Source organism: Antennarius striatus, chromosome 14 (genome assembly GCF_040054535.1).
Source record: "Antennarius striatus isolate MH-2024 chromosome 14, ASM4005453v1, whole genome shotgun sequence".
NCBI classification, from domain to species: domain Eukaryota; kingdom Metazoa; phylum Chordata; class Actinopteri; order Lophiiformes; family Antennariidae; genus Antennarius; species Antennarius striatus.
In genome coordinates this window covers 6,093,768-6,152,158 of record NC_090789.1, presented here as the reverse complement: position 1 = coordinate 6,152,158, position 58,391 = coordinate 6,093,768, and the positions used below count along the sequence as shown (strand labels likewise).

Below are 58,391 nucleotides of genomic sequence, written 5' to 3'. Positions count from 1 at the left end.
TGCACTAGTTGGTGGGTGAGTCCATGTTAAACCAGATCTACTTCTGAAATATTTCCCTGGGTGAGGTGGGAAGACCAGAAAGGTGTAGCTCTGTGAAAGACCAGACCAGTCTCAGCCCTCGGTATAAAGATCGATCATCTGTGAGGTGGTAGCCTTCAATATGGTAAAATGTTTTACAGTCTTGGAAATCAAATCTTTTGTCTTCAAGCCAGAACTGCAGCAGCATCACAGGCTTGTCTGTCTTTTGTAACACTGCAAAGCTGTTGGGTTGTTCACCAACAGCAGATGCATCGTGGCTGGAGAACTGCTTCGCCAGGCTACTTGAATGAGCTTGGATAGGGTGCTAGTTTGCAAAAGGAAATGATTTATAGGACATTAAAAATAGAACTACGAGTCCAGCCAGGATGACAATCACTGCCATAGCAGCTCACAAATTTAAAAAATGCAAGCAGAGGTCATTATAAACCTGTAACAAAGATAGAATCATAATCACTGTATTCTTCCTGCAAATTATTTATATTTGTTTTAATTTCAAATTCAATGTGACACAAACTAAGCATTCAAAATAAAATAAAAAGCGTCAGGTGTACCTCAATCATGACTCACACAACGTTGCGGAAAGAAGATACACTATTCCCTTCACTAAAATGTGGAAGGAATAAGCCAGACCGAGGGCAGGACATAATTCCAGAGTACAGGAGACAGATAGCTGAAACTTCTGCCTCCTGTCCTACTCTTACAGAACTGGCGGGTTATCCATCATTCCTGTTTTCTGTCAGAATATTTAGTACTGATTTGGCCTGATCCCTGAATTCTGATGCCAGCCCCTTTTCAGACTTGTTTGCCTGTTTGGTAGGATTACCTGGTGTTTTGAACTCTGCTCTTGAATTAAATACAGATTTTGATTCTTCTCTCCTGTCTTGCTTTTTGGTTGAGGGGGATTGAAGAGCAAATACTAAAGCACATTTTTAACCCCTGTAATACTACAAGTAAAGCAGTTAATCATTATTATAAATTAAATATGTCCAGTATATTTGACGACTCTTTGGTGTCTCTATATTGCCATAACGTGTGAATGTGAACATGATTGGTTGCTTGTCTCTCTATATTTAAGTGTGAGAATGGCTCATATGTGGTCCAACTGGTTCATCTCAGTGATGCAGACAAGTGGAATGGAGAAAGGTAAGCATACCTAAGTTTCCTTGAGATATTCCATCATTCTACTGTTCTGCAAAAGATGACTCAGCCGAAACCTTTTTTTTAAATTCTTATTTTATTTTCACGATTATTTTTAATTATAAATTCTAGCTATTATTTCCATAATAGTTAAATTTGGTCATCAACAAATATATTAAAACACAAAATCACATTGTTTTAGTTTATTATTTATAGTTTTTCCTTAAATGATTGTTACAGATTATTGTATCATTGATGAAACCAGTTTGTTGATCACCTAATAATCGTTTACCCACATTCACACTCACTTTTTAACAGAAAAGATGTTTTTTTTTACAAGGTTATAAAAAAATCTGTGTTTAGCCAATATATCTACAGATTAATATGCTGTCAGAAAAGCTTAGCTCATAAAACTCCAAAAGAATGTCAATATTTACTTTCATTTTCTGCTTTCATATATGTCCTTTAAATATGAATGAATAGTCAGCTGCTTTGTTTTGTCTCCTAAACGCCAGATGTAGCATGAAACTGTGAGCTTGACTGACAGAATCCACCACTCTAAACAATTACGAAGGAGCTATTTTAAACAAAATTGAATTTTTGAACAATTAAATATGTAACATGGTTAACAATCTCCAGCTACAAACAAGAATCTCATGCTTACCACCCAGACATACACAGTACTGTAATTGAAACTGAGCTTCATCATTTAACTGTCAGAAAAAATGTCTAACTCTTCCTTGACAACTGGGTCTCTTCACATGAGACAAAGTCATGGGGTTATATTAACATTGGTGTTCATTAATCTGCACATTGACAAAATCATCAGAGGATGTTCCCACTGGTTTTTTTTAGGAGAAGCACCACTCATAAAGGCCACGGATGGTGTGGTCATTTTATTATTCTCACATATTCACACAATTAAAGAATGTTTTCATTTTACTACATTTATTTAATTTTTTTAGGAAAAGTACCACTCATTAAGGCCTTGGATTACATAGTATTCATTGTTTCTTGATATGTAATCACAGGCCAGACAGATAGGCTTAATGAATTCATGAATAACTGGCAGGAGATAAGGAATGGCTGTGTAGTGCTTCCTCCACTCAAAGTACTTCATGTACGCCTCATCATTTTTATCCAAGAAGTGTAGATGATCTGCCAATGACTTTGCATCAGGGAAATCGTTTACGTGAATGAAGGCATTAGACGGATAGAACTGCTCATAGTTTGGTCTTGGGGGACCCAGAACTACAGGGACTGTCCCCATACACAGGGGCCCATGACTTTCTGTGATGTAGTCTCTGTTAATTGTGTCTTCAAATGACAGGTAGAATTTACAGTTGGAAATTGCTGAGTAATAGTTTTCATAACTCAACATTTGCCCTCCAATCGTACGTCTGTGGATCGTAACATATTTTGACAGCTCTTTGTAGTATCCATCTCCAACTCTTCCGTTGGATGGGGCTTCATCATGAACAAACCAACACACGAGTTTGTCTTTCTTTGGCAGAGTGAAGTCATCTTTCATCCATGACGGTTTGATGAAGAGGGAGTTAATCACTGGGATGCTTGCGTCTGTCCTGTAGTTCAGTGTCATGTTGAACAGATTATCCAGACCTGGTACCCTCAACGTATTTGTTGGGGGTTTCATATTAAACCAAATCCACCTCTGGAAAATTGGACGTGGTATTTGTGGCATGTTTTTCAATTTCCTGTCAATTTCATTGTGGAAGAATATTACTCCTTTTGATTTGCTGTATAGAGATCTGTCATCAGTCAGAATGCAGCCGTCAATGTTGAAGTAGCGAGAGCAATCTTTTAGGTCAAACTTTAAAGCAAGAGGCCAGAACCACAACAGAACGATGGGCTTCCCTGTTGTATTCAGTTCTTCATGATTGCCTTGATAATCAGCTTTGTATTCTAACATAGGTGGATATGACCACATAACATGATTAAAATCATCAAACAATTGAAACAATGCAAGAATAGAAGAGAGAGCGGCAATCATAACAAGTGTCTTTGCCAGACACCGAATCCTTCCGGGAGATGGGAAAATCATCTGTTGAAGGAGAGAAAAGATATTACTGTATTTGTTTCTTTAAAGTTTGCATTTAAATCAGTTCATTGATATTTCTGGGTCCATATTTAGAGGCTTCAATGACTATGATACTGCACTGTCTTTATGTTTCCAAACACAGGAACAAAGATTTTTGAACACACTATCAATTTTATATATGTGTTTCTTCAAAATGTACAGCTTTGTCAGTCATGCTAAAGCTAAGCTAATAATAAATACTAAAGCATAATTTTAACCCCTGGATTACGTTAACAAGTACAATAATTAAACATCTAGTGTTATTTAAATAATATTCGTCGTCCAAACATTTGCAGTATTCAGAATTTTGTTCATCTGATCATTTATTTTAGCAATTTATTTAAATCTGTTACTATGACAGAGGATTATTTAAGTTGCTCTAAAAATGCGAGATCAACACAATCTAACTTGTTTTTCCTGTTTCGTGAACAAGGCAGATATAGATTTTTAAAATTTTGAATCAAACTCAGTTAAAAGGTCTTTTCATTTGAACTAAACATATTAGTTCATTGAACACATTTACTTCTCTCACATTTATTTTTATTTATAACCTACTTACAGCTACAACACAGATCTCCAAGACAGCTTATCTACTTAAAGGTCTACAAAGAAAATTAATTTGCTTTCGTCCGTCTGAATTCCATCACCCTGTATTTATAAATTTTTTTTACAATCTTGGTTGTATATCTTTTATCATTATCAGTTACTGCATATGTAATAAAAAATTTAAAAAGGGAATGCAGAAGCAGGTTCAATAGTCAAAGGATGAAATTCATTAACAGTCCTCCGTTTACATTTCAAATAAAGAAGGATGGGATACCTGACATTCTTATTCTCCAAATTAATTAAAAAATGTTGGTCTCACCTTTCCGAAGACTAGCCAGTATTCAGCTGACTGGGTATTCCAAGCGTTTGACACAGGAATGAATCCTATGAAGTACTTAATGTACCTCCTGAGCTCAACTCGAAAAACTAGTCATATGTGCTCTACCTGTTGAGCACCTTTTTTATGTAAGCTGACACTTTATACTCAGAATTAGCATACTTCATTGATTTTCATGCAGTCAAGCTGCTATCAGAAAGTGAGAAAAGAAAAGGAAAAATCAAAACAAGACAAATTGTAAGAATAAAGAGGAACTGTTAAAATTGAATAAATAGCAGACTAAATAAGAAAGGAAGGAGTTGTACAGTTTGATGACAACAGGCAGGATAGACTTCCTAAGCACTCAGTAGTGTATTTAGTTAAGGTCATCCTGCTGCTGACTAAACTCCTGTGTTCAATTAATGACTCATACAGCAGGTGATACCCATTGTCCTAGGTGACCCTAAAATGGACAATGTCCTCTAACACCACTGTTAGAGAGTCCATCTTTTCCCCAACAATGTCACCAGCCCTGCAGGTCAGTCTGTTCAGTCTGTTGGTGTCCACCTCCCCCAGACTCCTGCCTCAACCTACCTCAAACCTTCTTAATAAGTGGTGCTAAAGGATGGGAAAGGACCTGAGCCTCCTCAGGAAAAAGTTTTCTGTCAATGTGGACCCCCAAGTGCTTGTAGTTCTTAACAGTGTCCACAGAGACATCCTGAATAGATTCTGGGGTTACCTGCCTCTTAGTCGTCCTCAGGTCTATAACCAGCTCTTTTACGTTTGTCACACTGAGTGGGAGGTACTTTTTCTCATTCCATGGAGGAAACTTGTCTATAAACGCCCTGTACTCCCCCTTATTCACACATCCAACAACCACTGTGCCATTAAAAACTTTTTGGAGATGACAGATCTCTGAGCAGTAGCTCTGATTTTATCCAGAGGGGTTTTTTTTACGCTGGATGCTCCTTCTGTCACAACCCTCTGCTTTTATTCAGGCTTGGAACTGGCATACAGTTGACACTGACTTCTGCCCCTGCAGGGCTGCAGATGCCGGGGATTGAACTGGGGGCAGCATTCATGTAAAGCATGCGCTCTACCACTGAGCTACATCCCCAGCTGCAAGCATCCTCAATCTTATGTCTGAATCTTTAGTCCCAGAAGGTTCTGAGAGTGCTGTTGCAATTCAGAAAAGTTATCAGCTCTCACTTGTACAAACCTGGTAGAGTGTGAGTGTTGCCTTGCCCAGTTGTTTCACTGGACCCTGATTCCGCCGCACATATCTGCTTCACTCTGTAGCCCTGCCATATCTCATCAATTAGAACAGAGGTGCTCAATACATCGATTGCGATGGTAGTTCTGGTAGATGGCAATGGTAGGTTGGCAGTGACATGATGTGAGGTTCATGGCTGGTGAGGCACTGATCTCATCATAATTAGATTTACAAACATATGAACCTACAGTGTAGCTTATTCACCATTTAATTATCGACAGTGAGTGGGTTATGTTAAAGTCTCAGAGCAGAATTATTAGAATTATTTACACGTACAAACGTAACACACAAATAAGCACATTTGATTAAAAAACACATTTTGTTGTTACCTACGTGTTTTTTTATATGTTACGTTTACTTATAAATGAAGTCCATGTGCCGCTCCTTCTGAACAAAAGCAGCGAAAGCAAAATTATATAGTAAGGCAAAGCGAGCGGAAAACAAATGAATGGCTGTAGTTTGCTGTCAGTTCTTCTACGGCCGAGGAAGAAGACTCCTTGGTCGAATCCCTGGGATCACCAGCGCCCCCCACCAATGAGGCACAACATCATTGTGCCTCACGTAGTGCCTTGTCCCAGCGGTTTCAGGACCGCTCAATTCAAGAAAGACGTTACACTCATGCAGTTGTTGACAAAAAAACACTGTACATTATATACATGAGCTAAATTTTGGAAATTTAGTTAATAGAGCAAACATGTTTGAACATTTTAATAGCGACATATAGAGAGATAGCATTACGGTCTCACTGTATAGCATACCAGCACAGCTAGTTGAACCATTGTGCAATCCATAGTGAGGCTCATCTGGCTGGTGCCTCACCGCAGGTCTCTTCTCAGTATTTCAGCATTAAATGTGAAAATTCAGCAATTTTGAGTAAAAATAACCTAAAATTGGTGATGTTGAATATAAAATAACTTTATAATACTCATCATTGGATAAATATAACCATTTAATTTATTTCTTCCATTTTTCTTTTTTTTTTCTCTCATTATGGCAGGTGAGGTTGTGCCTCACCTGCCCCCACTGACCGCACATCACTGTGGGTTGGGTAGATCGCATGACATTAAAAAGATAGATGTCAGCGCATGCGCTAACAGCAGCGCTAGGGACAGAAACATGAGTAAGCAAACTAGTACTGTAATTGGGAAGATTTCATGAAATTAAAATAGCCTATCAGCCAGCCCCTCACCTGACACACAGAGCAGACAATAAGATGACATCTAAGTTTTTCTTGAACTTAGGTCAACGCACATGTCATTAAGATCAATAAGTTCTTCCACGATGGAGAGATGGTGAAAAAGGCATTCGTTGAAGCAGCTGACTTAATTACTTGATAAATAGGTAATCAAAAGAAAGATGTAATATATCTCCTCAAAGCTGCATGTCTGAGCCAGTCGCTACATTCATGTGCTACCCTTCTCATGAAGATGCTGAGGTTGATTCAGTTGCACCAAAATATTGCAGCATTTTCACCTGAACTCCACTGAAGTAGAAGATGGGATTTTGACACTACAAACCAACGTTGAGCTTAAGTCCAGAGCTCATGGACAGTTTTGGAACTTAGTCCCATAGGAAAAGTACTGCAATATGGACTAACAACCAATGTGCTAGAGTGGACAAACAATTTCCCCTACGTCGGATTAATAAAGTTGATTTCTTATTATTTTTGGATAGTTACTAAGATCTCCATTACGATGATTGATATTATCATTTATCATTTTCATTATTATTATTATTTCATTATAACACTATTATTATTTCAACACTTAATGTTATTTTAGAAAGAAAGGAAACACACCTGTTGCATTGTCACATAATTTTCCAGTAGGCGGCAGTAGTGGCTCTGTATTACATTGACTGGCACTGTTATTCTTCCCAAACAAAAAATCCAACCAGTACACCATGGCTATCATAGCAGACAACAAAGCACAAGCATGTCCATGACTGTCCGTTTGCTGTTTTTCACACAAATGTACTTTGCATATGATAGGGTGCCGAGGGAGGAAACATGGTATTACATGAGAAAGTATGAAAAGTATGTGCGTGGTAAAAGAATTGTGTATGTGAAGGCTAACAGAAGGAAGTTTGTTTTGTAGGTATGGCAGAGAGTTTTTTAAGGTGGAAGATCAGCATTGCTACCTTTATTGTTTGCAGTTTTATAAATAGGCCAAAAGATGAAGTAAGTGTTTCCACGGAGTATGCAGTTTGTAGATGACCTACTGATTTGTAATTAGGATAGGAAGCAGGTTGAGGAGAACTTGAAAAGGGGGAGTTTTGCATTAGAGTATAAGAATGAAAATGAGCAGGAGTAAAGCAGAATGTATTAGAGGAGCAGCTTATCTTAAAGAGCATATGGTGGAGGAGGTACAGGACAGCGTCCTCAACCTCAACCTGAGCCTGGTAAACAAAATGGAGAGGTCCCATAGGCTTCAGAACCAGTTGCTCTAGAGCAGGGGTGTCCAAACTTTTTGAAAGGTGGGCCAGATTTGACAATGTGAATGTGTCCAAGGGCCTACAGTCTCTGATGACAATATTTAAAGTAATCAAAGACACAGATAAATATTCTGTTATCTGTCCATGTATCTATCAATTTTTTATACCCGCTTCTTCTGCCGTCGCAGGTCGAGGGGTGCTGGAGCCTTACCCAGCTGACTGGGGTTGTGAGGCAGGCTACACTCCAGGCGTGATGCCAGCGCACTGCAGATCCACATGTAGACATACAACCACTCACGCGCACACTCACACCTACGGGCAATTTCAAACCCGCCAATTCGCCTGAAGTGCATGTTTTCAGAGGTGGGACGAAGCCGGAGGGAACCCATGTAAAAAGACACGAGTGAGAGCTGCACGTGTTGCTGTGTAACTTGCTGTTACACTGAAACTCCACCAGGTCCATCAGCTGAGGTGGAGTCTCATCAGGATCAACGGTGAGGGGACAGGAGAATAGCAACACATTCAGAACAAAATTCATAAAGCGGTGATTGAACTCACTAGTGAGGAACATATTGTTTGCTGTATACTGCTTTATTTGCACACCCGTATTACTGTCCATGACATCCCACAGAGCAGGGAAACATGTGGTGCAGGTCTCCGTTAGTGACAAGTGTCTGAAAAAGATATAACTTTTATCATGTTTATGGGCTCATCACTCTTCCATCCCTTGGAAGTGGGCACCATTTTGTTAGCATAATTATGGCAAATGCAAAAACATTCATAACCTGTCCAGTTTATTGATTGTTACTTTGTGTTACTAATATTACATAGCAAAACCTTAATATTAAGCTTGTGCTATGTGTTACTCTTTGACTCTGGTGGTGGTGCCCTGGTGCCATCTTTATACCATCTGCCACTGTTGGCATTATCAACTAGCATTGTATGTATTCATTGGTATATATGTTTGTATTTAACACAGACCCAGTCCTTTTGTGTTTACTCAAGTCATCAAATCATGTTGTGCTTCAAAAATATATACAGGTAGTCCTCAAGATACGAACATCTTACTTACGAACATTGGTAGATACGAACAACCGCGCGCTGCCGTTTTGGACTATTGTAGTTCCCTTTTCTGCCACAACCCACACCAAGCACTAACATCCCATAGATTGAGATTTCACATGTCATGTCAAAATACCTCAGCAAATATAAGACTAAAGGAACAGTTTGCTCTGATGTCAGACTTCAAGAGGCTTTCCTGTTCACGCAATAATTTTTAATGTTTCGTCCCTCTTGTATCTACATTCAACTTGAAATTCATTCATTCATCTTCTGCCGCTTCATCCGCCTAGGCGGGTCACGGGGAGCTGGAGCCTAACTCAGCTGGCACAGGACGTGAGGCAAGGGACACTCCGGGCATGACGCCAGTGCACCGCGGCAACTTGAAATTATGAGTAGGAAATGAATGCACAATTTATTTATGTGCATGGAGAACATCGAAAATTGAGACTGCCGACAGTTCATGTCAGTTGAAAGTTTGAGCCAGCATTTGTAGATCATATGATTCCTGTAAGAAAACAGGACACCGAATGCTTGGCTATTTGATGTTAACTATTGATAGAGTTAACTGAGAACCTCATGGAAATAAAAGAGTAATCAAGCATAAAGTGGCCTGTCGGACTTTTGATGACAAGGAAGTGCATCAGTGCATCATTCACCAAATTGCGGTAAAATACTTTAGCTGGTTAAAACTTTGCTTACCCTCTACACCCTTGAGAATAACATTTATTCAGCAGAGGAAGTGATGTAAAAGTTACGGTACTACAGAATTTGTTTTGTTTATGTGTTGTTTTTGTGTGCTGTAATTGTTTCTGGTAAGTCCTAGGCAATAGTACGTTCATATTTAGAGTAGCAATGGCATTTAAATGACCTCAAATGGCGATTCACACGTGACTGTGAGCATGAATGGTCCCTTGTCTTTCCATGTGTTAGCCCCGAGATGAACTCAAACCATCCCTGTAATGTTTTCACAGCTATCCATCATTATCAGCCTGAAAACTAATATTTTAGGTGAAAGTGAAAAACAGAAAGAAGGCATGAATTAACGCGTGACACGTGAAGCAAAATCTCCATATCTGGTCCAACTGGTTCATCTCAGAAAACCAGGAAACAAGTGACACCAAGACAGGTAAGCATACATGGGACCAAATAAAGCTTCCTTGAGACATTCAATCATTCTATGATTGACACAGATGACCCATCATTACTTTATTTCAATTACAGTGCGCCTTTGCGGTCAATGCGTTCCAGGAACCACACACGATTGTGGAATCCGCAATCAAGAACACGATCTATTTATCATATTATTTATGGTAATTTAAACATTAATGAACCCTCCCCTTACTGATATTAAACCACCACTGTATTACTTTTCCCCACACTCTTATCAACTGTTTAAAGCACTTTTGGGTCTCAAGTTAGTCCGAGACTGACTGAACGAGCGCACTTATGGACGCCATCAGCCAATAGAATGCGCGTAAGGTTTACACGAAGATCCTGTGGGACTTCAGCTTCCAAACAGCTGCTGGTTAACCAACCAGAGATGGTGGAAAAAGAGCGGAAGAGAGCAGTGGTGATAGATGTGGCGATTCAAGCTGACGCTAACATCAGGAAGAAGGGACACGAAAAGATTTAGAGGTATCAAAGGCTGAAATAACAGCTGGAACATATATGTGAAATGCCAAGGCTAACGTGGTAGTAGGAGACTTTGGGGCAGATAGATAGATAGATAGATAGATAGATAGATAGATAGATAGATAGATAGATAGATAGATAGATAGATAGATAGATAGATAGATAGATAGATAGATAGATAGATAGATAGATAGATAGATAGATAGATAGATAGATAGATAGATAGATAGATAGATAGATAGATAGATAGATAGATAGATAGATAGATAGATAGATAGATAGATAGATAGATAGATAGATAGATAGATAGATAGATAGATAGATAGATAGATAGATAGATAGATAGATAGATAGATAGATAGATAGATAGATAGATAGATAGATAGATAGATAGATAGATAGATAGATAGATAGATAGATACTTTATTAATCCCGGAGGAAATTGCATAACACCAAAACTGACTGCTGACCCCAAAACTGGAAGACTGGCTCAAGCAGATTCCTGGAACAACATCTGAAGCCTCAGTCCAGAAGAGCGCATTCCTAGGAACGGTGTGTGTGTGTGTGTGTGTGTGTGTGTGTGTGTGTGTGTGTGTGTGTGTGTGTGTGTGTGTGTGTGTGTGTGTGTGTGTGTGTGTGTGTGTGTGTGTGTGTGAACCAAATCCACCTCTGGAAACCTCTGTGTGTGTGTGTGTGTGTGTGTGTGTGTGTGTGTGTGTGTGTGTGTGTGTGTGTGTGTGTGTGTGTGTGTGTGTGTGTGTGTGTGTGTGTGTGTGCTGGGTGATAAGATAATCCTGTTGGGTGATTAGATTAGATTTTATCTGAAGGTAAACAAAATCCATCACTTGACACAACTAAAAATGGCCTATTTACATTTTATGTCTTTTGTTAATTAAACCATAATCAAATTTTCAAAAAAGGCATATCAGCTGAATGTCTGTGTAGGTTCTCAGTTATCCAGGTCATGGTTATCCAAAGCTGTTTAAGTCAATCCACTGGACTTTAAGAAAGTTCTTGAGGACGTTTCGTCCAAAAGACTTCTTCAGAACTGATTGACTTAAACAGCTTTGAACATATCAGCTGAACCCAGCTGTGTCACATGAGCCAAGGTTACAGGCTCAATATTCATGAGTGTGTTCATTAATCTGCATATTGACACAAAGATGTTTTCATTTCATCACATTCATTTAATTTTTTAGGAAAAGTACCAATCATAAAGACCGTGCATTTCGCGGTATTCCTTGTTTTTTGCCACAAAATCACAGGCAAGACAGACAGGCTGAACAAATTCTTCTTGGAGTGTCAGGACATGACGACTCACTGTGTAGTGCTTTCTCCACTCAAAGTACTTCATGTACGCCTCATCATTTTTATCCAAGAAGTGTAGATGATCTGCCAATGACTTTGCATCAGGGAAATCATTTATGTGAATGAAGGCACTAGAGGGATAGAACACCTCATAGTTTGCTCTTGGGGGACCCAGAACTACAGGTATTGTCCCTGCACACAGGGGCCCATTAATCTTCTCTGTGATGTAGTCTCTATGGACTGAGTTCTCAAATGACAGGTAGAATTTACAGCGAGAAATCGTTGCGTAGTAGTCGTCATAACTTAGCCTTCGAGATGTAAAAGCTGTACCATACAGTTTGATCGCAATGTGTTTGGACAATTCATGATAATAGTTTTCTCTCACAGCTGTTCCAGTGTGGTGATCATGATTACTGACAACCCAACAGACGAGTTTGTCTTTCTTTGGCAGAACAAAGTCATCTTTCATGTCTTTGGGTCTGATGGTGAGCTCGTTCCTCACCGTGATGTCTGCATCTTTTCTGTAGCTCAGTGTCAAGTTGAACAGGTTTTCCAGTCCTGGTATCTTTGCCGTATTTGTTGGGGATTCCACATGGTACCAAATCCACCTCTGGAAACCTGGACGTGGACTTCGCGGCAGGTTTGACAAGTCCCGTGAAATACCTTTGTGGAAGATAATTACTCCTTCGGCTTCATTATACAGAGATTTGTCATCAGTCAGAATACAGCCGTCAATATTGTGGACACGAGAGCATTCTTTGAAATCAAAATGTACACCAAGAGGCCAGAACCACAACAGGACAATGGGCTTTTTTTTTGTTTCCACACTTTTAGAATTATTAATGGCAGCTAAAAAAGGTGGAGCTGTCCATTTAGGAGAAAAGTTATTAAAAAATAGAAGTACTGCAAATGTACAGCAGATGAGCACAGCACATGTTGTTGCCACAAAAAGTAATTTCTTGGTAGGTGAAGGATTCATCTGTGGAATAAGAGAAAGAAATGAGTCAGTGATTTAACATTCATTAATCTGTAATCTGCTATTAAGTCAATTCCTTGTTCGTTTTTATGTTGAAAGGCTGTCACAACTATGTCACTTTTATCTACAAGGAAAATTATTTTTGAAATTACAGGTATTATCAATTATCAACAGTATCAGCTAAAGCTAAACCAATAATAAAAATGCAAATACTAATGGAGATTTGTAAGCCCTACATTGCTTATAGTAGTACATTAGATAAGCATCAAGTGTCATTTAAAGAATAATTTATATACAATAATCTCTCGTTTTTTCGTGCTTCAAGATGCACAGCTTCACTACATTGTAGATTTTTAGTAGGTAGTCATGTGATACCGTATGCACATGCTATTGGCTGACAGCATCCGTGTGTGCGCTGCATTCCGAGACTCCCAGGAATGCAGCGCACTTCCATGTATTAAAGAAACACTTTTCTATGATACAAAGGTGTTTGGAACAGTGCATTAGAATGTGGGAAAAGGTAATACATATATAAGATGGTTTAATATCAGTATGGGGAGAGTCCATAAACGTTAAAATGACGGCAGAAAATTAAATAAATAGTTCATCGCTATATTGCAGAATTTAGTTTTCTGGTAGGTGGTGCTGGAACGCATTTACTGCTAGTAATGGGGGATTACTGTATACATGATATATGTATACAGTGTATAATACCTACCAAACATTTTGTATCATTGTAACCAGGTGGTAAAACTATTTAAAGATACTCAGGGAATAAAAAGCACTGTAATTAATATATTCTCAGTTGTAGTCTTGCTGTAAGAATTAACGTTGGACAGAAGGGGGTAGAGTGACTCACGCTTCCTTAAAAAATACCGGAAGTAAACGGTATCATGCAGGTTTTTCACGGAGTTGAGTCACCTGTGCCGGCCGTGAGACGATTTCTGGACATTAACAGATGCCAAGCTTAGGATTGCTATTGATGGTGGATCACATTAGCATGTGTGCTACCGGAGCTCAGTGTGTTTAAGCTAGCCAGAGGTGCCACTGACGTATTTTTGTTAAGTGATTTTTGTTACCTATTTTTCTATGTGTTTTTTCATGTATTTTTCTATGCATTTTTATGTACTTTTTTGGTAACATTGTGTTAAAATTGGGAAACAGAACAAGAATAATTTTATGTAAACCATATCTGATTATTTTGGTAAATTTACAAATTGATTCAACCAACACCTTAAATTTCATTTATAATTATTTCCAATATTATATCTTGATTTGGGGAACACAATAAAGACCCACAAAAAATTGCATTTGAAGTCTGTGTGTTACTTATCCCGGCTTCAAATCTTGGTACCAGGAGTGGGGTCTCTTTTGTCTTTCCCGTCAAATTTAAAATTGGCGATAATTGTATGCATAGTAGAGTAAAATACAGCAGTGGTGAAGAGTGACCCGACAGCAGATCCGGAGGGACAGAGATAGCTGTGTTGCATGGTGCAGTGAACCACAGAGAGTATTTTTTGCTACTTTAGAGAAGCTTTTGGAGATAACCGCAGTATCTCCCAGCTACTTCAGAACTTCTATAGCTGCAAACAGAAAGAAGGTGAGGGCATACGTGAGTTTTCATATGCCTTATCACAAGCACTAAATTCAGTACTGAAACAGTATCCCAGCTCTGTTGCTAATGAGAAATTGGCATTAAGAGACCAGTTTGTCGATGGAGTGAGAGACCCTGCATTGTCACGGGAACTTTGTAAATATGTCAGGGCTCATCCAGAATCAACTTTGATAGAAGTATGTGAAGAAGCTTACTTGTGGGCCTCAGAGGAGCCTGCAATAAGTGCAAAAGATGTAAAGAGTAGAGTTAAAGTCTGTAGCCATGTAACCGCAGATGCACAGTGTACAGCTGCAATGGCTGGTGAGAAAAAAAGGGTACCTTGAGGATGTCATCGCATCGAGGTCCTCGCAGAGTAAGAGAAAGTCAGCACAACCGATCAAGCTAGTGAGAAATCTGTCTCACTTGGTGATGTTATGACTATTCTTGCTGAACAAGGGAAAGTTATCATTGAACTAACTAAGGCAGTAAAGAATTTGACTACTCAGAATCGAAGTCTAAGCACCACATCAGCTACGAGACCAAAAACTCTACCAAAGTTTACAGCTGATGGTAAACCAATATGTTTCTGATGTCAAACTGAAGGTCATGTTGCTAAACAGTGGCCACAGAAACAACTGAAGCATACAGAGAACCCTTCTGCTTCAAGTCGGCAGGGAAACGAGAACCCCTGGTTGTAGTGAGTCAAACAGTCAGTCAGTCATTTTCATATTACCACCGCTGTATCCACCGCAGCGGGTTGCGGGGAACTGGAGCCTATCCCAGTGGCATAGGGCGTGAGGCGGGGGACACTCCGGGCACGACGCCAGTGCTCCGCGGAGCCACACACAAAGACATACAACCACTCACACACACACTCACTCCTACAGGCAATTTGGGACCGGCCAATCAACCTGAAGCGCATGCTTTTGGAGGTGGGAGGAAGCCGGAGAACCCGGAGAGAAGCCACGCAGACACGGGGAGAGCACGCAAACTCCGCACAGAGCAGGACTCGAACCTGGGACCTCCGTGCCGCCCATGATTCGAACAATGCAGGGACACATGTCAGACTCAACCAAACCTGAATTTACTCGATAGCAAGTTATTGAGCGTACAATCGGCAAGTGTCCAGTAGTTGATCTTAAGCTCAAGAGTACACAAGCTCGCGGCTTACTAGATACAGGTAGCGAAGTCAGCACAATCATGCCTTGCTTGTCACTTCTAGTTGGCTCAAGATAACGGCTGCAAACGGCCTTGAGATACCTTATCAAGGATATGTTCAACTGGAAGTGGAGACAATGGGTTTGAAAATCCCACACTGTGGTTTCCTGGTCTTGAAACCCTCAGCGAGTGTAGCCACAGCAGAACAGTACATCATCGGTATGAATGTCATTCGCATATGTCGACAACTTGTCATATCAGAGTTTGATACAGGGTTGAAAGGAACGGTAGCTTCTGGTTGGACAACTGCATTTCAGCAATACAAACATGCATTGTTCCAAAGAAAACAATTGTCAGGGTAGCAGGTAGGGAAAAAGTGAGAATACCTGCTTCTTGTGTTGCCACTGTCATGGTTAGGGGTCTCTCCAAAGAGACAGCCAACAATACACAAAAGATTATTGAGCCTATAAACACACCCCTACCCACTGGTGTAGTTGTCATCCCAGCATTGGTAGATGGCAAGTGCCATGTCATTCCGGTCCAGATCGTAAATTTCTTACAAGAAGACGTGTGGCTGTGTCCAAGAACCAAGCTAGGAATCATCTCAACCGTGGAGTGTGTTGAAAGTGACCAGACCTATGAAGTTAAGTTTAATCGGATCTCTGCAGATTTTGAACAGGTCTCTGTTGACACCAAAGATGGACACATTGACAGTAAAATGCAGACTATCTTAGTCAGTCTCGACATTGGTGGTGATGATGAGGAGAAAGCATCTCTGTGGGCCTTATTGGCAAGGTACATTGATGTATTTGCTAATGATGAGGAAGATCTCGGTTGTACTGATGAAGTGAAACACAAAGTTAAGCTGGCTGATGACATACCTGTCACACAGCCTTATAGGAAAATACCACATAACCAATATAAAGAAGTCCAAGAACACGTTTCAAAGCAGTTAAAAAAGGGCATAATTCAAGAGAGCGAGAGTTCATATGCTTCACCTGTGGTTGCAGTCCGTAAAAAGGATGGCAGCATAAGCCTATGTGTAGACTATCGCAAGCTAAACCTGAAAACAAAGAGATGCATTCCCACTACCTCGCATCGACGAAAGCTTTGATGCTTTGAAAGGTGCCAGATATTTTTCCACCTTTGACCTTGCAAGGGGCTATCACCAGGTAGTGGTAGACGAGCTTGACAGGCATAAGACTGCATTTACAACGCCGTTCGGGCTGTTTGAAGACTTGCGTATGCCTACGGGTGTTTGCAATGGTCCTGCGACCTTTCAAAGGTTAATGCAAGCGACTATGAAAGATTTGATCTTTGAAATCATGCTTGTATACCTTGATGATATTTTGGTGTACTCGCCCTCGTTTCAGTCACACCTGGATAGGCTTGACATAGTGTTAAAGTGTCTCAGAGACACCGGACTGAAGGTTAAGTTGGGAAAATGTCACTTTTTCCAAAAAGAAGTCAGATATTTAGGGCATCAGATCTCAGCAGATGGTATTGCAACAGACCCTTGTAAGGTGGTAGCTGTCAAGGAATGGCCTGCACCTTCTACAGTGAAAGAACTGCAATCTTTCTTGGGCCTGTGTAGCTACTACCATAGGTATGTTGAAGGATTTTCAAAGATTGCTTCTCCCTAACATGATGTGGGGAATCAATGGCGTGCAGCTTGCAGTCCCGCGAAGGCCAGCCAAAAGCTCAGAGCCTTGTGGGATGATAATTGTCAACAGGCCTTTGATCTAAAAGGAAAAACTAATTACTGCAACGGTGTTAGGTTTTGCAGATTTCACTCGCCCTTTCATTTTGTAAACTGACGCAAACAGTCAGGGTCTAGGACTTATCCTATTACAGCAACAAGGCGACAGAAAAAGGGTGATTGCATATACAAGCAGACGACTAAGAAATGCATAACGAAATGACAAAAACTATAGCAGCATTAAGTTAGAACTGCTAGCACTCAAGTGGTCCATAGTTGAGAAGTTTCGGCGTTATTTACTTGGCTCCAAGTTTACTTTCATTACTGCTAATAACCCCTTGTGTCATCTCAAAAATGCAAAACTATGAGCCATTGAACAGAGATGGGTGACACAGGTAGCTGCATTTGACTTTGATGTACAGTACCATCCAGGACGATCCAACACAGCAGCTGATGCTCTCTCACGACACCCGTTAGCAGGGGAGCCAGTACCCGACCAAGATGACAAGGAATTTGATGACTGTGTGCCCATTTGCAATATGATTTGGAAAGGAACCTCCCTTGAACCTGAGTTGGTTACTGCAGGGGTCAAATCTCAGGTTAATCAGATCAGAGCACTTGATGCAGATGCGTGTCAGTCTGTTGTAAAGGAGGCTACACCAACACTTCCAGGCTATTCACAGGAAGAGTTAAGGAAATTTCAGAGTCAGGATTCAGAGCTCAGTGTATTTCGCACATTTTGGGATCAAAAACATAATCCAAGTCCTCAGGAAAGGAGAAATCTCTCCAGAGCTGTGAAGTCACTGTTTAAACAGAGTAAACGTATAAGAGAGAAAGATGGCTTGTTGTACCGAGTGGTTGAAGATGTGCACCATGGAGACTGTCTTCAGTTGCTTGTTCCAAACTGTTTGCGAAAACAGGTACTGGAGAGTGTGCATGACTCTATGAGTCATCAAGGAAAGAGAGAACCTTGTATTTGTTGAGACAAAGAACATTTTGGGCAGGCATGCATAATGACATTGAACGGTGGGTAAAGAACTGCCATCAGTGTATTTTGACCCAAATGCCTCATCCCAAGATTCATCCACCTATTAAGTTTTATTATTGTTGATGATGTTTCCTTTGGTTTAAACTCTGATCCAAACACAGAAAATTCACCCGTCAGAGACTGTGAACGTGAAACAGCTAATTCTGAGTTTGTGTTGAGAGAGGATGAGGGTCCAGTTCTTTATCAGGGAGTAGCAGGGTCTGATGCACCTGACCCTAGAACTAACCAGACACCTGATGTACATGCGCCTCTCCCTGTTGTTCGTCAGAGACAGAAACCAAATTCAGGGGTGCAACCACCAATACCTGCTCAGTGGAGAAGTAAAAGAGCGAATGCTGGAGTTCACCCAAACCCACACCATGAGCCCAGATCGGTTTTTGAGTCATTGTCTCTAAGTCCTGCAATGGTATCTCATATCCTGTCAAGTATGGGATCTGTATTCTTTAGAGAAGCGCTTAATGAAGTGAAAAATAGCTTTGCTGTCAACGAGGACGTTAACAGTTAAGCAGGGGAGAATGTAACCAGGTGGTAAAACTGTTTAAAGATACTCAGGGCATAAAAACCACTGTAATTAATATATTCTCAGTTGTAGTAGTCCTGCTGTGAGAATTACCTTTGGACAGAAGGGGGAAGAGTGACGGTCTCTGGGAGACGTGCGCTTTCTTGGAAAATACCGGAAGTAAATGGTATCATGCCGGTTTTTCACGGAGTTGAGTCACCTGTGCCAACTGTGAGACGATTTCTGGACATTAACAGATGCCAAGCTTAGGATTGCTGATGCTGGTGGATCACATTAGCATGTGTGCTACCGGAGCTCAGTGTGTTTAAGCTAGCCAGAGGTGCCACTGATGTATTTTTGTTACGTATTTTTGTTGCTGATGCTGATACTGATGGCTTTGCGGGTGAGGCGGGTGTTATAAATGTCTGTGAGGGAAGGGAGAGAGACACCAGTGATCTTTTCAGCTGCTCTCATGATGCGCTGCAGGGTCTTACGGCAGGAAACGGTGCAGGCGCCGTACCACACAGTGATGCAGCTGGTTAAGATGCTCTCAATGGTGCCTCTGTAGAAGGTGAGCCTGATGGGGGGTTGGGCTCTTGCTCTCCTCAGTTTGCGGAGGAAGTAGAGGTGCTGTTGGGCTTTTTTGACCAGCGATGCGGTGTTACAGTCCCAGGACAGGTCCTCGGAGATGTGCACACCCAGGAACTTGGTGCTGCTGACACTTTCCACTGCAGCACAAAGTTCTGTAGGCTGTCTCATCATTGTTGTTAATGAGACCCAATACAGTCTGCAAACTTGATGAAGAGGTTGGAGCTGGAAGTCAATGGGTTAGCAGAGTGAAGAGGAGGGGGCTTAGTATGCATCCTTGGGGGGCTCCCGTGTTCAGCATGATGATGCTGGAGGTGTTGTTACGAACTCGAACTGCCTGTGGTCTCCCTGTCAGGAAGTCCAACTGCAACCCCTCTAGATTATTTTACTTTATGCGCTTCCAAATACAATTTTGATCATTTGATATTTTAATTTAGCAAATTATTCTGTTACGACAGAAGAATTTTGAACTTGCTCTGTTATCACAGAACAACGATCAGCAAGACTAACTTGATTTTTTTATTGTGTGAACAAGGCTGTTACGGATTTGTTCATTTTTTTATTCCAATCAAATTAAACTCAGAAGTTTTTCATTTGATTCTATTTGGATGTATGAGCTCATTGAACATATTTCGTTGGATGTGGAGGACTCATCCTGGGAAGAAGAGAAAGAAATGCCTCCACATTTATGAGAATCTATCATCCACTTTCAGACTGACTAATTTTTAACAGTGTAGTGTATCTTAAAGGTGCACTTCCATCCATCTATCCATCCATTTCCAACTTGCTTCATCCGCTGTAGCGGATGCGGGGTTGCGGGATCTATTCCAGGCTACTGGGAGCGTGAGGCAGGACACACTCCGGCGCACCTCGGAGCCATACCTATACGTACACACAGATAAACACGTACGCACACAATCCCACTTATGGTAACTTGGACGGGCCAATTCACCTGAAGCGCATGTTTTTGGAGGTGGGAGGAAGCCGGAGAACTCAGAGAGAACCCATGCAGACACGGGAAGAACATGCAAACTCCACACAGAGCGGGACTCGAACTCGCAACAGCGCTACCCAGTGTGCCACCGTGCCGCCATAAAGGTATACAATACTTGTTTAAAAAAATGTATGTGCTTTTGAAATTGAAGTCTGAGACCTGTGATTACATTTTTGTTTTACATCTTCCATCATTCATTTAGGAAATGTAATTTTTTTAAAAACTTGAAGAAGCAGTGAAAAGTATAAAGTCCATTAACCAGTCATCAATTTGCATGTCAGATAAACATGCATGAGATACTTTAGATTCTTATTTACAAAAGGATTAAAGAATTAAAACATGCTAAAGAGGCCTTACCTTTTGTGAGGAATTTAAAGCTTATTTCCAATATTCAGCTGAAGACTTACTGCAGGTGTGTGACTCTTGAGACCAAGTGAATCCTTTCGTAAATCTGACAATGATTTGTTCCCCAGCCCGTTAAACTCAACTAGAAAAACCAGTTGGAGTCTTTTTGTTTGATCTAATGAGAATCCATTTGTAGGATGACACGTCCGCTGTAACTTGTGAATGTGACTTCTGTGAACACTCAGGAATACAGTGATTAGTCATAATACTTCGACAAACACTCACAGATGCAGTCCACACACAGGGTAAATACATGTGAATGCTGCAAATGAAAGGCAACAAAGAACAAACAATACATTACACAGTTCATATACAAGGAAACATTTGTAGCTCAAGTTGGAGGTTACATGTGCTTCACTGTCAGCTATTGGAAGAAAATTATTATTATGACTTATAGACAAAGTTAGAGCAATAGTGGTGTACACTCTGATGACATACACAGAGGCTCAAAACAATCTTGGCTTTAAAAAAATTGTCACAAAACAAAACACTGAGGTTGTTCTTTCCTGAGTGTTTTGTTTTATGACAAAACACTCGGGAAAGAACAACCTGAAAAACAGTCTGCATATCCCCTTGATTTTACACGAGCAATGTTCTATATGTTTATCTTCAATTTTTTATGACAGTAAGATTAAAATAGAATAGAATGGAAACTGTCAGCTTTTGTCAATGAGGTACTTTGTCTCTAAAAAAAGGTCGAACAAACAGTTATGGGCAGGTCAAGGAAATGTTTCATTATTTGTCATGGATACCTGCAGACTGATTTTCTATGTTCCATGTCTGTTGATGGCAAACAATCCATAATTTAAATCCTGTCAAGTTCATGGGGCCTGAGACACACCAATCAGGAATCTATAGTGATGTCAACAGAAAAAGCATCAGAGTTGACAGACAGGCTGGAAGGCAGTGTATGTCTTTTGGTTTCAAACCACACCAGTTACAGTCATGCATTTCAATTACTTTCTGCATCTGTCCTGGCTTTCTACCCATGTTAATTTAATGTGTCCTTGTCTCTTGAAAATGTTTTTGTTCTCTCTTTAGAAAGCTGTTTGTCCTCCTGACTTAATTCTAAGTCAAAGTCAAAGTCAGCTTTATTGTCAAATGTACCACTAACCACGCCTTTGTCTCCTCCAGGCTGGATTATTGTAATGCGCTCCTCATCGGGATCCCTAGCAAGAGCATTCACAAGCTCCAATACATACAGAACAGCGCTGCTAGGATCCTGATGAGGGTGTGGAAATATGACCACATCACCCCCATCCTGGAATCACTGCACTGGCTCCCTGTGGGACTCAGGATCAAATATAAGATCTCCCTCCTCACCCACCAGTGTGTACACGGTAACGCTCCAGCCTACGTAAAGGAACTCCTCGTCCCCCAGACCACCTCACGCACCCTCTGCTCCAGCACAGCCAACCTCCTCAAGGTCCCCAGAACGAAGTTGCACAGCATGGGTGACCGAGCCTTCTGCTCGGCTGCTCCCAGTCTATGGAATGCTCTCCCTGACCATCTGAGAGCGCCACAGACTGTGGATTCTTTCAGACGTGGCTTAAAGACTCACCTTTTTAAAAAGGCCTTTCCTTAGTCTTTTATATATGCCTTATTGTTGGGTTGTGCTGTTTTTATTCGTTTACTTCACTATATGTTTTATGCTCTCTTTGTCTTTGTAGCACTTTGAGATTCTTATAATGTAAAGTGCAATATAAATAAAATGTATTATTATTATTATTATTATTATTATTATTATTATATATGCAAGACATACAGCACAGATGAAATTGCAGTCCTCTCTGACCCACGGTAAACAGGCAGTACAACAGGCAGTACAACACAGACAGTACAACACAGGTAGCACAACACAGGCAGGACAACACAGGCAGGACAACACAAGCAGTACAACAGGCAGTACAACACGGGCGGTACATCAGACAGTACAGTACGAAGTATTAGACGAAACACAAGGAATGGTAAACATTTCTATACACTCCTTAATCCCATAGGGGAAGTGACGCGTGCATAGTCCCTGAGTTGATGGGGGGGGGGGGTAGTCAGGTGCTGGGGAGAGGGCAGGGCAGTATGAGGGTAGAGTTCAAGGCTATGGCAGGGGGTAGAGCAGGGAGGGAGTTGAGCCTCCTGACTGCCTGGTGAAAGAAACTCCCTGAGCCTGCTGGTTCTGGCCCGCAGACTCTGCAGTCTCCTACCTGATGGCAGCAGGTTGAAAAGGCTGTGAGAGGGGTGGGTGGGATCACCTGCAATGCTGATGGCTTTGCGTGTGAGGCGGGTGTTATAAATGTCTGTGAGGGAAGGGAGAGAGACACCAGTGATCTTTTCAGCTGCTCTCATGATGCGCTGCAGGGTCTTACGGCAGGAAACGGTGCAGGCGCCGTACCACACGGTGATGCAGCTGGTTAAGATGCTCTCAATGGTGCCTCTGTAGAAGGTGAGCATCATGGGGGGTTGGGCTCTCACTCTCCTCAGTTTGCGTAGGAAGTAGAGGCGCTGTCGGGCTTTTTTGGCCAGCGATGCGGTGTTACGGTCCCAGGACAGGTCCTCGGAGATGTGCACACCCAGGAACTTGGTGCTGCTGACACTTTCCACTGCAGCAATGGCATTTAAATGAACTCAAATGGCAATTAACTGGTGACTGTGAGCATGAATGGTTCCTTGTCTCTCTATGTGTTTGTCTTGGGATGAATTCAAGTCAGTCCCGGTAATGTTTGCATTCGATCATTCTATAATTGACACAGTTGACTCATTTTTATTTTATTTCAATTATTATTTTCATAAAAGCCAAATTTTGTAGTCAGAAACAAATATTTACACTTGAAACAAATTTTTCCATGTTATTCATTCACTTCCAGGTCACAAGATTTCACTGGAGTCAGTCACAGCTAACATCAGGCGGGAGGCAGGGTACACCTTGGACAAGTCACCAGTTTATTGCGGGACCACACAGACACAATCACTTTCACACTTGAGGAAAAAATCCATCACTTGACTCAACAAAGAATGGCCTATTGACGTTTTATGTCTTTTTTTTAATTAAAACAAAATCAAAATTTTAAAACAGGTATACCAGCTGAACTTAGCCAGCTCACATGAGCCAAGGTTACAGGCTCAATATTCACGAGTGTGTTCATTAATCTGCATATTGACACAAAGACGTTTTCATTTCATCACACTCATTTAGTCTTTTAGGAAAAGTACCAATCATAAAGACCGTGGATTTCGCGATATTCCTTGTTTTTTGCCACAAAATCACAGGCAAGACAGACAGGCTGAACAAATCTTTCTTGGAGTGTCAGGACATGACGACTCACTGTGTAGTGCTTTCTCCACTCAAAGTACTTCATGTACGCCTCATCATTTTTATCCAAGAAGTGTAGATGATCTGCCAATGACTTTGCATCAGGGAAATCATTTATGTGAATGAAGGCACTAGAGGGATAGAACACCTCATAGTTTGCTCTTGGGGGACCCAGAACTACAGGTATTGTCCCTGCATACAGGGGCCCGTTAACCTTCTCTGTGATGTAGTCTCTATGGACTGAGTTCTCAAATGACAGGTAGAATTTACAGCGAGAAATCGTTGTGTAGTAGTCATCAAAACTCAGCCTTTGAGGTGTAAAAGCTGTACCATACACGTTGATCGCAATGTGTTTGGACAATTCATGATAATAGTTTTCTCTCACAGCTGTTCCAGTGTGGTGATTATGATTACTGACAACCCAACAGACGAGTTTGTCTTTCTTTGGCAGAACAAAGTCATCTTTCATGTCTTTGGGTCTGATGGTGAGCTCGTTCCTCACCGTGATGTCTGCATCTTTTCTGTAGCTCAGTGTCAAGTTGAACAGGTTTTCCAGTCCTGGTATCTTTGCCGTATTTGTTGGGGATTCCACATGGTACCAAATCCACCTCTGGAAACCTGGACGTGGACTTCGCGGCAGGTTTGACAAGTCCCGTGAAATATGTTTGTGGAAGATAATTAGTCCTTCGGCTTCATTATACAGAGATTTGTCATCAGTCAGAATACAGCCGTCAATATTGTGGACACGAGAGCATTCTTTGAAATCAAAATGTACACCAAGAGGCCAGAACCACAACAGGACAATGGGCTTTTTTTTTGTTTCCACACTTTTAGAATTATTAATGGCAGCTAAAAAAGGTGGAGCTGTCCATTTAGGAGAAAAGTTATTAAAAAATAGAAGTACTGCAAATGTACAGCAGATGAGCACAGCACATGTTGTTGCCACAAAAAATAATTTCTTGGTAGGTGGAGGATTCATCTGTGGAATAAGAGAAAGAAATGAGTCAGTGATTTAACATTCATTAATCTGTAATCTGCTATTAAGTCAATTCCCTGTTCGTTTTTATGTTGAAAGGCTGCAACAACTATATCACTTTTATCTACAAGGAAAATTATTTTTGAAATTATTATCAATTATCAACAGTATCAGCTAAAGCCAAACCAATAATAAAAATGCAAATACTAATGGAGATTTGTAAGCCCTACATTGCTTATACAAGTACATTAGATAAGCATCAAGTGTCATTTAAAGAATAATTTATATACAATAATCTCTCGTTTTTTCGTGCCTCAAGATGCACAGCTTCACTACATTGTAGATTTTTAGTAGGTAGTCACGTGATACTGTACGCACATGCTATTGGTTGACAGCATCCGCCTGTGCGCTGCATTTCGAGAACGCAGCGCACTTCCATTTATTAAAGAAACACTTTTATATAGTACAAAGGTGTTTGGAACAGTGCGTAAGAATGTGGGGAAAAGGTAATGCATATGTAAGATGGTTTAATATCAGTATGGGGAGAGTCCACAAACGTTAAAATGACTGCAAAAAATAAAATAAATAGCTCATCGCTATATTGCAGAATTTAGTTTTCTGGTAGGTAGTGCTGGAATGCATTAACTGCTAGTAATGGGGGATTACTGCATACATACAGTATATACATGTATATTATATACACTCCATGTATACTGTATGTATACAGTGTATAATACCTACCAAACATTTTGTATCATTGTAACCAGGTGGTAAAACTATTTAAAGATACTCAGGGAATAAAAACCACTGTAATTAATATATTCTCAGTTGGGAGGCAATTGATTTGCTGTGGTGACCCCTGAAGGGAAAAGCCGAAAGGAAAAGAAGAAGTAGTCCTGCTGTAAGAATTAACTTTGGACAGAGGGGGGCAGAGTGACGGTCTCTAGGAGACGCGCGCTTTCTTGGAAAATACCGGAAGTAAACGGTATCATGCCGGTTTTTCACGGAGTTGAGTCACCTTTGCCGACCATGAGACGATTTCTGGACATGCCAAGCTTAGGATTGCTGATGCTGGTGGATCACATTATCATGTGTGCTACCGGAGCTCAGTGGGCCCGTTTCACAAAGGCAGGGTTAACCTACGCTGAGGTAAACATGTGGTTCTGGGTTGCTTTACCCTGAACTTGGAAAAACCAGGGATTTCGGTTTCACAAATAAGTTTCAGGGTTAGTTTTTCTAACCCAGAGTAAGTTGACCCGCAGTTTAACAGACATGACAACTCGAAAAAAAAAGCCATCATCAATGGAGCCCCGAGTTGACGATTCACAATGACGACGGATGAGACGTGCTCCGCAGCACTTTACAGCAGTCGGAGTACAGATTTTAATTCATGAATATGAAGACTTTGAGGACAAGAAAGAGAACAGTGTTGCAGCTGCAAAGAAGAGCGACATGTCGTGGGAGTGAATTGCTGCTCAAGTCGATGCGTAACTTTAAACGTAGTGTGTTGCACTCACAGTAAAAATATGGAAGTAAATGGCTTCAATAACAGTTTATTAATTTATTTTATTTAGGTGCAATCCAGCGGGGGGAGAAGCGCACGTCAGCAGCTGAGAATGAAGTATAAAAACATCATTCCCACAGGTCAGACTTCTGCATCATCTCGTTAGGGATCCTCCTCATCCTCATTATGTTTGATATTGTACAGTAAGTATTAAGTGGACGTTTGACTATCAATTGTTTTATCCCCAACATAATGCTCTTTTCACGCACATAAATGCGCTCTTATCTACTGTATATCAGGTTCTGTTCAATAAGGAAATATATTTAAACGTTTTATTGTTGTGTAAATAAAACAGTAAATCGACATATTCACGTTACAAAAATAGTTGATAAGGATATTCACACCATTGCGTACACCTATATTATCTAAGAACTGAAATCAAGAGCTGACATGTAGCTCTTTTGATACAGTAATAGCCAAAACTGCTTTAGTTCTTATATCAGTGGCTGTGGCATTGTACTGCTTAGAATTGCTCTAAGGTATTCCAAGTTTTATTTTATGTCTGTTTTAGTCAAATGATACACACAGGAGTTAATCATCAATAAAAACAAAAAGAAATTAACAAGAAATAGAAGAAAACATAGGTGGTCTAATATTTTATGTTATGTCCAGGTTATGTTCAGAGAGTCTGTTACTTTTATCGCCGACAGAATGCTCTTGTCACACACATAAATGTGCTTTCAGGCATTCCATGTTTAATTCTCTGTGTCTTTTAGTCAAATTATACATAATTAATAAAAAGAAAAAGAAAGTAACAGGAAATTGAAGAAAAGAAAGGTGGTCGAATATATTCTGTTACCGATTGTTCCTATTGCTTAACATTCTGGTGCAATACAGAGTGACATTTAGCCTCCACTGAAGGATCAACACTTTCTCATGCTTTTTTAACAGAGCAAGCTGGACAGTCCGTCACATCCAATGTACAGATAGATAGATAGCAAGGGGTCAGCAGCCTCGGTTGGGCATGGGTGACCCCTGTCCCCCAGAAATCAACCATCAGACTCTCCTGTGATAGAAAATAGATTCATTAGAGTGGATTAAACAATGTAGACAAATGAATTATTGTGCTAATCTTTAGTTACTGCATTAGCTTGTTGCTCAGGTGAGACTCATCATACACCCGTGAGTCAGGAACCGATCAGGACCGCTCCGTCTCCACATCAATACTGAGGGGAGTTCCTCCCCGCTGCTGCTGCTTATGCTTGCTCTGGAGGGTTCTGTTGGGTGTCCGTCTGTTAAAACTCTTTGAAATGTCTGCTGAAGTGATTAGGCGCTATAAAAATAAGGGCGGAAAATGTTGTTTGCAGCATCACATGTGATCTGGACAGATGTTAGTTTATCTATGATGCGGTCTTTAACATTTTGAAACAGTAGTCAATGTACTTGTACCTGCATATATTTTCTGTGAATTGTCATCCTCTTCAAATCATCACCTTCATTATGTGAGGGAGTCTTGATGGGAATATGGGTACCATCTATGGCAGCAAATTACACTGGGACATCCGAAAAGAAATTAATGTTACTAACATTGCAGAAAATATCATTAAGAGAACATGCTTTCAAATGAATTTATCAGATTTCTACATCATTCACCTGCAGTCCTGTGGAACTCCTCCTTGATGATTCTGACGGTTTTCTCTCCAGGGAAATAGAAAAACTGGGTAAAAGTTTGGCACACTGAGCATCTCCCACATTATATAGGAAAATCACCGTTTGCAAATAAAAAATGAAAAACTGAACGGAGCGCTACACACAGCGCTGCTGCAGACGTGAGGATGGATCGCGTGTGTGTGTGTGTGTGTGTGTGTGTGTGTGTGTGTGTGTGTGTGTGTGTGTTGGGACGTGAACTGTCATAAATCATAAACTGTCTGGATATGACTGGACATCAAAACGCGATACAAAAATATTTATTTCTCTGTGAATTAATGCGGAAACTCCATCAAGGGGCTCCACGTCAAACTAACATGCTATGTTAGACAGATGAAAAAAAAACCACCTCTAAAATATGGAGTTATTTATTAAACCTGACGTCGGTAAAACTCTCCGTCCGACAGAACCAGGAAATTCAGCCGCTCGAGCGGCGGTGAAAGGGGGCGGAGTCAAAAGAAACCCTGGGTTTGTGGAATAAAACCTGCTCCCGACCAGGTTATGTTCAGAGAGTCTGTTACTGCGGTAACAAACCCAGAGGTTCAGTTTACCTCGCTACGTGAAACAGCTCTAACCCTGGGTTAAGTTACCTCCCTTTGTGAAACCGAAAACCCTGGTTTTCCCTGATTTCAGGGTTAACTCACCCAGGTTTTCCACTCAACTGGCTTTGTGAAACAGGCCCAGTGTGTTTAAGCTAGCCAGAGGTGCCACTGATATACTGTATTTTGTTATGTATTTTTGTTACATGATTTTTGTTACGCATTTTTCTACGTATTTATTCCTGTATTTTTCTTTGCATTTTTATGTACTTTTATGGTAACATGTTTAACATGTGTTAAAATTGGGAAACAGAAAAAGAATAATTTTTATGCAAACCATATCTGATTATGTTGGTAAATTTACGACTTGATTCAACAAACAACTTAAATTTCATTTATAATTATTTCCAATATTATATCTTGATTTGGGGAACACAATAAAGACCCACAAAAAATTGCATTTGAAGTCTGTGTGTTACTTATCCCGGCTTCATCATAATATTTGGATGGATATAACTTGACTTGTGTGAACGGAGGCTTGTACCATAAAGCTTGATTAACCTAGCCGGGCTTCCTCTTACTTATCTGGCTTCACTTACCGAGACATCCGCCCTCCGGATTTTCGGTACCATAAAGCCGGCTATCAACTCACTAATTTAATTCAGGCATGTCCACTCTAGATCTGTGCGCACTCACATAAAAAGGGCGGAGGTTGCTGCATGCGACCAATCGCAAACATGCAACAAACCGGCCCGAGCCGCATATTTCACAACGTAGGAGCAAACAATAATAATTAATAAATATGAGCAATACAAATCAATAATCCAGGCAAAAAGCAACACAGTTGCAGCTGCCAATTGGCGCAAGGATCGCTGGCACAAAATCGCCGACTGTCAATGCGGAAGTTAGTGCCATTATAATATTACTTCCCCACTATGACTGCACTTGTATATCTGACTACAGTAACATTTGTGTGTTCCATAAATATATGTGTGTACGACATTTTTGGTTATGGCGTGTGATTGTAGCCCCCGCGACTTTATGAATAGCTCTACATACTGTGTTCTTTCTGAGGTTTTCGGCATCGCCAACAGAATACATAAAAGTACCTATGAATGAATCAATCCATGATTTACGTAAACAAATAATTGATTAATGGCATTTTATCTGTGGATTGCTTGTAACCCATCCAACGAGGGATTTAAGGACATCATAATAATTACGAACATCACTAAGAAATATATTAACTGTGGCAAAGAACCTCAGTGCAATGCACCCTGTCTGCAGGACTGTCAGTGCGTGGTTGCGGTGCTGTTACATTACTGATGTAAGGCTCCAGCAGCTGACAGATGTAATGTAACCCCTCTCCCCAAAACCTCTACCTTTCGTACAGTTCAGGCAATTTGAACGGATTACAGCGATCTCTAAATATTCTCTCGCGCCTGAGCGCTGTTCGCACAAGCTGTGCACCAAGATCCACCGGGTTCTCATAAAACGGACAGCCCATTTTCCAAGAGAACTGATCGGTCAGTAGGTGGGGCTGTTATACCTGCTGAGCTCTTATCCTGAACTTATCCTGCTCTGGAGCCGGTTAGGTGTTCAGCATACGTTACCGCGACAACGTAGCCCGATAGGAAGTCAGTCACCTTTATGGTACCGAAAAGCCAGGGTTAAGCCTGAAGTTATCTCGCTAAGCCTTAATCCAGCTTTATGGTACAGGACTCTGGTCAATCAATGCGTAGGAAAAACTTCTACTAATGTGAATGGATTTGATATGAAGCTAGTTAAGGACATCTTCTTCTTTTCCTTTCGGCTTTTCCCTTCAGGGGTCGCCACAGCAAATCAATTTCCTCCATCTAGCCCTGTCCTTTGAATCCTCTTCTCTCCCACCAACTACCTTCATGTCTTCCCTCATTACATCCATAAACCTCCTCTTTGGTCTTCCTCTAGGCCTACTGCCTGGCAGTTCAAAACTCAGCATCCTTCTACCAATATATTCACTATCTCTCCTCTGGACATGTCCAAACCATCTCAGTCTGGCCTCTCTGACTTTATCTCCAAAACTTCTAACATGTGCTGTCCCTCTGATGTACTCATTCCTGATCCTATCCTTCCTGGTCACTCCCAGAGAGAACCTCAGCATCTTCATCTCTGCTACCTCCAGCTCTGCCTCCTGTCTTTTCTTCAGTGACACTGTCTCTAGACCAAACAGCATCGCTGGTCTCACCACAGTTTTGTACACCTTTCCTTTCATTTTAGCTGAAACTCTCATATCACACATCACACCTGACACTTTCCTCCACCCGTTCCATCCTGCCTGTACACGCTTCTTCACCTCTTTTCCAGACTCTCCATTGCTCTGGACAGTTGACCCTAAGTACTTAAAATCCTCCACCTTCTTGATCTCTTCTCCCTGTAACCTCACTCTTCCACTTGGGTTCCTCTCATTCACACGCATGTACGCTGTCTTACTGCAGCTAACCTTCATTCCTCTCCTTTCCAGGACGAACCTCCACCTCTCTAGCTTCTCCTCCACCTGTTCCCTGCTCTCACTACAGATCACAATGTCATCTGCAAACATCATAGTCCATGGAGATTCCTGTCTAACCTCGTCTGTCAGCCTGTCCATCACCATAGCGAACAAGAAGGGGCTCAGAGCTGATCCTTGTTGCAGTCCCACCTCCACCTTGAACTCCTCTGTCGCACCTACAGCACACCTCACCACTGTCTTACAGTCCTCATACATGTCCTGCACTGCTCTAACATACTTCTCTGACACTCCAGACTTCCTAATACAATACCACAGTTCCTGTCTGGGCACCCTGTCATAAGCTTTCTCCAGATATACAAAAACAGCTCCCTCTGGTCTTCTCTGTACTTCTCTATCAACATCCTCAAAGCAAATACTGCATCTGTAGTACTCTTTTTTGGCATGAAACCATACTGCTGCTCACAAATGTTCACTTCTGCCCTTAGTCTAGCTTCCACTACTCTTTCCCATAACTTCATTGTATGGCTCACAGCTTTATTCCTCTGTAGTTGCCACAACTCTGCACATCTCCCTTGTTCTTAAAAGAAGCTAGTTAAGGACATATTGGATGGAATTCTGCAACCATTTACACACATGGTTCAAACTAGGGTGTTTCCTGACAAAATGAAGATTGCAAAAGTGGTTCCGATATATAAAAATGGGGATGCTTGTGAATTTACAAACTACAGACCTGTTTCAATACTACCACAGTTATCAAAAATCCTAGAGAAGCTGTTCAATAACAGACTGGATAAACTCATAACAAAGCACAATCTCCTTGACTGTAGTCAGTACGGCTTCAGGAAGGATCATTTGACTGCATTAGCGCTAACAGAAACAATAGAAGTCATTTCTGATGGCATGGATCAAAAGCTGTACTCCATAGGAATCTTTATTGACCTTAAAAAAAGCTTTTGACACAATTGATCATGAAATTCTAATTGAGAAACTAGAACGATTTGGATTTAGGGGTACAGTACTAAATTGGATAAAGAGTTATTTACATGAGAGGTCTCAATATGTTACTCTGGGCGGGAGGACATCAAAAACATTAGACATTGTGTGGGGTACCACAGGGGTCAGTGTTGGGTCCAAAATTATTTATACTTTACATTAATGATTTATGTAAGGTTTCAAAGGTACTTAAAATGATACTCTTTGCGGATGATACAACCATCCTCTGCAAAGGAAATGATATAAATAAACTAACTCAAACAGTAAACGAGGAATTAGCCAAGATGCAATTATGGTTTGATATAAACAAATTATCCTTGAACCTAACCAAAACTAAGTATACTGTATGTTATTCGGGAAGAAAAGTTGCAAACACAAAATCAATATTAAGGTAACTGATGTAGATATTGAACGGGTTAATGAATTTAAAATGCTAGGAGTGATTATTGATGAGATGCTAAATTGGTAACCTCATTTAAGACAACTGCAAATAAAGTTAGCTAGAAGTGTATCCATACTCTGTTAAACTCAAAAACTATTAAATCAGAAGGCACTCCATAGAATATATTGTGCACTAACCCTGCCCAATCTGAACTACTGTGCTGAAGTATGGGGAAACACATATAAAAGTGTCTTACAACCTTTATTACTGACCCAGAAAAGAGCCTTAAAGATTATTCACAATGAACATTATAGAGCTCACACAAACCACTTATTTGTTGAATCTAAACTACTGAAAATACAGGACATCATAAGCTATAAAACTGTACAACTTATGTATAAAGCCACCAATAACAATTTACCTCAAAATATACAATCACAAATACAGATTAATGAATCCAATTACCAACTAAGAGAAAACACAGCATTTGTACAGATAAAAGCAAGAACCACATAAAAAACATTTTCATTATCGTTCACTGGATAATGAACTGGATAATGAAATTAGGAGTATGGGAACTCTAACTGCCTTTAAAAAAGCATTTAAAAACATGTTTTGCGAGGTTATATTTCTGACGTGAATGATGGTTAAAGGACTGCACTGTTTTGGCGAATTAAACTTAATATTGTCAATCCTGTGAAACAAATGTCATTGTAACCTTTGTGCAGTAACTGAGTACATGCAAGATGTTATGACTGCTATGAAAGTGGAGAGGAAAGGAATGCTGACTAAACAAGGACACTACTGACCAGAAACAACCCTTGAAAGGAGTAACAAAATGAACATTAACAAAATTTGGACTCTTCTCAAAACAACAATGTACCAGAATTTAAAAAATGAAATTGATTTGTGACAGGCAATGTATGAATTGGTTGACAATGTGCTGTAATGAGAGAGATGTTGATGATTTAGGGGACGGGAACCTTACAAGCCAATGGCTTCTACCCGTTAACCCTTTTTTTTCTTTTCGGATGTTGTTGTTGATGTCTCAATACTGATGAAAGTGAAGTCTGTTGTGTAATAACATGTCTGGAAAGAAGAAATTAAACTGAAAAATATATAATTCAGTGCAACGATTATTTTATTTTATGCGCTTCCAAATACAATTTTGATCATTTGATATTTTAATTTAGCAAATTTTTCTGTTATGACAGAAGAATTTTGAACTTGCTCTGTTATCACAGAACAACGATCAGCAAGACTAACTTGATTTTTTTATTGTGTGAACAAGGCTGTTACGGATTTGTTCATTTTTTTATTACAATCAAATTAAACTCAGAAGTTTTTCATTTGATCCTATTTGAATGTATGAGTTCATTGAACATATTTCGTGGGAGGTGGAGGATTCATCCTGGGAAGAAGAGAAAGAAGTACCTCCACATTTGAGAATCTATCGTCCGCTTTCAGACTGACTATTTTTTTTACAGTGTAGTGTATCTTAAAGGCGCACTTCCATACATCTATTCATCCTTTTCCAACTCGCTTCATCCGCTATAGCGGATGCAGGGTTGCAGGACCTATCCCAGGCTACTGGGAGCGTGAGGCAGGACACACTCCGGTGCACCTCGGAGCCATACCTATACGTTAACAGAGATAAGCACGCACGCACACAGTCCCACTATGGTAACTATAAAGTTCATCAACTAGTCATCAATTTGCATGTCAGTAAACATGCTTGAGATTCTTATTTACTAAAGACTTAAAGAATTAAAACATGCTAAAGAGGTCTCACCTTTTCTGGAGAATTTAAAGCCTCTCTCCAACATTCAGCTGAAGTCTTACTGCAAGTGTGTGACTCTTGACACCAAGTGAGTCCTTTCGTAAATCCAACAATGATTTGTTTACCAGGCATTAAACTCAACTAGAAAAACCAGTTGGAGTCTTTTTGTTTGATCTAATGAGAATCCATTTGTAGGATGACATGTCTGCTGTAACTTGTGAATGTGACTTCCGTGAACACTCAGGAAGGGATTAGTCATCATACTTCGACAAACACTCACAGATGCAGTCCACACACAGGGTAAATACCTGTGAATGCTGCAAATGAAAGGCAACAAAGAACAAACAATACATTACACAGTTCATATACAAGGAAACATTTGTAGCTCAAGTTGGAGGTTACATGTGCTTCACTGTCAGCTATTGGAAGAAAATTATTATTATGACTTATAGACAAAGTTAGAGCAATAATGGTGTACACTCTGATGACATACACAGAGGCTCAAAACAATCTTGGCTTTAAAAAAATTGTCACAAAACAAAACACTGAGGTTGTTCTTTCCTGAGTGTTTTGTTTTATGACAAAACAACCTGAAAAACAGTCTGCATATCCCCTTGATTTTACACGAGCAATGTTCTATATGTTTATCTTCAATTTCTTATGACAGTAAGATTAAAATAGAATAGAATGGAAACTGTCAGCTTTTGTCAATGAAGTACTTTGTCTCTAAAAAAAGGTCGAACAAACAGTTATGGGCAGGTCAAGGAAATGTTTCATTATTTCTCATGGATACCTGCAGACTGATTTTCTATGTTCCATGTCTGTTGATGGCAAACAATCCATAATTTAAATCCTGTCAAGTTCATGGGGCCTGAGACACACCAATCAGGAATCTATAGTGATGTCAACAGAAAAAGCATCAGAGTTGACAGACAGGCAGGAAGGCAGTGTATGTCTTTTGGTTTCAAACCACACCAGTTACAGTCATGCATTTCAATTACTTTCTGCATCTGTCCTGGCTTTCTACCCATGTTAATTTAATGTGTCCTTGTCTCTTGAAAATGTTTTTGTTCTCTTTTTAGAAAGCTGTTTGTCCTCCTGACTTAATTCTAAGTCAAAGTCAAAGTCAGCTTTATTGTCAAATGTACCACTAACCATGCCTTTGTCTCCTCCAGGCTGGATTATTGTAATGCGCTCCTCATCGGGATCCCTAGCAAGAGCATTCACAAGCTCCAATACATACAGAACAGTGCTGCTAGGATCCTGATGAGGGTGCGGAAATATGGCCACATCACCCCCATCCTGGAATCACTGCAGTGGCTCCCTGTGGGACTCAGGATCAAATATAAGATCTCCCTCCTCACCCACCAGTGTGTACACGGTAACGCTCCAGCCTACGTAAAGGAACTCCTCGCCCCCCAGACCACCTCACGCACCCTCTGCTCCAGCACAGCCAACCTCCTCAAGGTCCCCAGAACGAAGTTGCACAGCATGGATGACCGAGCCTTCTGCTCTGCTGCTCCCAGTCTATGGAATGCTCTCCCTGACCATCTGAGAGCGCCACAGACTGTGGATTCTTTCAGACGTGGCTTAAAGACTCACCTTTTTAAAAAGACCTTTCCTTAGTCTTTTATATATGCCTTATTGTTGGGTTGTGCTGTTTTTATTAGTTTACTTCACTATATGTTTTATGCTCTCTTTGTCTTTGTAGCACTTTGAGATTCTTATAATGTAAAGTGCAATATAAATAAAATGTATTATTATTATTATTATTATTATTATTATTATATATGCAAGACATACAGCACAGATGAAATTGCAGTCCTCTCTGACCCACGGTAAACAGGCAGTACAACAGGCAGTACAACACAGACAGTACAACACAGGTAGCACAACACAGGCAGGACAACACAGGCAGGACAACACAAGCAGTACAACAGGCAGTACAACACGGGCGGTACATCAGACAGTACAGTACGAAGTATTAGACGAAACACAAGGAATGGTAAACATCTCTACACTCCTTAATCCCATAGGGGAAGTGACGCGTGCATAGTCCCTGAGTTGATGGGGGGGGGGGTAGTCAGGTGCTGGGGAGAGGGCAGGGCAGTATGAGGGTAGAGTTCAAGGCTATGGCAGGGGGTAGAGCAGGGAGGGAGTTGAGCCTCCTGTCCGCCTGGTGAAAGAAACTCCCTGAGCCTGCTGGTTCTGGCCCGCAGACTCTGCAGTCTCCTACCTGATGGCAGCAGGCTGAAAAGGCTGTGAGAGGGGTGGGTGGGATCACCTGCAATGCTGATGGCTTTGCGGGTGAGGCGGGTGGTATAAATGTCTGTGAGGGAAGGGAGAGAGACACCAGTGATCTTTTCAGCTGCTCTCATGATGCGCTGCAGGGTCTTACGGCAGGAAACGGTGCAGGCGCCGTACCACACGGTGATGCAGGTGGTTAAGATGCACTCAATGGGGCCTCTGTAGAAGGTGAGCATGATGGGGGTTGGGCTCTCACTCTCCTCAGTTTGCGTAGGAAGTAGAGGCGCTGTCGGGCTTTTTTGGCCAGCGATGCGGTGTTACGGTCCCAGGACAGGTCCTCGGAGATGTGCACACCCAGGAACTTGGTGCTGCTGACACTTTCCACTGCAGCAATGGCATTTAAATGAACTCAAATGGCAATTAACTGGTGACTGTGAGCATGAATGGTTCCTTGTCTCTCTATGTGTTTGTCTTGGGATGAACTCAAGTCAGTCCCGGTAATGTTTGCATTCGATCATTCTATAATTGACACAGTTGACTCATTTTTATTTTATTTCAATTATTATTTTCATAAAAGCCAAATTTTGTAGTCAGAAACAAATATTTACACTTGAAACAAATTTTTCCATGTTATTCATTCACTTCCAGGTCACAAGATTTCACTGGAGTCAGTCACAGCTAACATCAGGCGGGAGGCAGGGTACACCTTGAACAAGTCACCAGTTTATTGCGGGACCACACAGACACAATCACTTTCACACTTGAGGAAAAAATCCATCACTTGACTCAACAAAGAATGGCCTATTGATGTTTTATGTCTTTTTTTTAATTAAAACAAAATCAAAATTTTAAAACAGGTATACCAGCTGAACTTAGCCAGCTCACATGAGCCAAGGTTACAGGCTCAATATTCATGAGTGTGTTCATTAATCTGCATATTGACATAAAGATGTTTTCATTTCATCACATTCAGTTAGTGTTTTAGGAAAAGTACCAATCATAAAGACCATGCATTTCGCGATATTCCTTGTTTTTTGCCACAAAATCACAGGCAAGACAGACAGGCTGAACAAATTCTTCTTGGAGTGTCAGGACATGACGACTCACTGTGTAGTGCTTTCTCCACTCAAAGTACTTCATGTACGCCTCATCATTTTTATCCAAGAAGTGTAGATGATCTGCCAATGACTTTGCATCAGGGAAATCATTTATGTGAATGAAGGCACTAGAGGGATAGAACACCTCATAGTTTGTTCTTGGGGGACCCAGAACTACAGGTATTGTCCCTGCACACAGGGGCCCGTTAACCTTTTCTGTGATGTAGTCTCTATGGACTGAGTTCTCAAATGACAGGTAGAATTTACAGCGAGAAATCGTTGTGTAGTAGTCATCAAAACTCAGCCTTTGAAGTGTAAAAGCTGTACCATACACTTTGATCGCAATGTGTTTGGACAATTCATGATAATAGTTTTCTCTCACAGCTGTTCCAGTGTGTTGATCATGATTACTGACAACCCAACAGACGAGATTGTCTTTCTTTGGCAGAACAAAGTCATCTTTCATGTCTTTGGGTCTGATGGTGAGCTCGTTCCTCACCGTGATGTCTGCATCTTTTCTGTAGCTCAGTGTCAAGTTGAACAGGTTTTCCAGTCCTGGTATCTTTGCCGTATTTGTTGGGGATTCCACATGGTACCAAATCCACCTCTGGAAACCTGGACGTGGACTTCGTGGCAGGTTTGACAAGTCCCGTGAAATACCTTTGTGGAAGATAATTACTCCTTCGGCTTCATTATACAGAGATTTGTCATCAGTCAGAATACAGCCGTCAATATTGTGGACACGAGAGCATTCTTTGAAATCAAAATGTACACCAAGAGGCCAGAACCACAACAGGACAATGGGCTTTTTTTTTGTTTCCACACTTTTAGAATTATTAATGGCAGCTAAAAAAGGTGGAGCTGTCCATTTAGGAGAAAAGTTATTAAAAAATAGAAGTACTGTAAATGTACAGCAGATGAGCACAGCACATGTTGTTGCCACAAAAAATAATTTCTTGGTAGGTGAAGGATTCATCTGTGGAATAAGAGAAAGAAATGAGTCAGTGATTTTACATTCATTAATCTGTAATCTGCTATTAAGTCAATTCCTTGTTCGTTTTTATGTTGAAAGGCTGCAACAACTATGTCACTTTTATCTACAAGGAAAATTATTTTTGAAATTATTATCAATTATCAACAGTATCAGCTAAAGCCAAACCAATAATAAAAATGCAAATACTAATGGAGATTTGTAAGCCCTACATTGCTTATACAAGTACATTAGATAAGCATCCAGTGTCATTTAAAGAATAATTTATATACAATAATCTCTCGTTTTTTCGTGCTTCAAGATGCACAGCTTCACTGCATTGTAGATTTTTAGTAGGTAGTCATGTGATACTGTACGCACATGCTATTGGTTGACAGCATCCTCCTGTGCGCTGCATTTCGAGAACGCAGCGCACTTCCATTTATTAAAGAAACACTTTTATATAGTACAAAGGTGTTTGGAACAGTGCGTAAGAATGTGGGGAAAAGGTAATGCATATGTAAGATGGTTTAATATCAGTATGGGGAGAGTCCACAAACGTTAAAATGACTGCAAAAAATAAAATAAATAGTTCATCGCTATATTGCAGAATTTAGTTTTCTGGTAGGTAGTGCTGGAATGCATTAACTGCTAGTAATGGGGGATTACTGCATACAACAAGTATATACATGTATATTATATACACTCCATGTATACTGTATGTATACAGTGTATAATACCTACCAAACATTTTGTATCATTGTAACCAGGTGGTAAAACTATTTAAAGATACTCAGGGAATAAAAACCACTGTAATTAATATATTCTCAGTTGGGAGGCAATTGATTTGCTGTGGTGACCCCTGAAGGGAAAAGCCGAAAGGAAAAGCAGAAGTAGTCCTGCTGTAAGAATTAACTTTGGACAGAGGGGGGCAGAGTGACGGTCTCTAGGAGACGCGCGCTTTCTTGGAAAATACCGGAAGTAAACGGTATCATGCCGGTTTTTTACGGAGTTGAGTCACCTTTGCCGACCATGACACGATTTCTGGACATGCCAAGCTTAGGATTGCTGATGCTGGTGGATCACATTATCATGTGTGCTACCGGAGCTCAGTGGGCCCGTTTCACAAAGGCAGGGTTAACCTACCCTGAGGTAAACATGTGGTTCTGGGTTGCTTTACCCTGAACTTGGAAAAACCAGGGATTTCGGTTTCACAAATAAGTTTCAGGGTTAGTTTTTCTAACCCAGAGTAAGTTGACCCGCAGTTTAACAGACACGACAACTCGAAACAAAAAGCCATCATCAATGGAGCCCCGAGTTGACGATTCACAATGACGACGGATGAGACGTGCTCCGCAGCACTTTACAGCAGTCGGAATACAGATTTTAATTCATGAATATGAAGACTTTGAGGACAAGAAAGAGAACAGTGTTGCAGCTGCAAAGAAGAGCGACTTGTCGTGGGAGTGAATTGCTGCTCAAGTCGATGCGTAACTTTAAACGTGGTCTGTTGCACTCACAGTAAAAATATGGAAGTAAATGGCTTCAATAACAGTTTATTAATTTATTTTATTTAGGTGCAATCCAGCGGGGGGAGAAGCGCACGTCAGCAGCTGAGAATGAAGTATAAAAACATCATTCCCACAGGTCAGACTTCTGCATCATCTTGTTAGGGATCCTCCTCATCCTCATTATGTTTGATATTGTACAGTAAGTATTAAGTGGACGTTTGACTATCAATTGTTTTATCCCCAACATAATGCTCTTTTCACGCACATAAATGCGCTCTTATCTACTGTATATCAGGTTCTGTTCAATAAGGAAATATATTTAAACGTTTTATTGTTGTGTAAATAAAACAGTAAATCGACATATTCACGTTACAAAAATAGTTGATAAGGATATTCACACCATTGCGTACACCTATATTATCTAAGAACTGAAATCAAGAGCTGACATGTAGCTCTTTTGATACAGTAATAGCCAAAACTGCTTTAGTTCTTATATCAGTGGCTGTGGCATTGTACTGCTTAGAATTGCTCTAAGGTATTCCAAGTTTTATTTTATGTCTGTTTTAGTCAAATGATACACAATGTAGCCGCAAGAGGACACAAGCCAGTGTCTTATTGTGCCGGTCCCAAGCCCGGATAAATACAGAGGGTTGCGTCAGGAAGGGCATCCGGCGTAAAACTTTTGCCAAATCAAAGATGCGAATCAAACCTATGACTTCCATACCGGATCGGTCAAGGCCCGGGTTAACAACGACCGCCATCGGCGCTGTTGACCTACAGGGCGCCGGTGGAAATTGGATTACTGTTGGTCGAAGAAGGAGAGGAGGAAAGTGCGTTCGCACGAAGAAAGAGAAGAGGAACACCAAGAGGATAGGACTGAGAGTAGGGACGTTGAATGTTGGAACTATGACAGGAAAAGGTAGAGAGTTGGTTGACATGATGCAGAGGAGGAAGGTAGACATACTGTGTGTCCAGGAGACCAGGTGGAAAGGTAGCAAGGCTAGAAGTTTAGGAGCAGGGTTCAAGTTGTTCTATCATGGTGTAGATGGGAAGAGAAATGGAGTAGGAGTTATCTTGAAGGAAGAGTTTGTTAGGAATGTCCTGGAGGTAAAAAGAGTGTCAGATAGAGTGATGAGTCTGAAGCTAGAAATAGAAGGTGTGATGTTCAATGTTGTTAGCGGGTATGCTCCACAGGTAGGATGTGAGCTGGAGGAGAAGGAGAAATTCTGGTCGGACCTTGATGAAGTGATGCAGAGCATGCCTAGAAGTGAGAGAGTTGTCATTGGAGCAGACTTCAATGGACATGTTGGTGCAGGAAACAGAGGTGATGAGGAGGTGATGGGCAGGTTTGGTATCCAGGAGAGGAACGCAGAAGGACAGATGGTAGTTGACTTTGCAAAAAGGATGGAAATGGCTGTAGTGAATACTTTCTTCCAGAAGAGGCAGGAACATAGAGTGACCTATAAGAGTGGCGGTAGGAGCACACAGGTAGACTACATCTTGTGTAGATGGTGTAACCTGAAAGAGATCAGTGACTGCAAAGTAGTGGTAGGTGAGAGTGTAGCCAAACAGCATAGGATGGTGGTGTGTAGGATGACTCTGGTGGTGAGGAAGATGAAGAGGGCAAAGGCAGAGCAGAAGACAAAATGGTGGAAGCTGAAAAAGGAAGAGTGTTGCATGACTTTTAGGAAGGAGTTAAGACAGGCTCTGGGTGGTCAGGAGGTGCTTCCAGATGACTGGACAACTACAGCTAATGTGATCAGGGAGACAGGTAGGAGAGTACTTGGTGTGTCATCTGGAAGGAAAGTAGATAAAGAGACTTGGTGGTGGAATGAGGAGGTACAGGAGTGTATACAGAGAAAGAGGTTAGCCAAGAGGAAGTGGGACACTGAGAGGACTGAGGAGAGTAGACAGGAGTACAGGGAGATGCAGCGTAAGGTGAAGGTAGAGGTAGCAAAGGCCAAACAAGAAGCTTATGATGACTTGTATGCTAGGTTGGACAGTAAGGAGGGAGAGACTCATCTATACCGGTTGGCAAGACAGAGAGATAGAGATGGGAAGGACGTGCAGCAGGTTAGGGTGATTAAGGATAGGGATGGAAGTCTATTGACAGGTGCCAGTAGTGTGATGGGAAGATGGAAAGAGTACTTTGAAGAGTTGATGAACGTGGAAAATGAGAGGGAACAAAGACTAGAACAGGTGACTGTTGTGGACCAGGATGTAGCAAAGATTAGTCAGGATGAAGTGAGGAGGGCATTGAAGAGGATGAAGAGTGGAAAGGCAGTCGGTCCTGATGATATACCTGTAGAGGTATGGAAGTGTCTAGGAGAGGTGGCGGTAGAGTTTCTGACTGGGTTGTTCAACAGGATCTTAGATAGTGAGAAGATGCCTGAGGAATGGAGGAGAAGTGTGCTGGTGCCCATTTTTAAGAACAAGGGAGATGTGCAGAGTTGTGGCAACTACAGAGGAATAAAGCTGATGAGCCATACAATGAAGTTATGGGAGAGAGTAGTGGAAGCTAGACTAAGGGCAGAAGTGAACATTTGTGAGCAGCAGTATGGTTTCATGCCAAAAAAGAGTACTGCAGATGCAGTATTTGCTTTGAGGATGTTGATAGAGAAGTACAGAGAAGGCCAGAGGGAGCTGCATTGTGTTTTTGTAGATCTGGAGAAAGCTTATGACAGGGTGCCCAGAGAGGAACTGTGGTATTGTATGAGGAAGTCTGGAGTGGCAGAGAAGTATGTTAGAACGGTGCAGGACATGTATGAAGACTGTAAGACAGTGGTGAGGTGTGCTGTAGGTGTGACAGAGGAGTTCAAGGTGGAGGTGGGACTGCATCAGGGATCAGCTCTGAGCCCCTTCTTGTTTGCCATGGTGATGGACAGGCTGACAGACGAGGTTAGACAGGAATCTCCATGGACTATGATGTTTGCAGATGACATTGTGATCTGTAGTGAGAGCAGGGAACAGGTGGAGGAGAAGCTAGAGAGGTGGAGGTTTGTCCTGGAAAGGAGAGGAATGAAGGTTAGCCGCAGTAAGACAGAGTACATGTGTGTGAATGAGAGGGAGCCAAGTGGAATAGTGAGGTTAGAGGGAGAAGAGATCAAGAAGGTGGAGGATTTTAAGTACTTAGGCTCAACAGTCCAGAGCAATGGAGAGTGTGGAAAAGAGGTGAAGAAGCGTGTCCAGGCAGGATGGTACGGGTGGAGGAAAGTGTCAGGTGTGATGTGTCATAGAAGAGTTTCAGCTAAAATGAAGGGAAAGGTGTACAAAACTGTGGTGAGACCAGCGATGTTGTTTGGTCTAGAGACAGTGTCACTGAAGAAAAGACAGGAGACAGAGCTGGAGGTAGCAGAGATGAAGATGCTGAGGTTCTCTCTGGGAGTGACCAGGAAGGATAGGATCAGGAATGAGTACATCAGAGGGACAGCACATGTTAGAGGTCTTGGAGATAAAGTCAGAGAGGCCAGACTGAGATGGTTTGGACATGTCCAGAGGAGAGATAGTGAATATATTGGTAGAAGGATGCTGAGTTTTGAACTGCCAGGCAGGAGGCCTAGAGGAAGACCAAAGAGGAGGTTTATGGATGTAATGAGGGAAGACATGAAGGTAGTTGGTGTGAGAGAAGAGGATTCAAAGGACAGGGCTAGATGGAGGCAATTGATTTGCTGTGGCGACCCCTGAAGGGAAAAGCCGAAAGGAAAAGAAGAGATACACACAGGAGTTAATCATCAATAAAAACAAAAAGAAATTAACAAGAAATAGAAGAAAACATAGGTGGTCTAATATTTTATGTTATGTCCAGGTTATGTTCAGAGAGTCTGTTACTTTAATCGCCGACAGAATGCTCTTGTCACACACATAAATGTGCTTTCAGGCATTCCATGTTTAATTCTCTGTGTCTTTTAGTCAAATTATACATAATTGATAAAAAGAAAAAGAAAGTAACAGGAAATTGAAGAAAAGAAAGGTGGTCGAATATATTCTGTTACCGATTGTTCCTATTGTTTAACATTCTGGTGCAATACAGAGTGACATTTAGCCTCCACTGAAGGATCAACACTTTCTCATGCTTTTTTAACAGAGCAAGCTGGACAGTCCGTCACATCCAATGTACAGATAGATAGATAGCAAGGGGTCAGCAGCCTCGGTTGGGCATGGGTGACCCCTGTCCCCCAGAAATCAACCATCAGACTCTCCTGTGATAGAAAATAGATTCATTAGAGTAGATTAAACAATGTAGACAAATGAATTATTGTGCTAATCTTTAGTTACTGCATTAGCCTGTTGCTCAGGTGAGACTCATCATACACCCGTGAGTCAGGAACCGATCAGGACCGCTCCGTCTCCACATCAATACTGAGGGGAGTTCCTCCCCGCTGCTGCTGCTTATGCTTGCTCTGGAGGGTTCTGTTGGGTGTCCGTCTGTTAAAACTCTTTGAAATGTCTGCTGAAGTGATTAGGCGCTATAAAAATAAGGGCGGAAAATGTTGTTTGCAGCATCACATGTGATCTGGACAGATGTTAGTTTATCTATGATGCGGTCTTTAACATGTTGAAACAGTAGTCAATGTACTTGTACTTGCATATATTTTCTGTGAATTGTCATCCTCTTCAAATCATCACCTTCATTATGTGAGGGAGCCTTGATGGGAATATGGGTACCATCTATGGCAGCAAATTACATTTGGACATCCGAAAAGAAATTAATGTTACTAACATTGCAGAAAATATCATTAAGAGAACATGCTTTCAAATGAATTTATCAGATTTCTACATCATTCACCTGCAGTCCTGTGGAACTCCTCCTTGATGATTCTGACGGTTTTCTCTCCAGGGAAATAGAAAAACTGGGTAAAAGTTTGGCACACTGAGCATCTCCCACATTATATAGGAAAATCACCGTTTGCAAATAAAAAATGAAAAACTGAACGGAGCGCTACACACAGCGCTGCTGCAGACGTGAGGATGGATCGCATGTGTGTGTGTGTGTGTGTGTGTGTGTGTGTGTGTGTGTGTGTGTGTGTGTGTGTTGGGACGTGAACTGTCATAAATCATAAACTGTCTGGATATGACTGGACATCAAAACGCGATACAAAAATATTTATTTCTCTGTGAATTAATGCGGAAACTCTATCAAGGGGCTCCACGTCAAACTAACATGCTATGTTAGACAGATGAAAAAAAAACACCTCTAAAATATGGAGTTATTTATTAAACCTGACGTCGGTAAAACTCTCCGTCCGACAGAACCAGGAAATTCAGCCGCTCGAGCGGCGGTGAAAGGGGGCGGAGTCAAAAGAAACCCTGGGTTTGTGGAATAAAACCTGCTCCCGACCAGGTTATGTTCAGAGAGTATGTTACTGCGGTAACAAACCCAGAGGTTCAGTTTACCTCGCTACGTGAAACAGCTCTAACCCTGGGTTAAGTTACCTCCCTTTGTGAAACCGAAAACCCTGGTTTTCTCTGATTTCAGGGTTAACTCACCCAGGTTTTCCACTCAACTGGCTTTGTGAAACAGGCCCAGTGTGTTTAAGCTAGCCAGATGTGCCACTGATATACTGTATTTTGTTATGTATTTTTGTTACATGATTTTTGTTACGCATTTTTCTACGTATTTACTCCTGTATTTTTCTTTGCATTTTTATGTACTTTTATGGTAACATGTTTAACATGTGTTAAAATTGGGAAACAGAAAAAGAATAATTTTTATGCAAACCATATCTGATTATGTTGGTAAATTTACGACTTGATTCAACAAACAACTTAAATTTCATTTATAATTATTTCCAATATTATATCTTGATTTGGGGAACACAATAAAGACCCACAAAAAATTGCATTTGAAGTCTGTGTGTTACTTATCCCGGCTTCATCATAATATTTGGATGGATATAACTTGACTTGTGTGAACGGAGGCTTGTACCATAAAGCTTGATTAACCTAGCCGGGCTTCCTCTTACTTATCTGGCTTCACTTACCGAGACATCCGCCCTCCGGATTTTCGGTACCATAAAGCCGGCTATCAACTCACTAATTTAATTCAGGCATGTCCACTCTAGATCTGTGCGCACTCACATAAAAAGGGCGGAGGTTGCTGCATGCGACCAATCGCAAACATGCAACAAACCGGCCCGAGCCGCATATTTCACAACGTAGGAGCAAACAATAATAATTAATAAATATGAGCAATACAAATCAATAATCCAGGCAAAAAGCAACACAGTTGCAGCTGCCAATTGGCGCAAGGATCGCTGGCACAAAATCGCCGACTGTGTCAATGCGGAAGTTAGTGCCATTATAATATTACTTCCCCACTATGACTGCACTTGTATATCTGACTACAGTAACATTTGTGTGTTCCATAAATATATGTGTGTACGACATTTTTGGTTATGGCGTGTGATTGTAGCCCCCGCGACTTTATGAATAGCTCTACATACTGTGTTCTTTCTGAGGTTTTCGGCATCGCCAACAGAATACATAAAAGTACCTATGAATGAATCAATCCATGATTTACGTAAACAAATAATTGATTAATGGCATTTTATCTGTGGATTGCTTGTAACCCATCCAACGAGGGATTTAAGGACATCATAATAATTACGAACATCACTAAGAAATATATTAACTGTGGCAAAGAACCTCAGTGCAATGCACCCTGTCTGCAGGACTGTCAGTGCGTGGTTGCGGTGCTGTTACATTACTGATGTAAGGCTCCAGCAGCTGACAGATGTAATGTAACCCCTCTCCCCAAAACCTCTACCTTTCGTACAGTTCAGGCAATTTGAACGGATTACAGCGATCTCTAAATATTCTCTCGCGCCTGAGCGCTGTTCGCAAAAGCTGTGCACCAAGATCCACCGGATTCTCATAAAACGGACAGCCCATTTTCCAAGAGAACTGATTGGTCAGTAGGTGGGGCTGTTATACCTGCTGAGCTCTTATCCTGAACTTATCCTGCTCTGGAGCCGGTTAGGTGTTCAGCATACGTTACCGCGACAACGTAGCCTGATAGGAAGTCAGTCACCTTTATGGTACCGAAAAGCCAGGGTTAAGCCTGAAGTCATCTCGCTAAGCCTTAATCCAGCTTTATGGTACAGGACTCTGGTCAGTCAATGCGTAAGAAAAACTTCTACTAATGTGAATGGATTTGATATGAAGCTAGTTAAGGACATCTTCTTCTTTTCCTTTCGGCTTTTCCCTTCAGGGGTCGCCACAGCAAATCAATTGCCTCCATCTAGCCCTGTCCTTTGAATCCTCTTCTCTCACACCAACTACCTTCATGTCTTCCCTCATTACATCCATAAACCTCCTCTTTGGTCTTCCTCTAGGCCTCCTGCCTGGCAGTTCAAAACTCAGCATCCTTCTACCAATATATTCACTATCTCTCCTCTGGACATGTCCAAACCATCTCAGTCTGGCCTCTCTGACTTTATCTCCAAAACTTCTAACATGTGCTGTCCCTCTGATGTACTCATTCCTGATCCTATCCTTCCTGGTCACTCCCAGAGAGAACCTCAGCATCTTCATCTCTGCTACCTCCAGCTCTGCCTCCTGTCTTTTCCTCAGTGACACTGTCTCTAGACCAAACAGCATCGCTGGTCTCACCACAGTTTTGTACACCTTTCATTTTAGCTGAAACTCTCATATCACACATCACACCTGACACTTTCCTCCACCCGTTCCATCCTGCCTGTACACGCTTCTTCACCTCTTTTCCAGACTCTCCATTGCTCTGGACTGTTGACCCTAAGTACTTAAAATCCTCCACCTTCTTGATCTCTTCTCCCTGTAACCTCACTCTTCCACTTGGGTCCCTCTCATTCACACACATGTACGCTGTCTTACTGCAGCTAACCTTCATTCCTCTCCTTTCCAGGACAAACCTCCACCTCTCTAGCTTCTCCTCCACCTGTTCCCTGCTCTCACTACAGATCACAATGTCATCTGCAAACATCATAGTCCATGGAGATTCCTGTCTAACCTCGTCTGTCAGCCTGTCCATCACCATAGCGAACAAGAAGGGGCTCAGAGCTGATCCCTGATGCAGTCCCACCTCCACCTTGAACTCCTCTGTCACACCTACAGCACACCTCACCACTGTCTTACAGTCCTCATACATGTCCTGCACTGCTCTAACATACTTCTCTGCCACTCCAGACTTCCTCATACAATACCACAGTTCCTCTCTGGGCACCCTGTCATAAGCTTTCTCCAGATATACAAAAACAGCTCCCTCTGGTCTTCTCTGTACTTCTCTATCAACATCCTCAAAGCAAATACTGCATCTGTAGTACTCTTTTTTGGCATGAAACCATACTGCTGCTCACAAATGTTCACTTCTGCCCTTAGTCTAGCTTCCACTACTCTCTCCCATAACTTCATTGTATGGCTCACAGCTTTATTCCTCTGTAGTTGCCACAACTCTGCACATCTCCCTTGTTCTTAAAAGAAGCTAGTTAAGGACATATTGGATGGAATTCTGCAACCATTTACACACATGGTTCAAACTGGGGTGTTTCCTGACAAAATGAAGATTGCAAAAGTGGTTCCGATATATAAAATGGGGATGCTTGTGAATTTACAAACTACAGACCTGTTTCAATACTACCACAGTTATCAAAAATCCTAGAGAAGCTGTTCAATAACAGACTGGATAAATTCATAACAAAGCACAATCTCCTTGACTGTAGTCAGTACGGCTTCAGGAAGGATCATTTGACTGCATTAGCGCTAACAGAAACAATAGAAGTCATTACTGATGCCATGGATCAAAAGCTGTACTCCATAGGAATCTTTATTGACCTTAAAAAAGCTTTTGACACAATTGATCATGAAATTCTAATTGAGAAACTAGAACGATTTGGATTTAGGGGTACAGTACTAAATTGGATAAAGAGTTATTTACATGAGAGGTCTCAATATGTTACTCTGGGCGGGAGGACATCAAAAACATTAGACATTGTGTGGGGTACCACAGGGGTCAGTGTTGGGTCCAAAATTATTTATACTTTACATTAATGATTTATGTAAGGTTTCAAAGGTACTTAAAATGATACTCTTTGCGAATGATACAACCATCCTCTGCAAAGGAAATGATATAAATAAACTAACTCAAACAGTAAACGAGGAATTAGCCAAGATGCAATTATGGTTTGATATAAACAAATTATCCTTGAACCTAACCAAAACTAAGTATACTGTATGTTATTCGGGAAGAAAAGTTGCAAACACAAAATCAATATTAAGGTAACTGATGTAGATATTGAACGGGTTAATGAATTTAAAATGCTAGGAGTGATTATTGATGAGATGCTAAATTGGTAACCTCATTTAAGACAACTGCAAATAAAGTTAGCTAGAAGTGTATCCATACTCTGTTAAACTCAAAAACTATTAAATCAGAAGGCACTCCATAGAATATATTGTGCACTAACCCTGCCCAATCTGAACTACTGTGCTGAAGTATGGGGAAACACATATAAAAGTGTCTTACAACCTTTATTTCTGACCCAGAAAAGAGCCTTAAAGATTATTCACAATGAACATTATAGAGCTCACACAAACCACTTATTTGTTGAATCTAAACTACTGAAAATACAGGACATCATAAGCTATAAAACTGTACAACTTATGTATAAAGCCACCAATAACAATTTACCTCAAAATATACAATCACAAATACAGATTAATAAATCCAATTACCAACTAAGAGAAAACACAGCATTTGTACAGATAAAAGCAAGAACCACATAAAAAACATTTTCATTATCGTTCACTGGATAATGAACTGGATAATGAAATTAGGAGTATGGGAACTCTAACTGCCTTTAAAAAAGCATTTAAAAACATGATTTTGCGAGGTTATATTTCTGACGTGAATGATGATTAAAGGACTGCACTGTTTAGGCGAATTAAACTTAATATTGTCAATCCTGTGAAACAAATGTCATTGTAACCTTTGTGCAGTAACTGAGTACATGCAAGATGTTATGACTGCTATGAAAGTGGAAAGGAAAGGAATGCTGACTAAACAAGGACACTACTGACCAGAAACAACCCTTGAAAGGAGTAACAAAATGAACATTAACAAAATTTGGACTCTTCTCAAAACAACAATGTACCAGAATAAAAAAAATGAAATTGATTTGTGACAGGCAATGTATGAATTGGTTGACAATGTGCTGTAATGAGAGAGATGTTGATGATTGGCCAATGGCTTCTACCCGTTAACCCTTTTTTTTCTTTTCGGATGTTGTTGTTGATGTCTCAATACTGATGAAAGTGAAGTCTGTTGTGTAATAACATGTCTGGAAAGAAGAAATTAAACTGAAAAATATATAATTCAGTGCAACGATTATTTTATTTTATGCGCTTCCAAATACAATTTTGATCATTTGATATTTTAATTTAGCAACTTATTCTGTTATGACAGAAGAATTTTGAACTTGCTCTGTTATCACAGAACAACGATCAGCAAGACTAACTTGATTTTTTTATTGTGTGAACAAGGCTGTTACGGATTTGTTCATTTTTTTATTACAATCAAATTAAACTCAGAAGTTTTTCATTTGATCCTATCTGAATGTATGAGTTCATTGAACATATTTCGTGGGAGGTGGAGGATTCATCCTGGGAAGAAGAGAAAGAAGTACCTCCACATTTGAGAATCTATCGTCCGCTTTCAGACTGACTATTTTTTTTACAGTGTAGTGTATCTTAAAGGCGCACTTCCATACATCTATTCATCCTTTTCCAACTCGCTGCATCCGCTATAGCGGATGCAGGGTTGCTGGACCTATCCCAGGCTACTGGGAGCGTGAGGCAGGACACACTCTGGCGCACCTCGGAGCCATACCTATACGTTAACAGAGATAAGCACGCACACAGTCCCACTATGGTAACTATAAAGTTCATCAACCAGTCATCAATTTGTATGTCAGTAAACATGCTTGAGATTCTTATTTACTAAAGACTTAAAGAATTAAAACATGCTAAAGAGGTCTCACCTTTTCTGGAGAATTTAAAGCCTCTCTCCAACATTCAGCTGAAGTCTTACTGCAGGTGTGTGACTCTTGACACCAAGTGAATCCTTTCGTAAATCCAACAATGATTTGTTTGCCAGCCCATTAAACTCAACTAGAAAAACCAGTTGGAGTGTTTTTGGTTGAATTAATGAGCATCCATTTGTAGGATGACTTGTCCACTGTAACTTGTGAATGTGACTTATGTGAACACTCAGGAATACAATGATTAGTCATCATACTTCGACAAACTTAGACTTAGACTTCCTTTTATTGTCATTGCACAGAGACTCACAACAGTTTATCTGGCGATGAAATGTCATTGCTTGGCAACCAGAGTACACAGCATTTGTTCACATCGCTATTTCTATAATTTTAGGAAACATATAAACAGTGTGAGGATAGACATAGACATGTTTTAAGTGTTATTAACAGTATGAGTCTTATAAATAAAATTTTATAAATAAATACATTCGCGGTACAGTGGCGTCGTGCCCGGAGTGTCCCCCGCCTCATGCCCTGAGACTGCCGGGATACGCACCGGCTCCCCCGCGACCTGCGTTAGCGGATTAAGTGGGTTGGACAATGAATGAATGAATAAATACATAATATTGCACGGAGCCTAAGGCCTGGCATGTAAACTTGAAATGTTGAAAATTATGTATACATTTAGATTATACATATATTAAAGATATATCATATTATATAATTTATAATTATAATATATAGATATATAATAGATATACAATAATAAGAATAAGAATAATAGATTATATTATATAATTATGTACAGTGTTGGTACTTAGCAGCTAACATTAGAGAAGAATACTGCACATGGGAATGTTGTAAAAGGTGCAGAAGTGCAGTTTGAGATCTAGAACGGACCGGGGGAGATTTATCTGGCATTTAGCAATCTAATGGCCTAGTTGTTTTGCAGCGGATGCTGCGGAACCTTCTGCCTGACCCCAACAGGGAGAACAGTCCATGTTGAGGGTGGGTACAGTCAGACTGAATCTGGTGTGCTCTGGCTAGGCATCGTCTATGTGCAATGTCCTGGATGGGGGGGAGTGAGGTCCCCATGATCTTCTCCGCTGTCCTCACCACTCTCCGCTAAGACTTCCAGTCTGAGGCCCTGCAGCTCCCAGACCAGACGCAGATACAGCTGGTCAGCAAGCTCTCGATGGTCCCTCTGTAGAAGGTGGAGAGTATGGGAAGGGGGAGGGAGGCTCTTCTCATCCATCGCAGGAAGTGCAGACACTGCTGTGCTTTCTTTGCCAGGGAGGTGGTATGAAGTGACCAGCTGAGGTTGTCTGTGATGTGTACCCCCAGAAACTTGGTGCTGCTGACGACCTCCACTGCTGTGTCATTGATAAGTAGAGGTGGATGGTTTTGTACCTGGGACGACAGTCATGGGTCATCAGGGTGAACAGCAAGGGGCTAAGGACGCAGCCCTGGGGGTAGCTGGTGCTCAGGGAGATGACACTGGAGGTGTTGTTGCCCACTCGGACAGACTGGGTTCTATTGGTGAGGAAGTCCAGCAGCCAGTTGCACAGGGGGGTGTTGAGCCCCAGAGGGCCCAATTTGCATACCAGATCCTGGGGGATGATCGTGTTGAATGCTGAACTGAAGTCCAGAAACAGCATCCTCACGTGGGTGTTCTTCTCCTCCACGTGCTTCAGGCTCAGGTGGAAAGCAGTGGAGATGGCGTCGTCAGTGGAGCGGTTTGGTCGGTACGCAAACTGGAACAGGTTGAATGACGCAGGCAGTCTGGATGTGATGTGGTCCTTAACCACCCACTCGAAGCACTTCATGATGGTGGATGTTAGTGCAACAAGGCGGAAGTCATTGAGGCAGGAGATGGTTGGTTTCTTTGGCACTGGAATGATGGTGGCTGACTTGAAGCATGGGGGGATAATGGCCTGGATGAGTGATGTGTTGAAGATGTTAGTGAACAGTTGGGCCAGCTGGTCTGCACACTCCTTGATCAGCCGTCCTGGGATGTTATCTGGACCAGCAGCTTTCTGTGCGTTGACCTTTCTCAGAGATTTCCTCACAGCAGTGCTTTCGAGCCTGAGGACCTGATCATTAGGATGGGGGGTGGCTTTCCTTGCTGGTGTATTGTTTAGAGCTTCAAATCTTCCGAAGAAGTTGTTGAGCTTCTTCAGGAAGCCGATGTCATTGAGCTTCTTCAGGAAGCCCTGTACTTTCTGGCTGTGGACACGCTTTGCCGCCCTGATGGCACGGTTCAGATTGGCCCTCTCTGATCTGAGTGTCAACAGATTTGAAGGCTGCATTACGGTCCCTCAGCCTCGTACGCACCTCCTCGTTCATCCAGGGTTTCTGGTCGGCCTGTGTGATTATTGTCTTGGTTGATGTGACCCCCTCCATGCACCACTGGATGTAGTCAGATACTGATGCAGCGTACTCCCCAACATCCGTGTGCTGATTGTCCGTCGCAGCCTCCCTGAACATGCCCCAGTCAGTGCACTCGAAGCAGTCCTGTAGTGCCGACATAGCTCATTTAGGAAATGTAATTTTTTTTAAAAACTTGAAGAAGCAGTGAAAACTATAAAGTTCATTAACCAGTCATCAATTTGCATGTCAGATAAACATGCTTGAGATATTTACTAAAGGATTAAAGAATTAAAACATGCTAAAGAGGCCTCATCTTTTCTGAAGAATTTAAGGCCTTTTTCCAACATTCAGCTGAAGACTTACTGCAAGTGTGTGACTCTTGAGACCAAGTGAATACTTTCATAAATCCAGTAATGATTTGTTTACCAGGCATTAAACTCAACTAGAAAAACCAGTTGGAGTCTTTTTGTTTGATCTAATGAGAATCCATTTGTAGGATGACACGTCTGCTGTAACTTGTGAATGTGACTTCCGTGAACACTCAGGAAGGGATTAGTCATCATACTTCGACAAACACTCACAGATGCAGTCCACACACAGGGTAAATACCTGTGAATGCTGCAAATGAAAGGCAACAAAGAACAAACAATGCATTACACAGTTCATATACAAGGAAACATTTGTAGCTCAAGTTGGAGGTTACATGTACTTCACTGTCAGCTATTGGAAGAAAATTATTATTATGACTTATAGACAAAGTTAGAGCAATAATGGTGTACACTCTGATGACATACACAGAGGCTGAAAACAATCCTGGTTTTAAAAAAATTGTCACAAAACAAAACACTGAGGTTGTTCTTTCCCGAGAGTTTTGTCATAAAACAAAATAGTCAAGAGAGAACAAGGGGACAAACAGTCTGCATATCTCCTTGATTTCATGCGAGCAATGTTCTATGTGTTTTTATGACAGTAAGATTAAAATAGAATAGAATGGAAACTGTCAGCCTTTGTCAATGAGGTACAAACAAACAGTTATGGGCAGGTCAAGGAAATGTTTCATTATTTCTCATGGATACCTGCAGACTGATTTTCTATGCTCCATGTCTGTTGATGGCAAACAATCCATAATTTAAACCTGTCAAGTTCATGGGGCCTGAGACACACCAATCAGGAATCTATAGTGATGTCAACAGAAAAAGGATCAGAGTTCACACACACACACACACACACACACACACACACACACACACACACACACACACACACACACACACACACACATACACACACACACACACACACACACACATGAATGCCATGATTACAATATTGAATATTCAATATTGAATATTATAGCTATAAGATGCTATAATATTCAATCCTGTCTGTGGAAGCTTCAGAATCAGGATTTCTATGTTCTTTTATTTTGTAATAGTAACTGTAATTTTTATGGATTTATGTTTACTGTTTTGTTTTATTCCTGTGATTTGCATTTTGCATTAATGCATTGATGTGTGTCTTTCGTTGACTGTTTTCCTCCTTCAGTTGTCATGTGTTACGGTTATTATTCCAGTATTTTTCTTCTCCACTTTCACCTCATCAGCCACCTCTGCATTCCACCTCTCCATTTACAAGTTAGTGACTTGTTCTACTCGCTGGTATTCCTGTTCTAGTGGTTTCTGTGTTCTGTTTTTGCTTGTTTGCTGGATTCTGCTGTTTACCCGTTTGTGATCTTTTGACTACCTGATTTTTGGACTCAGTTTGGTGTTAAAACTTTGGATTTGGACCACTTCTCCAGTGTACTTCTTTTGGGTTCAAACCACACTAGTTACAGTCATGCGTTTCAGTTACTTTCTGCATCTGTCCTGGCTTTCTGCCCATGTTAATTTAATGTCTCTTTGTCTGTTGAGAATGTTTTTTTTTCTCTCTCTTTAGAAAGCCGTTTCTTCTCCTGACTTAATTCCCAGTAGCCCGGACCTATTCCGGGCTACTGGGAGCGTGAGGCAGGACACACTCCGGCGCACCTCGGAGCCACACATATACGTAAACACAGATAAGCACTCACGCACACAGTCCCACCTATGGTAACTTGGACATGCCAATTCACCTGAAGCGCATGTTTTTGGAGGTGGGAGGAAGCCGGAGAACTCAGAGAGAACCCATGCAGACACCGGAAGAACATGCAAACTCCGCACAGAGCGGGACTCCAACTCTCAACAGCGCTACCCAGTGTGCCACCGTGCCGCCTGTTACGGCCGTAGCTCATCTGTTAATATTCTGTATCCTTCTGCAACCCTGCCTCTGAGCTGCTGACTCTGCTCTGGGATGCTCTGCCCCCTGTCATCAGAGCCAGGTGTCGTGTCTCTGGGACTCCTGGCCACGCCCATCTCCTGATCGGTGTGCAGTCTCCTTGATTAGCCGAAGCCCTGCCTCATCACCTGGAATGGACGGCTTAAAAGCTCTGCAATGCCATTCAAGCGGGGCGACTGTCTGACTGTGGCAGCATGCCTTTAAGAGCAACATCGACCTGTGACCTTATGATTTGTGACCTTGTGATTCGGCTTTTGTGATTTTGATTGGTGTACGCCCTCATTAAAGAGCTGGTTGTGTTTTTTGTTCCGTTTAGTAAATTTGTGTTAGTGAAGTTTGACATTTTTGAATCTCTTAAAGAGTTCTAAGTTTAATGCATTTTTGTTATTGTTAAATAGCGCCCATTGGCCTTCCTTTGTTAATTAAAAGAACAATCTTAGTTAAACCTTTGTATTTAAAGTGAGAACTTGAAAATACATGTTTTATGTTCCCCCTTTTTCTATCCTAGTTATGTTATTTCCCCAGTCCTCTAGCTGGGTCGTGACACCGCCATAAAGGTATACAACACTTGTTTACAAAAATGTATGTGCTTTTGAAATTGAAGTCTGAGACCTGTGATTACATTTGTGTTTTACATCTTCCATCATTCATTTAGGAAATGGAATTTTTTTTAAAACTTGAAGAAGCAGTGTAAACTATAAAGTCCATTAACCAGTCATCAATTTGCATGTCAGATAAACATGCTTGAGATACTTGAGATTCTTATTTACTAAAGGATTAAAGAATTAAAACACGCTAAAGAGGCCTCACCTTTTCTGAAGAATTTAAAGCCTCTCTCCAACATTCAACTGAAGACTTACTGCAGGTGTGTGACTCTTGACACCAAGTGAATCCTCTCGTAAATACTACAATGATTTGTTTGCCAGCCCGTTAAACTCAACTAGAAAAACCAGTTGGGAGTCTTTTTGGTTGAATTAATGAGCATTCCTTTGTAGGATGACACGTCCACTGTAACTTGTAAATGTGACCTCTGTGAACACTCAGGAATACAATGATTAGTCATCATCAAGGCAACAAAGAACAAACAATACATTACAGAGTTCGTATACAAGGAAACATTTGTAGCTCAAGTTGGAGGTTACATGTGCTTCACTGTCAGCTATTGGAAGAAAATTATGATTATGACTTATAGACAAAGTTAGAGCAATAATGGTGTACACTCTGATGACATACACAGAGGCTGAAAACAATCCTGGCTTTAAAAAAATTGTCACAAAACAAAACACTCAGGTTGTTCTTTCCCGAGTGTTTTGTCATACAACAAAATACTCAGGAGAGAACAACCGGAAAAACAGTCTGCATATCTCCTTGATTTTATGCGAGCAATGTTCTATATATTTATCTTTGATTTTTTTATGACAGTTGGATTAAAATAAAGTAGAATAGAATGGAAACTGTCAGCCTTTGTCAATGAGGTACAAACAGTTATGGGCAGGTCAAGGAAATGTTTCATTATTTCTCATGGATACCTGCAGACTGATTTTCTATGCTCCATGTCTGTTGATGGCAAACAATCCATAATTTAAACCTGTCAAGTTCATGGGGCCTGAGACACACCAATCAGGAATCTATAGTGATGTCAACAGAAGAAGGATCAGAGTTCACACACACACACACACACACACACACACACACACACACACACACACACACACACACACACACGAATGCCATGATTACAATATTGATCGTTGATGCTATAAGATGCTATAATATTCAATCCTGTCTGTGGAAGCTTCAGAATCAGGATTTCTATGTTCTTTTATTTTGTAATAGTAACTAATTTTTATGGATTTATGTTCACTGTTTTGTTTTATTCCTGTGATTTGCATTTTGCATTAATGCATAGATGTGTTTCTTTAGTTGACCGTTTTCCTCCTTCAGTTGTCATGTGTTACGGTTATTATTCCAGTATTTTTCTTCTCCACTTCCACCTCATCAGCCACCTCTCCATTCCACCTCTCCGTTTACAAGTTAGTGACTTGTTCTACTCGCTGGTATTCCTGTTCTAGTGGTTTCTGTGTTCTGTTTTTGCTTGTTTGCTGGATTCTGCTGTTTACCCGTTTGTGATCTTTTGACTACCTGATTTCTGGACTCAGTTTGGTGTTTGGACCACTTCTCCAGTGTACTTCTTTTGGGTTCAAACCACACCAGTTACAGTCAGTTTCTGCATCTGTCCTGGCTTTCTGCCCATGTTGATTTAATGTCTCCTTGTCTCTTGAGAATGTTTTTTTTTCTCTCTCTTTAGAAAGCTGTTTCTTCTCCTGACTTAATTCTAAGTCAAAAGTCAAAGTCAGCTTTATTGTCAAATGTACCATATATGCACGACA

General features: G+C 41.0%; 3 protein-coding genes across 3 annotated transcripts; all 3 read right to left on the bottom strand.

Moving 5' to 3' along the window:
* Positions 1 to 2,137: 2,137 nt before the first annotated feature.
* LOC137607753 (4-galactosyl-N-acetylglucosaminide 3-alpha-L-fucosyltransferase 9-like) lies at positions 2,138 to 3,106 on the bottom strand. The gene has a single exon (XM_068333705.1). It carries the CDS (start codon positions 3,104 to 3,106, stop codon positions 2,138 to 2,140), a length of 969 nt encoding a protein of 322 aa, XP_068189806.1.
* Positions 3,107 to 11,731: 8,625 nt separating this feature from the next.
* Positions 11,732 to 20,857, bottom strand: LOC137607526 (4-galactosyl-N-acetylglucosaminide 3-alpha-L-fucosyltransferase 9-like). The gene is made up of 2 exons (XM_068333354.1): positions 20,758 to 20,857; positions 11,732 to 12,823 (listed from the first exon to the last, which is right to left on the bottom strand). Exon 2 carries the CDS (start codon positions 12,821 to 12,823, stop codon positions 11,732 to 11,734), a length of 1,092 nt encoding a protein of 363 aa, XP_068189455.1. The 5' UTR covers positions 20,758 to 20,857.
* Positions 20,858 to 23,651: 2,794 nt separating this feature from the next.
* On the bottom strand, positions 23,652 to 34,599 carry LOC137607491 (4-galactosyl-N-acetylglucosaminide 3-alpha-L-fucosyltransferase 9-like). Its single transcript, XM_068333312.1, has 2 exons — positions 34,497 to 34,599; positions 23,652 to 25,091 (listed from the first exon to the last, which is right to left on the bottom strand). Exon 2 carries the CDS (start codon positions 25,089 to 25,091, stop codon positions 24,000 to 24,002), a length of 1,092 nt encoding a protein of 363 aa, XP_068189413.1. The 5' UTR covers positions 34,497 to 34,599; the 3' UTR covers positions 23,652 to 23,999.
* Positions 34,600 to 58,391: the final 23,792 nt, after the last annotated feature.

Coding starts and splice junctions, on each gene's coding strand:
- LOC137607753 (XM_068333705.1), bottom strand. CDS start 3,106: ATGTTAGAATACAAAGCTGATTATCAAGGCAATCATGAAGAACTGAAT.
- LOC137607526 (XM_068333354.1), bottom strand. CDS start 12,823: ATGAATCCTTCACCTACCAAGAAATTACTTTTTGTGGCAACAACATGT.
- LOC137607491 (XM_068333312.1), bottom strand. CDS start 25,091: ATGAATCCTCCACCTACCAAGAAATTATTTTTTGTGGCAACAACATGT.